We start from the raw sequence: 72,089 nt of genomic DNA, 5'->3' as shown, positions 1-72,089 counted from the left end.
ATTAAACTTCTCCTTTCATAATATTTAATGTCCCCAATGAATCTTTCTGCATTGATTCAGGTGTGTGTGGGTATTCTTCTGTATTGTTCTCATGCATAAGTAAACATCCACCTTATAAATAAGTCACAGGGTGATTATATAAGGGTTTTAAGTGAAGGTGGTAATTCTCGAGGTGTGATCTGGCTGTCATGGTCTTCACCCGCTAATGTTCTGCGAGGCCTCAGGCCCTTGAAAGGACGTAAATGATGTACTGTCTGCAATTAGCATGGCTACCAATTAAATGTGCAGCCATTCAGATGTTGTGTGTGTGTGCGCTTCTGTGTTTCCCGGGTGTAGTTGGCTCTGGAGGATATGAACACACAGGGAAGATTCTTTATGCTCACGGCCAATTTGTCACTTTAATTGCACTGCTGCCTTTGCAGTTGATTATCTGCCAATAGAAACACTCTCTCTCTTTCTCTCTCTCTCTCTCTCTCACACACACACACGTGTATATAAGCAAGCATTCATGTGAATGCAAAAATGTAATGTTTAAAAAGTCACATGACTTCTGACTGACAGAGAATCTGTACTGAAGTATCCTGCTAATAACTTCATCAACGTAATTTATACACATTTTTAGGAGCATATGTGTGTAATTAGCCACTCGCAAGCAAATTCAGATCATTAGTCGCCTTCTAAATTGATACATCATCATCATCTGTGTCCACGCTGGATAAAACTTCCCCTGGACGCGAATAAATTTGTTGTTTTTACAGCCAAAGCTATTATAGCTGCAGGGTTAAACAGGCCTGCGGTGATCTGTATTTACATGTAATTAGCAGCGCTGTTAAGAGTTCGCTAATGTCAGACATCATCAGCGTCTGTATTTTTCTCGGTAGGTTTGTGACACTTGGACGTGTGGGATGGTGCCATTTTGCCAGAGGCGTATTCTGAGTGTGTCAGCTATCAGAAACGGTGAGTTTATTAGAGAAAGTCTCTCGGTGGTTCATTTATGCGTAAATATGCTGAAAGTTTGTCTAGAAATAAAGCAAGCACACTGTAAAAAAAGTAGATTTTTTTAAATTTTAATTAAAACAACAAAGCACATTTTACATGAAAATGCTATTTCGTTCTTTCTACTTCAAAATTTCACGTTTAATTCAATGTTTAAATTGAAATAATAATTATCCGAATAAACAATTCTACTTTTTAACTAGGCCTTTTAATATGGTTGAGTATCCTTAGCATAGCTGAAGTAGCGCAAACTGTTATCGTACGTGATGAATATGAAATTAACTTGATTTATATGGACAATTTGTGATTACCTTAGCTAGCAGGCTAACAACAACACATTTTTGCACAAAACTAGCTTGCCAACATAATGATAGGGTGTTTTTGGTTGTTGCCAAGGCATTGCTACGTGGTTGCTGGGGTGTTTTACTGTACATGGTTGCTAGGAAATGACCCAAGTCCAAAGTCTTTAGATAAGGCTCGGGTATGTCTATCTATGAGATTTTATACAAATATCGTAAAGTTTTGACGCATATTTCATGTTTGTAGCACAAACTGTCTGGAACAAGATAAACAAGTTTGTTTAACCCCATAAATATAATCAATAGTACTAGTGATGTTAGTCTTAGCAAGCACGGCTAATAAAGATTTATTAGCTAACTCCACCCATGTTTACAAACCTAACAGGTACAAATGTGACGACTACATCTTTAAAACCTTACAAAAAGCAATGTTAGCTTAGTAAACATACGCATATCTCTCTCCCCCATCTCTGATAGCATCTCTGGCAGAGAAAATATATGTAAACACTAACGTATCTTCAGTGATGAGCAGGGATTGTGTGAATTGAAACACTCTGATAGCGCCACAGGAGATGAGAAGACACTTTACACGCCTTGATATGTCATTACCGGCCGCAGTTGATATAATGACACCATCTTCTAAACGTGCAATTTGCACAATATTCCTTTGTCAGACTAGCAAGGAATAGAGTGACGAATGGGAAGAAAAGGCCTCTGTGTGTTTGTGCACAATTGTAGAAGTGGCAGTGGCCTCTGTGGGCATGCTGTGTGTAATCAAGCACAAATAGAGACGCAGGCGGTAAGCGCACTGACACAACACACACTCCTCACACCCGCGCGCTGCTGTACGAGTGAGTCTGTCAGTAATCTGACTCCTGTTGTCAGACGAATCGTCCTTCGTTTTCCCTAGTGTTGTGCATCTCTGACTGTTTGTCTCCGGTTCTGTCCGTCTGACCTGTGTTTCTGTTTTAGTAACACATTAGCTGTGTTCAAAAGCCTGGCATTTTAAAGCAATCCCAGAATGCACTGCAACGAGGTGAGGAAATAAATCCAATATGGCCGACTAAGTGAATAGAAATGACAGTAAATTATGGACTGATTTACTGAGTATTTCTGCATGCTGTGTGTTTTTAATGGTTAGAAAATAAAGATTTATTGCTTTATCTTAGCAAAGTGTTGATGGCAAACTCACTTGAAATATTGTTGTGGACTAACTAGCTAGGGTTATTATTGTTAGGTAAAATTAAAAACTAGTGCTGTCAAATGATTAATCGCGATTTATCGCATCCAAAATAAAAGTTTTTTTTTTACATTACATATATATATATATGTGTGTGTGTGTGTGTGTGTGTGTGTGTGTACCGTGTATACTTATTATGTATATGTAAATACACACATGCATGTATATATTTCAGAAAAAAATGCTTATATATTAAATAGATTTATTTATAATATAAATTATATGAATATGAATATAGTCATGTAAATACATGTAAATATTTTCAGTACATATATACTGTATGTGTGTGTATTTATATATACAAAATAAATATACACAGAAAACACACACATATAGTATGCAAACAAAAACTTTTATTTTGTATGTGATTAATCACGATTAATCGTTTGACAGCACTATAAATAAAAACATTTAAAAAGTTACTGGAAATAAAATAGATGTTAACTGAAACAATAATAAAAGAAAACCTTACTTTATACTATATATTTCAGCTAGTTATGTAGCATTTTTCATTTTTATTTAGTACAACTGGATGTACTAAAATAACTAAAACTGAAATAAAAAATATTTTAAATAATTACTGACATTTACAAAATAATAATAATAATACAAATATCAAAAACGTTAATAAAAATTAAAATATAAAAGTGAAATCTAATTCAAAAATTGAAACATCTGACTATAATAACTCTGAAACTAGCTAAAAGTAGTGACACTAACAGTTTAACTACCTTTTTTAGTAGTATAACAATAGCTTGGCTGTTTGTTTTTTCATTGTAAGTTATGACCGTGGTAATATAGTGTGAAAATACATTTTAAAAAAATTCAGTGCACAGCTTCTCGAACAAACAGAAAAATGAATCAAACACTCAATCTACTTTGTTGGTAAGTTCGGACAGTTCATGTAAAAGAACTGGTTCAAATTCACTGATTCTTTTGAATCTGATTCACTCTATGCAGAAGTCCTACATGCACTGTGTTGGTAAGTTTCCCTGCGTCCCAGTGTGCATACTATCCACCCTATCTGCCCTAAATAGTATTGAAAATTACTAATATCACATAGAATTTAGGATGGATAGTGTGCACATTGGGACGCAGGCTTTGATTCATTGCAGTGAATCGGTTCATATGGACAGTTCAAGTAAATGAACCAGTTCAAAAAACTATTTACTGATTCACTGTGTATAGAAGTAATTTTAGGCAACAAAAAAAAAAACCTAAATACTAGTATAGTAGATTAATCCTGCTTGAAATTATTTAATCTAATAATTATATATATATATTAAATAAAAAAATAGCTGCTTTTTGAGTTTTTTGTTACATTTTTGTTAGTGGAGTTGTAAATAAAACAAATTAAATATTATTTTCATCTATATACTATTACTATTACACCATTTTCAGATTATTTCTACTTCAACATTTCAAGTTTAATCCAAGGTGTTACTTGACTTTTTACTTTATTGGGAAATTTATTTGTAATTTTTATGTGAAAATAATTTCTGTGCTATGATTAGCGATTCAGTAACAATTTTTCTGTTTAACTATACATCTTCCTCTAATCAACAGCCATTTAAAAAGTCTTAGCTTTTAGAATAGCTGTGTATTCTGATTATTTTTTTGAGACCCAAAACTGCACAAAATCGTGCCCCCATAAGCAAAGTTCTAGCATATTTCAAATTGTATACTTCTATGGTGGCATTGAGATGAATGCTGCTAACAGAATGCTTACTAGGCTTTGGAACAGAGCTAATGTGTTAGCAAAACACAGATCCTCACACTTACCTGCACACCGGCGTGACAAACTCACTGCCATCATGATATCGCACCTCAGCGGTGGCAGAAATGTGCGTTGCATTTCCATTTGTGTGTGTGTGTGTGTGTGTGTGTGTGTGTGTGTGTGCGTTATGTTTGGAGGTGATTTCTAACATATCTCACATTTGGATCCTGTTCTGAAACCGCATTACAGTTGAAAAACATTTCCTGATTTTAATCAAACAACATGTTTTTAATGACCGGCGTCCCAAAGCACCACAGCGCCATTTAAAATCTGCTGCCAAAACAGCCATTACGGCATTAACGGTGAATCAATAGAGCGCTGGCCGGATTCCAGAAGTCTTGAATCGATTCCAAAGCGGACAGACGTTCCTTGTGGACCTCGGAGAACTTTAGGCTTGTAATATAAGAAACTTTATTAACTGAGAGTGAAATGCAAGGTGAATATCTCTCGGCATAGCTGACAATTTAATAAAAATGGAAATAGAAAGTTACATGGGCAATTCATAAGGGTGTACAGCTAGGCAATATAAAGACTTCCAAGAAGTTGTAGTATTTATTATTATGAATAATGACAAACGCTTCTGAAAAATGGTTTTTGTTTGCTTCTTTCTTTCTTTCTTTCTTTCTTTCTTTCTTTCTTTCTTTCTTTCTTTCAATAATAATAATAATAATAACAGACTCTTGAAAAATATATATTATTATTAATGATAAACTCTTGAAAAATATCAAAAATAGTTTTTGTTTCTTTCTTTCAATAATGAAAAATATACCACAGTTTTTGGTTGTCAATAAATGTTTCAATATTACTACTACTACTACTACTATAACTATTACTAATAACACATATAAATAATTAAGTAATTAATTTAATTATTTTATTTGTAGAAGTAGTATTTATTATTATTAATGACAAACTTGGAAAAAGTTTATTCTTTCCATACCATAATAATAATATTATTTCTACTACTACTACTACTACTAATAATAACAACAACAGCAACAACAGACTCTTAAATAACTGTAGTATATTTCTCAAGCGTTCTCACTGCCTTGCATTTTCAGAGAGAATTGAGAAGGTGTCCAGGTTGTGAATGTTAGACAAGGTCAAGTTGGTAATTTCCATAATAAAACTTAGAAAAAAACAGGCTATTTAGTTCTAAGAGTCGGAGAGATGGTGGAAAATGGTCATGTGAAACTTAATTATGACATTTTTTGGTGCAAGAAACCTTGACTAACATCAAAAGTAGACTTAAATGGTGTCGAATATGGCCCTTTAAATGCATCCGCATGACCCCTTAAGGTCACAAGACATAAAAGGGGGGGTTGTTAAAACTAAAGATGGCCGTTGTGACCTCAAAACGAGACAGAACGATCTCTCTCTCTCTCTCTCTAGAGAGAGAGAGAGAGAGAGAGAGAGAGAGAGAGAGAGAGAGAGAGAGAGGCTCGCAGTATGTTTGCACAACACACAGAAAAGTGTAGAGCAATAATTAGTCCTGACAGTGATGGATGCGACAGCTCAAAGCTCATGGGGTTTATGCAAAGGGTATGTATAAGCGCAATGCTGGACATATTTTTGTTTATTCTAGTCCTAAAAGATGTCAGGCAGACAGATTTGTAATCAATATATATATAAAACTTGTATTATCTTCTTCCGTCTGGTGTTTTTTTCCCCCATTTGAGTGTCTTAAAATGCGCTGGTGATGATGAATATCGATCATTTTTCTCCCAGAGCTGCCTTACTGACAGCATACATCAGCTTGAATAAAATCAGAGCATTTTTCCTTTCAGTTTGCTTTGTTTTCTGAATAAATGCCACACGCTGCTGCAGATTAAATTAACACGGGGAAATTTGCATTTCTCCAGGGAATATAGCGGCCGTAAGTGCGTGTGCAAGAGAGTACAGGTCTGCGTTTCAGTGATAAGCTGTATTTTCTATATGAAATAGCTGCCGGCTATCGAGAGCTGGTTTATAAGCATCCTTTGAAATGCTACTCAGTTCTGAGGGGAACTAAATTCTGACCGTAATTCACCTCGTATTATGGAAATTCACTCGCTGAGTCACATGTGCTCATAGCATTTTGTTATCCAGTACTTGAAGATGCTGTATGAATATTGAAATGCTAAAGTATTTGTTCTGTAGGTGCACAACCAAAAAATAGATAATTTACCATCATGAAATATAGAACATTTTATACTGTAAAAACATAAAGTTGTAAATAAACCCAAAATTATTAAAGCACTTTTTTTTTTACACAAAAACATTATTTCTACTTCAAATTTCCATGTTTAAATCAGTGTTACATACCATGATTTAACCATGATTTTACAAATGAAACATTATTTGAACGTATTACCAACTTTATGTAAATATAACTGAACTAGCATGATTTAGCTATAGCTTCAGAAACTAAATCTCCAAATATCATATTTTGTTTTCATAGAAACCATAGTTACATTGATTTTACCATGATTTTATATGTGAAACATTATTTAGGTGATACCAACTACTTTGTTTCAGCTGAATTAGCATGAACTTATAGCTTGTTTTTTCTATATCACAGAAATACTATGGTCACTATCTTAAATTTTCATAATTCTAATGTACATTGTTTTATGGTTTTAATAAAGCCATTTCTATTTCATATATTGTGTATTTTTATCAACCCAGATGTTAAGAAACATGTTTGCAGTAGGCCTACTGTTTAGCATTCATTAGCCTATTAGCATTCATCAGCACTTTGTCCTAAATTAAAATGCTTAAAGACTAACTTCTGTTGACTTTGAGTTTGTGAGGAATGGATATACACTAATAAAGGATGTTAAAATCTGTAAGCGTTCATTTGTCCGTTAAATAATGACAGTTGTGACAGTATCGGTACCTGTACGATTAAAGCATTGTGTCTCGGTTTGCCTCGGGCAGGGCTTTGCTTTGGCGTGTTTGTTTGCGCAGATCTGAAATGGGATTAGCTTCATTTAATCCTTCATTGAAACCTCCACCACCCAAACCCTCAAATTAAGCAGCACAGAAACCGGAAAAGCTGGTCGCGGATCAGGACACATCGTCAAACACCTAATCACACGCTAGTGATTTCGACCTAGCATGAGGAGATATCAATGCCAAAGAATTAATTTATTTCTCCACGTCCTTTTTATGAGGTAATTTGGTTTCTATTGTGTAACGTTATATAGAATGAATAATTTGATAGCCGGACGACATACGACGAGCCCGAATTTCAATATTCAAGGGAGATTTACATTCAGAGATGTGTTAGACATCAGATAATTTCCATTTGACTCCATTAACTCACGGACTGCCGCACAAACCCCTGCTGTCATAACGGCTGTTGTACATCAAAACATATCGTGGCACTCAACAAGACTCCTACGTATCGTTAATGAAACTCATTTAAATGAGTCATTTATCAGGGCAGAAACACAGCTGTTCGCCTCTCTGAGCCCCGAAATCTTCATTGCATATCTAAATAAAAAAAAAGCTTATATTATTTCTGGAATGGACAGTTGGGGGTTGTTGAGAGCTGTCTTTTATTATAAGCGCAGAAAAAGTAGGTTATTTAATTGTGTAGCGTGACAGACGTTGCATATACAAACAAATATTTAGTTTTTTTTTTCTATTTTAAAACTGATAGCTCTGGTCTTGAAAGCTGATTGGTCAGTTCTAGCCTATGTAAATATACACAACATATAGTTACAGCTGTGATGTGAAACACGGTTTACTAGCGAAAGACTGTAGTAGCACAAGGTAGAATGGCACATAATTAAGTTTTTAAATAAATTACTGTTTTAATTTAAATTTGTGTACAAATAAAGTATGCTCATTTAAAACAGTATAAATAAAAATAAGAATATACCATTGTGTGTGTGTGTGTGTGTGTGTGTATATATATAATAATATGAGTTATTGAGTACAGTTAAATAAAATTAGTGCTGTCAAACGATTAATCACATCCAAAATAAAAGTTTTTTTACTATATATATATATTTATGTGTGTGTGTGTATTTATTATGTATATATAAATACACACACACGCATGTATATATTTCAGAAAACATTTTGTTTATATATTAAATATATTTATAATATAAATTATATGAATATATAAATACATGTAAATATTTTAAAAGTACATACTGTATGTGTGCATATTTATGTATATATAATAAATATACACAGTACACACACATATATTATGCAAACAAAAACTTTTATTTTGTATGTGATTAATCGCGATTAATCATTTGACAGCACTAAATAAAATATATATTGTTTATATTGTTATAAACTGTATCATATTAATAATTATAATAAAATTGATTGACATAATTGGAATAAATATAATTATCATTATTGTCATTTTTATACATATACATACTACATGTTTTCTATTATTATTAATAGTTAATAACTAATATAATATTCAATAATTGTATATATTTATATACCCTATTTAAATAGAATTGTATTTTTACAATATTAATATTTATAAACATTATTACTGATATAATACTATTACTGAATAGTTGTTTTTTTTGGTGTTTGGCTTAGTGTTATGTTAGAATCATTATTATACTCTTATACCTTTTGTTCTCTAATATTTTGAATTGTTTTTAGCTTTTTTTGTTTTTCATTTAAATGTTAAGTTTTGAAATTTTGTTGCATGCATTTGTCATTTTTATTTAATTTCTTTATATTTAAAATGTGTATAGGTAGTGTTTATAAAGTTTAAGCTTTTAGTTTTGGATCTGTTTTTAGTTGTTTTAATACTACAATTGATTGCTGGTTAAAAGCGCCTGCTAAATGATTAAATATTAATAATAATAATAATAATGATTATTATATTGTTATAACATTTATAATATTAGTAATACAAATTATTTAAATTATTAAATTTTATATATTTAATTGAAATATAATTGTATTATTATTGTAATTTTTATACACATACATTGTAGATATTTATTAATTTATAAAATATTTTATTAATCATTACTAATATTTTTTCTAATATAATTATAGTATTGTATCAGTACTAATAATTATAAATATGTTTAAATATTATGCTATGCTATATGTGTGGTTAATTATAGATTAATGTAAATAATACATTTTTCAGATAAAATATATAATACACTTGTTTAATTTTCATTTATTTATATCACATAAAAGATTTCATTTATAAACTTAATAAAATATAATTTTTTCATGTGATATAAACAATAAAAAATAAAATATTAAATTGTGTTGTGTTATGTTATAATGTTGATTTAGTGTAGTATAGCAAAATATATACTGTATGCACAAATTCCTGTCTTATTTATCTATTTCACACACATCTTTCCCTTTGTTCATGTCCTGTAGCTCCTGTGTTTCAGGGATGGCATCAGCTCAGGGTGTGTTTCTCGTCTGTGAGGATCTCTGGACGGATCGACCTGCGGGTTTGATCTGCCTGGATCAGCCACATACTGTTTGACATCATGTGACACCTGCTGAACACTGACACACTGAAACAGACAGGTGTGTGTGTGTGTGTGTGTGTGTGTGTGTGCGTGTTTCTCTGTAAGCATGACCTATAAACTATCCCTGCACCATCCCTGCCTATGTGTGTTTGTGCTGTTCCGTTTATGTGTGTGCTTTTAACCTTGAAGGTCAGGCTCAGGTGCAAGCATGTTAATGATGTGTTCATGCCCTGAAGATCAGCTCTCACTTGTTTTTGATCTTTTGATCTTTGCTTTGGCTTTTGGGTAAAAAAATAACGTAATGTGTGCAAATAGATGTAAAGCCCTGCACGTTTGTAGACACAAGAAATAACATCAGACATCAGACAAAACAAAAACACAGGCTTTCAGCTCTTCAAAGTCTTTTTAAACATTCAGCATAAACACTCTTTGTTCTTGGCTTAATTTTAGTTTAATAGCTGACTAATACAAACTAACAAGTGTAAATATTTTCTGATAATTATGATATTATTATTATGATTACTCACTTACATACTCACTGATGCTCCAGAAGGAAAAACCATGCATTAAGAGAACTTTTGAACAGAATGAAAATGTGTCCATTTTTCTCATTTTGCCTAAACATCTTTTTTTCCCCATTTAGTACTGCCCTTCAGAAGCTACAGAAGATACTTACATGTTTCCCAGAAGACAAAATAAGTTAAATAAATACCATAATACATAAATTTCAGTTTGTTTGTTTTGATGAAAGTGCCATGGTATCACCATCAAATACCGTCACTGTAATATGGTGCTGCCAGCAGCTGTCGATTGTGGAGATGTTTACTTCAACCTCTTTTGGTTTTTAAAGGGCAACTTTTGTGTTGTTTTGTGTTGACAGAGCAGTTTTTCTTGACGTTAGCTGTTGGGACGGCTTTGATGCAGGAAGGGTGGGCTGTCGCTGGGAGTTTGGAGTGTGTTCAGTGACGAGGAGCATAAGAGAGTTATTTCTATAGACAGGACAGTGAGGAGACGCCTGAGAAGCGAACACACACACACACACACACACACACGTTGAGTGCTGTGGGGACTGGCATGGACACAGTAATGAAGAGGTTGTGGTTATATTCAGCAAGGTCATCGAAGACCCTGGAGGTGAAGTGAAGTGAAGTGACATACGGCCAAGTATGGTGACCCATACTCAGAATTTGTGCTCTGCATTTAACCCATCCAACGTGCACACACACAGCAGTGAACACACACACACCGTGAACACACACCCGGAGCAGTGGGCAGCCATGCTGCAGCGCCCGGGGAGCAGTTGGGGGTTCGGTGCCTTGCTCAAGGGCACCTCAGTCGTGGTATTGAGGGTGGAGAGAGCGCTGGACATTCACTCCCCCCACCTACAATCCCTGCCGGCCCGAGACTCGAACCCGCAACCTTTGGATTACGAGTCCGACTCTCTAACCATTAGGCAATGACATGGTAATGATGAGACGAGCCGATGTCAGGAGAAGACGAGGAAGTGTTGATGAGAAAGTTGCTGTGACATCTTTCAGGGTTTAAGGACATCCTCCATCCAATTTCCCCCGTTCAGCTCTGATAGCTTCAGTGTTGGGGAAGAACTAAGCAGAAGATATTTATAACAACAGCTCAAAAACACTAGAAAAATCAGACTTATGATTATGAATATTATCACTAATATTAATATTATTATTTATTAAAATATGTATTATTTAAAATAACTGTTTTCTATTCAAATATATTTTAAAATGTAATTGATTCCTGTGATGCAAAGCAGAATTTTTTATACTTTTTAAATTTATTTAAAATATATTATATTATAACACTGATGTTTATTGCTATATTTTTGAAATTCATTTTTTTGTGATGGTTTTAGTTTATGAGTTGTATTTAAAGCAACTGTATATCATGTTAAATCCTCATTGTTTCCATACTAAGTAGTTTTAATAAATTGGAGATATGACAGTAGTAAATAAAACCTCATACTGCCACTTTATAAATGCAGTAAAGTTGATTATTTATTCAATATCATTATTATAACTTGTATAATCATAATGAGTACATTTATAGCAGTTTCAAAGTCGCTTCGCCAGCATAGTCTCTCTCTCTCTCAGTCGGCGCTCATCATCATCATCATCATCATCATCATCATCCTCATGCTGTTTGGTTCAGGTGAGCTGTCCTTGACCCCTCTGTTTTGTGTGCTCGGCTTTCTGGAAGTTTCTGTGATTTGTTGCGCCGTGCGGTTCATCGAATCCCTCAGAGGGCCTTTCACCTGTCTCCTAACAGCTCCCAGCATGCAACGCTGCGCAGGACGACACACGCCTGACAATTAGAGGAATGGAATCTGGAGTGCTCTTCTGAGAGCCGAAATAATTGGATGTTAGAGCGAGTACGTGTGGACTCCGAACCGACTGACTTGATTTACTTTCTCATAGCAATTACTGCGGCCGAATGAAATGAAGTCAGTTTGGCATTATTGGAATGGTTACCTTTACGCCCCTGTGTTTTATTACACGCTTTCTTATTTGGACGCAAGCTGCAGCTGAAAGTAAGCAGTTGATGGCTTATGGTTTACATGGGATTTCTTCACTAAGATGAACGTGTTTTTGTTGCTTTAATGCCATTTGCGCGCTCTCCTTTCGTCAATCAGCCAGTATATGACCACATTCCCATTGTGAGCACATCTCTTTCGTTTGTACACCAAACAAAACTCAGCGACACCTGTGCAAACCAAATCAACCTGATGCATATGTTTCTTTTTTTCCTCTGTCTTTCAAGGCTCACGGAAACACAAAAAGACAAGAATAAGAGTCAGGGGATGTGGAAAACTAACTTTTGCCATGGTATATAAACACTAGATGAGTGAGTACAAATTCTACACACACATTACGTTTGTCTGTGTATTTGGTTTAATTCAATGTGTTAAAAATATTTATTAATCAATAATAAAATATGAAAGATTATGTATACGATATAATTATTATTAAAATTTTTAGTATTATTAAAAAAAAAAAAAAAAAAAAAAAAATATATATATATATATATATATATATATAGACACACCCAATATTAATATTTATAAACATTATTACTGATATAATACTATTTGCACACCTAAATCAATTGTAGGTGCATTATCACAAAAATATTTCAATAACCAATATGTGGTTTAATTTAATATATTAAATATATTTCATAATAATTAATATAATATATAAGATTATATTTACTATGTACATGTTTAAAACATTTTTAAATATTATTATTTTTAAATATATTATAAATAAAATAAAATATATAAAAATATATAGAGCTTTGTGCACCAAAATTAATCGTAGATGTATCATCACAAAAATATTGTATTGAACAACATTACATATTAAATATATAATATTGTATATAATTATTATAATTAACCTTAATAAGTTCATTATAATAATTATATATAATTAGAATAATATATGTGTTGTTTTATTATTTTAATTATTTATAATTAATCATTATTATATAACATATTTACAGTAGTTGTAAATGTGTGGCATATTAATATTATTTTTATTTACATTGATTTAAAAAAGCTTAATGTATTTATTGCATTCTTTAATATTATATATATATATATTTTTTAATTGCTGCTGATAATGTACACCATATGAATATAGCAAATATATGACCTTGTATAAAAAAATGATAAAAAATTATTTAAAAAAATCAAATTATATATATATATAAATATATATATATATATATATATATATATATATATATATATATATATATATATATATTATTCAACAATGTAAATTCAATTTAAGTTTATTTTTATAGCGCTTTTCACGATGAAAACTGTTGCAAAGCAGCTTTACAGAAAAGTTTCTACATTATATTTAGTAGTACAAATTATATTAAATATATTTACATTGTTAAATATTGTAGGTGTGTTGGATAAAATTACACTATAAACTAGAAAAATATAAATCTCACACACTACTTAAGGTTGCATCACTGCAAGAATATTTTAATAAACAACATTAAATATTACATGAAAAATTACATTTTCAGTATTATTAATTAAAATTGTAAATATAATCAATTAAGTTTGGTTTGTGTTTGGAAACGTTTCACATGACGGGATGTCAAGGTTACAAATGTGTGTGTGTGTGACACACCATAAAGTGTTTGCAGAACTTTAATCTGAATTTGATCTTGCAAATCCCTCGTCTGATTCCATCTGTTTATCACCACTTGTTGATGGAGGGCAGCAGATTCTGGATTTAGAAGAAAACCTTTATCGAGTCCCACCGCCCTTGAAACGGATGACATCGATTGGGCGGCCAGAAGATTCCTGACCCTTCCTGCCCTGGAGGATGAACAATGGACCTGCGGGCCGCTCCTGGAACATCAGCAGAGGATTAAACAATCTCCCAGCACAACACAATTAACTACACTATACCTCACATCAATATTTAGGAGCACACTATAGATAGCACAGAGAAAACGCTCCAAATTTTGTATATTGCATGGCAATATTAAAGCAATAGTTCAACCAAAATGACAGTTTGCTGGAAATGTGCTCACTATCAGGCCAGCAAAGATGTACATGAATTTGTTTCTTCATCAGAACAGATTTCGAGAAATGTAGCATTGCATCACTTGCTCACCAAAGGATACATTGAAGTGAATGGGTGCCATCAGAATGAGAGTCCAAACAGCTGATAAAAACATCACAATAATCCACAAGAAATCCACACGTCTCCAGTCCATCAGTTAATGTCTTGAGAAGAGAAAAGGTAGGTAAGGTTATTTAAGTCGTCTAGGACAATTATAAAATACAAATTTACAACACCGAAGGATTTACAACACTAAACAACAATTTTACAGCGATGAAAAAGCTATTTTTATATTATATTGAATGCATGCATGTTGTAAAATTGCTGTTTAGTCCATAATAAGGTAACACTTTATTTCGATAGTCCACTTTAGACATTCTACTAACAGTAAGTAACTTTGCAACTACATGTCAACTAGCAGTCATTAGAGTATTAGTAGACTGTCTGTGTCACGAATCCTGGCCATGCTCTTCCGTTAACTCGCCACCAGATGTCACTCACTCACCACATGGACTCGTACACCACACAGCACACTGGACTACAGTTCCCACAATCCATTGCACTGACGACACGCAGCTGATTACACAGATCACACAGCTGAATTCACTGATCACCCCATCACACACACTATTTAACCTGGGACTTCCTCTTGCTCTCGGCCGGGTATTATTTGCATTTATCACTCTCCTAGCGATAGCAAATTTATAGAGCCATTGTCATAGTCTTAGTCTTAAGTCATAGTATTAGTCTTGCCTTGTTTTCCTGCCGTGTTTGACCCTGCCCGTGTTTCCTGGATTTACCCTTCGCCTCTGCCGTTTGGACTCTGTTCGCTCCCAGTTTGGACTATTGCTTTCGCTACTGGATTATCTCTCTGTCTTGCCCCTTTGGAAACTGTTCGCTGATCGTCGACCCACACTTGCTCCACGGATTGCTGTGTCTTGCCCTTGCCATACCTGTTTGCCCCTATCTGACCCTGCCTGTTTTCTGACCAAGTTTTGTAATAAAGCTTTACATATGGATCCGCACGTCTCATGTCTCGTAAGCCCCGTAACAGTCTGCTTAATATCGTCTAACACTTTATTTTGATGGGTTCACAAGTATATGTTTGCAAGTATGTCAACTTATTCTACTAACCCTAAACCTACCCTACTGAGAGTTAGTAGACATGTAGTTACAAAGTTACTTATAGTTAGTAGAATGTCTAAAGTGGACTATCGAAATAAAGTGTAACCCATAATAATGGCATTTAAATTTTGTGTATTTTGTTCCATATATTGCATGCTGTAAAATTTGTTGTAAATATTATAAACTATTTTTTATGTTGTAACAACAATTTCATGATACTGATTTTTCGACTGGTTTTGATGTTATGTTGTATACAGGCACGTAAAATTGGCATTTAGTGTTTTAAATCATTCGTTGACTCGCTACTTTGTGTATTCATTCGTGTATATTTTGCATTCTTTAAAATTTTTGAAAGATATAACAATAGCTGTATGACAGATAGTAGTACATATAGCATGTATACACAAAATAGTATTGCAACACACAGTAAAAGCTTTAAAGTAATTTATATTATTGAACAATTTACAACACTTAGACATTAATTATTGTTATGGTATAAACAAAATAATATACAAAATGGCTTGTAAACTTTACAACATGTTGAACGATGTTAAAGCATGCAATGTAAACAATGCACTTTCTCTACAAAGATTTACAACACTAAAGTAAACAGTATTTTTACAGCATGTAATATAGAAAATGTTGCTTTGCAGCGATTTACAAAATTGAACAAATTGCAATTTTGAATGCTATTTTTACAGTAATGTTTCAACCCGATCTCATGAAAGTGCATATTAATAGCATGAGTTTATGTTTTGATTTGGCATACTGTTTATACGCAGAAATTGACTTTGGCGTGAATATGCTACACGATGGGTAGGATTAGGGTTGTGGGGTAAATGCGTATTATATGTACGTGAAAACTGCGTCTCATATGCATGCTAACAAATTGCGTATCATATGCACGCCAAACACGTTCGTATCATATGCATGTCAAAGTCAATTTTTGTGCATCAATACCACGATTTTCTGTTTCTGGGTGTATAAACATCGGCAGGTTTAAACAAAGGTAAAATTGAGAAAAACTGCTTTTGACAGATCAGAAAGAGAAACCCCTTTGTTTTCCATCAGGATCAAATGAGTGCTCTTGAAAGACCAGCAGACTGTGTTTTATTAAGTAGGGGTCCAGCCTGGAGCCGTCCACATCAGAGCCAGTTCTTTGAGCAGCATTGCTTCTCTCCAAAGTGCTATTCTTTCCTAACAGAGCACTGAAAGCCGCCGTGACCTCTGAGTTAACCTCTGTTGAATCATGGAGCTCCACAGATGCTCCCAGAATGGATATTTCACCTTGTAGTTTACACCTTTGCAGATTTACAGTACATAGACTGTGTCACCTATAACCTCTATTACGAACATGCGGTTGATTTTTCTGTGAATGTCGACAGGTTTTGCTATTCTAATGGGGTTTAGAAATACTATAGAAATACTGTATTATTGTGTGTTTTTGTGTACTCATAGAAAATAGTAAATTCACACAGTTTAACTGCGGTTTTTGGTTTCTACATTGGTTTAGCATCCATACCAGGGAACTACACCAATGCATCACTAGCGTATAACACCCTTGAGGTTTGAATCAGGCTTTTTAAATCAGTATAGCTGCACTGTCTGCTCATTTATGCCCTTGAATCTGTGTCCTTTGGGTGTTAGTATGTGCACGAGGGTGTACTGCTATGAGCCTCAGCTTATTAAGTAAGCAGGGTTATTGTTGATAACTAAAACTAGAACAATAAAAAATGTTACTTGTAATACAATTACAGCTTATTTTATTTCAGCTAGTTTTCCAAGGCATCATTTCTCATTTTCATTTAGTTTTGAAGGAATAGTTCACCCATAAACTCCATAAATTGGCTTAAAATTTACTAACACTCAGATCATCTAAGATATAGATGAGTTTGTTTCATCATCGGAACAGATTTGGGGAAATTTAGCATTACATCACTTGCTCACCAATGGATCCATTGAAGTGAATGGGTGCCGTCAGAACAGCTGATAAAAACATCACAGTAATCCACACCACCATCAATTAGCATCTTGTGAAGTGAAAAGCTGCGTGTTTATAAGAAACAAATCCATCATTAAGATGTTTTTAACTTTAAATTGCTGCTTTGGGGTAAAATATCAGTTCTCTATCTATAATATTGCCTTCTCCAATGAAAATGTAATGTTGTCTGAATCAGGGGAGAAATCTGCACAGATCAAGCACCGTTTACAAGCGAAAACAAAATGAGTCCAAAACAGTTACAAACAATGTTGGTGAATTTTGATGTGAGAGAGCAACAGTGGATGGACTTTTTCACTGGAGGAAGCATTATTGTGTATTATGGTCTGATATTTTGGCCACAAGTGATGGTTTAAAGTTAAAATGCCTTAATGATGGATTTGTGTCTTACAAACACACAGCTCTTCGCTTCACAATATGTCAATTGATGGACTGGAGTGGTGTGAATTACTTGTGGATTATTGTTTTTATCAGCTGTTCTGACTCTCATTCTGACGGCACCCATTCACTGCAGAGGATCCATTTATGAGCAAGTGATGTAATGCTACATTTCTACAAATCTGTTCTGATGAAGAAACAAACTCATTTACATCTTGGGTGGATAAATCCTGAGGGTGAATAAATTTACAGCAAAATCTATAAATCTATAAGAGAATATCAATTATACTAAAACGACACTGGATTAAAATTTCATTGTATTCTCTTAGTTTCTGAGATCTGATTGGTCAGATTTTTTTTTTTTTTTTTTTAGGTAGGCCTTGATGAAGGGTAAATTAAGGAAGCGATACTCATCTGAAATGTGTGTTTGTGTCATTAGTATCAATGGAGCTGTACAGAGTGACTCTTTCCCCCTCTAGGCGCATGTACAGCATGATAACACCGACCAGATCCATTTGTCAGATCTGAACTTCCCTGCAATTAGACGAGCTTGTGGCTCAGCCATATCAAATCAAATCACGCTGACGAATCTACTCTCTCTTCTGTCCCTCTGGCTTGACTCTCTCTCTCTTTCTCTCTGTAGTCAAGTTCTGACATGGTGGCAGTTCTCAGACAGATTCATTAACTGCTTGGCTTTGTTGAAAGATTCAGTCAACATCGGATGTGATGCTGAACTCTACATCCAGATGTGACGTGACCGCAAACAGACTGCTATTATGCTGCATTTAAATTTAAAGCAGTTTTGAGATGGAGCAGAACTTACACACTTCACCTTTAAATATTTCATAACGGATTTGAAGGTGAAGTACTATTCTTTTCTATTCTATTCTATATTTATATATTTATAGTACTGTATTTATAGTATTAGAAATATTTTTATTATGATTTTTAGAAATAGTGCTTTTCAATTAAATAAATGTATTTTTTTATCTGTAACATTAAATTGTTATTCATTGCATCTTATTTTATTATTATTATCATTTAAATGTGCTAAATAAATTTTTTTGTTGTTATTTTTAAAAAGGTTAGTGTGGCATGTGTTTGCACATGCCTGTGTGCTACATGTGTTTGTTTGTTTGTGTTAATCCACATGATGTTAATTTCAGGTGATATGATTCAGTAGCCGAATCAGGTCAGTGATAATCTAATATTTCCCCTCATCTGGACAATAAAGGTCAATGCTCGTACCTAGACATCAGCCCCAGGACACCTACTGTACCACACTGTGTGTGTGTGTGTGTGTGTGTGTGTGCGCGCACGTGTGTTCACCTGGAGTTGCTCTTGCTTGACTGACTCTGGAAATCGATGGACTTCAGGAGTTACGGTGAGCAGTCTAGTTCAGTAAATGTTACTGCCTACAGTACTGCCAGTATCCTCCGATTCATTCAGCAGGATGTATTTTTCCTAGTACTGTTACAAAACAAAACACTAAACATCCACTCTGTTTGTTTGTACTTTGTTCAAATCACCACAATTTAACAACAAAAATCTTTATATCTACCCACTCTAGGAATATTTGTTTATACCTTTTTGTAAAACACACTTAAAAAAATCTGCTTTAACAATGTCTCTTTGTACTTTGTTTCTAACCAGCACCTCAGTTTACTAACAAAATGCTTAGTATCTCCTCTGACAATGTTTGTTTGCACTTCGTTTGAATTGTCATTACAATTCAGCAAAACACTTAAAATAATCTAACAATTTGTGCTTCTTCCATAATTTGCAACAAAAATATTGTTTTTGTTCAATTTGTCATCACAATTTGAAAATAAAGCACTAGTTACCTGCTTTAACGATATTTGTTTGTATTTTAACATTGCAACAGCAGTTTGCAAAGATAACCATAACAGTGTTTGTTTGTGCTTCATCTGACTCAAACAAACAATATGCTCTGAATATCTGCTTTTACAATGTTTGGCTACCTTTTCCAAATTTGTAACACTTTAATCTGCTTTAATAATGTTTGTTCATTGTTGGATTTGTCACTACAATTTGCAAACAAAGCACTTGATATCCACTTTAATCATGTTTGTTTGTAATTTGTTCAGTTACCACAATTTGCAAACGAACCCTAAATATCCACTTTAACAATGTTTGTTTGGGCTTCAACCAACTTGTCACCACAGGCTGCAAATAAAACATTTAACTTTTTTTATACTTGATCTAACTAACTACCACAAGTCACAAACGCTGAATATCTTCTTTAACAATGTTTGTTTGTACTTGATTTGATCTCTCAGCACAACTTGCAAACAAACACTAAACATCCATTATTTGTTTTTTGTTTTTTTCATAATTTGTAACAAAAAACTGCTTTAATAATGTTTGTTCCCAAATTGTTGTTGAATTTGCTAAAAGTGATAGATATCTGCTAATGTTTGTTCGCATTTTGTTCATTTACTGCAATTTGTAAATGAACCCTAAATATGATATAATTTAATCCATTTTGTCACCACAGGTCACAAACAAAACATTAAATATAATTTGCAACAAAAATCTGCTTCGAAGAAGTTTGTTCCCAAATTGTTGTGAATTTGCTAAAAAAAAAAAAGCTGCTAATGTTTGTTTGTATTTTGTTAATTTACTGCAATTTGTAAACGAACCCTTAATATACACTTTAACAATATTCATACTTAATCCAATTTGTTACCACAGGTTGCAAACAAAACATTAAATATAATTTGCAATACAAATCTTCTTGAACGATGATTGTTGTTGAATTTGTCACCACAATTTACACACAAAGCACTAGTTACCTGATCTAACAGTGTTTCTTTGTGCTTTGTTGCAGTGGATAGTTAGGGCTCGTTTGCAAATTGCGGCAATTGAACATTGTGGACTTGTCACAACAAACAAACAAAATGCTAAATATATTTTTTAACAATGTTTGTTTGTGCTTGGCTTCTCACTACAACTTGCAAACAAAACTCTTAAAATCCCTATTTGTTTGTACTGTTCCACTATTTTTTCAACACTAGATATCCAGTTAAATGTTTTTTATTTCATCTTGCCACAATAATTTGCAAACAAACAAACCAGATCCCAAACAAAACGTTAAATATCCATTCTAACAATATTTGTTTGTACATTGTTCAACTTGTCCCAACAATCGCATGTTTAGCTAAAGGAAAATAAATATCTGTTGACAATAGCCAGAGTTTTGTTTTACACTTCTTGTACTTCCGCAATGTTACATTGTTTGCAGACACACTTGGAGGGAGAGACAGTCAATCTAATCTGCATTTATTATCATATATGTGTACAGAGGTGTCGTGTGGCGGCCTCACTCCCCTTTATCTGTCAGGGTTTGAAACACACATGCCGTGCATAATGTGTGCTGATGGAGGCAGGTTAGGACCACAGAAACGTGTGTGTGCATGATGCATGTTGAGAGAGGAGGTTAAAGGGGTTGTGTGTGTGTGAGTGTTTTGACAGTAACACTGCCATCAGCTGCAGAGTATGTCTGGATTAGAGTTTCACCATCTGAATTTCCCTCAGGTATACAAGGCTTGCCTCCCCTACCAAACACAAAGCCTGCATCAAACCCCTCACACAAACACACAATATGATTGTTCCATGAATTCTGCTTTATGCTCTTGGTACTATTCAAATTATGCAGTACTTGCTTGTTATTATCACAGCAACCTCACTAGGCAAGGCAAGTTTATTTATATAGCACATTTCATACACAGTGGTAATTCAAAGTGCTTTACATAAAATAAATTGAAATACTCATTAATCACAGCAATAAAAACAATGAATTAAAAATAATAAAAACAAGGAATTTTAAAATTATATAGAAATTGATTTAAAAGGAATTTAAAACAGTTAAGAATAGAAAATGATTATACATAAAATACAGTGCAGTCAGTTCGGACATAGCACAGTGCTCATTCAACAAATGCACAGCTAAACAGATGAGTTTTGAGTCTGGATTTAAATGTGGCTAATGTTTTAGCACATCTGATCTCTTCTGGAAGCTGGTTCCAACTGCGGGCGGCATAATAGCTAAAAGTGGACTCCCCTTGTTTTGTGTGAACCCTTGGTGTTTCTAACTGATTCGAACCTAATGATCTGAGTGGTCTGTTATATTCACTGAGCATATCAGCAATGTATTTAGGTCCTGGGCCATTGAGTGATTTATAAACGAGTAAAATCTACTTTTTAGTAGAGTACTTTAAAATCAATCCTAAATGTAACTGGAAGCCAGTGTAAGGACCTGAGGACTGGTGTGATATGCTCAGATTTTCTGGTTCTAGTCAGAATCCTGGCAGCAGCATTCTGGATGAGCTGCAGCTGTCTAATGGTCTTCTTGGGAAGGCCGGTGAGGAGACCATTACAGTAATCCACCCTGCTGGTGATAAAGGCATGAACAAGTTTCTCCAAGTCTTGACTGGAAACAAAACATCTAATTCTTGCAATATTTTTCAGATGATAGTATACTGATTTAGTTACTGCTTTTGACATGACTACTGAAACTAAGGTCTGTCTCCAGAATCACCTCAAGATTTTTGACTTGATTTTTAGTTGTTTGACCCCTAGAGTCAAGGTATGCATTCACCTTGAGAACTTCATCTTTGTTTCCAAATGCAATAACTTCAGTTTTCTCCTTGTTTAACTGAAGAACGTTTTGGCACATCCAACTGTTAATTTCATCAGTCCATGATAGTTTATTTCTGATGCTCTTGTTCTGGCTAACCTTGTAAACCATCTGTGAAAAACTATTTATTATCTGCAGTCTAGCTCTCTTTCTGTGCTGGTGTGACATAAAGTGACAGAATGCTTTAGTGTGACAATGATTTCAGCCTTACAAAATGTCACCGTTCTGCTCTCTTTCCCTCAACACATCTCTATGTGTGTGTGCGTGGCAAGCGAAAGGTAGAGATCTGGCTCGCGGCAATTCTGCCACACACACAAACACACACAGATGTGCACACACACAAACTTGCCAGCACATAGGAAAGCTTGTGATTAGAGCAGAAAGCAGGTGACAGCAGAATAATAATGCATTATGTACATTGCACGAGTTGCATAAATGTTCATTTTGGGGTTTCTGTTCCTTTCATTTTCTCTTTCTGAATGAGTTTTTGCTGTGTTGGACAGAGTTAACAACAATATTTCCACACTTTGTAACTACTTTCAGAAAGGAGGCAGTGAATCAGTCATAATTTTATGCAAACTATTTCCTTTCAAAGTTCTCTCGCTCTTCCCCACCTCCTCTCATACTATATATCTCTTCTGTTCCTCACTGTTAAGAGTATTCAAATTAAATACTTGTTTCTTTTCTTCCAGAATCAAAGTGGGGAAAGAACAAAACCCACACAGATCAGAGAGCTGAGTTCCCCGGGACAGACAGAGGTCTTCTGGGTACCGGCTGAACTGACAATCCCTGGAGCAGCTACATGGCGCTCTGCACAAATTGAACTGACAGCAGTTTTTCTCCACAGAAAGTATAAAGTCTTGACTAGCGTAGAATTGTGTTATGCAGGGTTATTTGCCTAGGCTGTTAATACTGAGAAAAAAACACTCTTTTATAATGTTTTCAATGTGTTTACTCATACTAAAATACTGTGAAAGAGTTTTCTGCACTAGTATTCAGCAGCGACGCAACACCGCTTCTAAATCTAAAGTATGAAATAGAGAGTGTAGTGTAGTTTGATTCCTGACTGAACAACTCTGGTTCTTCTTATTGAATCAAAAAATATAGTGTGACCAGTATAGTCCAATTCCAAAGGAATACGTCTTTTGAGCCTGTTTTGTAAATCAAAAATATACAGTGCGACCAGTGCAGTTAGATTCCTGAACAAATCACTCTTATGAAACGCTCTTTTTAGTGAATCAGAAAGATGCAGCTCAGCTAGCGTAGCTCAATTCTGAACAAATCCATCTTTTAAATCAGTTTTGAATCAGAAATATACAGCACAAGCTGTACAGTCTGGTTCCTGAATAAAATTGCTCTTTTATGGGTTGGCTCTTTTTAGTGATTCACATACATATAGCACGAACAGTGTAGTTATTTTTGAGTGAATCACTCTTATGAACTGGTTCTTTTTAGTGGTGCAGCGGAGACCAACTCCCGAATGAATTATGAATCTTATGAATCTTTTTAATAATCAAAAAGTGTAATTCAGTTCTTAATTAATCTGTTTTCTGAGTCGGTTTGGTAAATCAAAAATAAACAATGCAACCAGACCAGATCCTGAACGAATCCCTCTTATGCGCCATCTCTTTAGTGAATCACATAATGTGACCGGTGTATAGCCTGATTCCTGAATAAATCACTCTTATGTACCAGTTCTTATTGGTGAATCAAAAAGATGCAGCGCAGCTAGTGTAGTCCAACTAAAGAATGAATGATTCTTGTGAATCGGTTCTTTTTAATGAATCAAAAACATAAAGCACAACCAGAATAGTTGAATTCTGAATGAATTCGTCTTTAGAGCCAATTTTGTAAATCAAAAATAAACAGCATGACCAGTGTAGTCCAGAACCCGGACAAAATGACTCTTATGAGTCATCTCTTTAGTTAACTGCATAGCGCAACCAGTGTAGTATGATTCCCGAAAGAATCACTCTTATGAACCAGTTCTTTTTAGTGAATCAGAGCGTGAAGCGTGATCAATGAAATCTGATTCTGAATGAATCATTGTTATGAATTGGTTATTTTTAGTGAATCAAAACATCTGAAATGGAAAAAAAGATCTAAAAGACTTTCACAAAACTTGTTTTAAAAATATAAGCGAAATAAATTATAAGCATTTTTTCATTAATAGAACTGGAATAATTGAATTCCTCACAATTCTATACCATGCTTAAGGCATAACTTGGAACATTTAAATCCCAAAATTTTGTCTTTTAAGCCAGTGTGTCATCAGATAATTTATTGATCTTTGAAAGAAGAATGTCAAACTTGAACTCCAAGAACTCATGGCATTCTAGTGGCCCAGCTTATACAGGCAGCTGCATATTTCAATCCAGAGATGACCAGATTGCAAAAATGTAAACTTTCGTCAGCTGCGAACCTTCAACCAGCTCTACGAACATCTCACAAACACCTACTAAATCTCCCCGAGAGTGCAAGAGAGGGGAGAGATTATAGTAAAGACTCGTTTCCTGTCAGTCAGCTTTGGTTCAGAGACCAGCTGCGGTCACACTTTTATTTGCATGCGGCGAACAGGAATTACAATTGCGGCGTTTACCTGTAATGACATGGAAAGTTGTTTTTTCATCCTTGTGAAACCAACATCAGGCTTGTCCCAAAGTTCTCTAGCAGCTCCACGGAGCTTGTGAGTTTTACGGCGACCATCGCGCTCCTCTGAGGGCTGCAAAATCAAATCAGCCAAGTTAATGAGGCTCCAACAGCCCCCTACCATCTCTCCTGAGAGAAAAAGAGAGAGAGAACGAGAAATGAAACGGCCCTGGAAAAGTGCTGATTCTTGGCACTGGGGCTCTCTGAGCTTGACAGCGCAGCAATAAAAGGCCCAGTTCTGACTCGTACGTTTCTGCTACAGACCAGAAATATGAGGAGTTTGAAGTCTAAACTATTAGAGTGACCTCAATACATTCTCTATTCTGAAAATGAACATGCTAAACACCCATTTTATTACTATAATGTGCATAGATAGGGCCCTATGATTTCATCGATGCAGAAAATGCGGACAGAATCGTGGTAAACAATCACAAAAATGGAATTTACAGTATAATAAGGAATGTCGTGGAATTTGCCACATTTTGGATGGATAAATCAAACACTAAATCAGTACACTTAAAGCAAAACACGATATGTACTAGTGTCTGTGAATATTAAGCCACAAAATACCATTTAATTATGAATCCTACATGTTGTGCGTGTCTCTGTGTGAATGAATGGCGCAGACGCACAGTTTCGTTTACTATGTGCCATTTTCAGCCTCTACCGCCTCAAAATATGAATACATGAACATAATCTCTAGAACTTCTCTGAGAGTCACTTCATGAGCATTTTATCATTTCTTTTGAGTAAAACTATACTCATATGAAAACAGGAACCTAAAGGTCTTCACAGCAACCCATCAAAATAAAAGTTTGGTTTAACTTGAAGAAACCATGACAGAAATATTATTTAATGTAATGATAGCACTACTACTACTAATAAAATTATTATTAAATCATTATTTTAATGATTATATACCATAGGAATATATAACAGAAAAAAACGATTTACCAGAATTTATTTAGCAGAAAAATAAAATACATTTCATAGGGCCTTAAAATGTAATTTTTGATAAACTTTTAATAAATTGCTGTTTAATATTGCAAGCTTCATGATTTCAATTAATTAGACATGCTTTTTGATAAATAAAATTTTAAACATTAAAATAGTGTCTAGAAAAAAATTAAAAGGAAAAAATGGAATTCAGAAAAATTAAAACGGAAAAAATGGAATTTAGGAAAAATAAAACAAATGGACATGCTAAATGGCAATTTTACTACTGTGAAAATTTTTTGCATAAAATTTGATAATTGTGGTGGAGAATGTGGGTATTTTAATGCTATCCAACAAGCATTGATTTGATTTTGATTACGTGGTCATTCCAAACAAAAATGGACCAAGAAGGAGAAAGCTGTCTGTTATCTCCTACTCCTTTTTTCGGCATACAGAAGCAGCTAAATCCGTTATTTGTTTTACATACTGTGTCTCCTACAGCTTAAAAATGTCCTTCAGACTCCAGTTTCTAGCGTGATGAGAAGGAAGATATAATCATATTCAGTTTAATATCTGCCACAGACAAATGCCAAGTAATAAGTAAGATTCTTACAATTAGTAATTCTTACAAAAAGTAATTTATATCGATCACTCCTCTCTGACTTCTCTGCTAATGTTTCCACTGCTAAAAGGACATACTATCATGACAAAATTAACAATTCGCCTAACTCTCGCATGCTCTTTAAAACATTTTCCTCCTCCTCCTTCATCATCTCTAACAGCTGACGACTTTGCCACATTCTTCATTAATAAAATTACAAACCTCACTGCACAATTTTCCACACCACAATCTATCAAACATATCTTTCCAGCAAACATACACTCGTTCACATCCTTCTCTCCACTCTCTGAGGCAGAGGTCTCTAAACTCATCCTTTCCAGTCATCCTACTACCTGTCCGCTTGATCCTATTCCATCTCATCTCCTTCAAGTCATTTCTCCTGCAGTTGTACCTGCACTCACTCACATCGTTAATACATCCCTTCACACTGGAATTTTTCCCTCAGCATTTAAACAGGCTCGTATAACTCCACTTCTTAAAAAACCCACTCTTAACCCAACTCTTTTAGGGAACTATAGACCGGTTTCCCTTCTTCCTTTCATTGCAAAAACACTTGAACGAGTTGTGTTCAACCAAGTCTCTGTCTTTCTCACACAGAACAACCTCCTGGACAGTAACCAATCTGGCTTTAGAAGTGGACATTCGACCGAAACTGCCTTGCTTTCTGTTGTTGAAGCCCTAAGACTTGCAAAAGCGGCTTCCAAATCTTCATTACTTATCTTGCTGGATCTGTCTGCTGCTTTTGATACGGTCAACCATCAGATCCTCTTGTCAACCCTATTGAGAAAGGGCATCTCAGGAACCGCACTCCAGTGGTTTGAGTCTTACCTCTCTGATAGGTCCTTCAAAGTATCTTGGAGAGGTGAGGTATCCAAGCCGCAACATCTAGCTACTGGGGTGCCTCAGGGCTCAGTTCTTGGACCAATTCTCTTTTCTGTCTACATGGCATCACTAGGGTCTGTCATTCAGAAACATGGCTTTTCATATCACTGCTATGCTGATGACACTCAACTCTACCTCTCATTCCATCCTGATGATCCGACGATAGCTGCTTGCATCTCAGCGTGTCTAACAGACATTTCTTGCTGGATGATGGACCATCACCTTCAACTCAACCTAGCTAAGACAGAACTGCTTGTAGTTTCAGCTAACCCATCGCTTCATCACAATCTCAGCTTCCAGTTAGGCTCATCTACCATAACTCCTTCAAAAACAGCCAGAAACCTTGGAGTTGTGATTGATGATAAGCTGAATTTCTCAGACCACATTGCTAAAACTGCCAGGTCCTGCAGATTTGCTTTATACAATATTAAGAAGATCAGGTCTTTTCTCTCGGAACATGCAACACAACTCCTTGTTCAGGCTCTTGTTCTGTCCAGACTTGACTATTGCAATGCTCTCTTGGCAGGTCTTCCAGCCAATTCTATTAAACCTCTACAATTAATCCAAAATGCCGCTGCAAGATTAATCTTTAATGAGCCGAAAAGAACGCACGTCACGCCTCTGTTCATCAATTTGCACTGGCTACCAATAGCTGCTCGCATTAAATTCAAGGCATTAATGTTTGCCTACAGAACCACCACTGGCTCTGCACCCCTTTACCTAAATCCATTAATTCAGACTTATATGCCCTCTAGAAGCTTGCGTTCTTCAAGTGAACGACGCATTATTGTATCCCAAAGACACACAAAAACACTTTCAAGGACTTTTTCATTAACTGTTCCCATCTGGTGGAATGACCTGCCCAATTCAATCCGTGTAGCCGAATCCTTACCCATCTTCAAGAAACGGCTAAAAACTCATCTGTTCCATCTTTACTTGACCCTCTAACTCTAGCACTCTCTATTCTAATTTTATTTTATCTATGTCTTTTTATTAAAAAAAATAAAATAAATAACAATAATAATAATAATTATCTGTACTGTGTTAGGCTAACTGAGACTTGTAATAGCACTTGCACGTTGTCGCTCTTTTGTTGGTTTTGATTGCTTCTTATGTCCTCATTTGTAAGTCGCTTTGGATAAAAGCGTCTGCTAAATGACTAAATAAATAAATAAATAAATAAAGATTCTGAACACGATTCAGATTTGAACTAGCGCCGCTCCCATGTCGCATTTTCTGAGACTCGAGCACAGCAGGCGACGGCTCGGAATTAGGATGCTTCCACACACTGCTGTTTATATCACTCATATTTTTTGCTCTGAAATATCTGGCCTTGGAACATCTTTTGTAATCATTTTTTTTTTGTTGTAGAAAAAAGTAGCCCATGGACGATAGAAGTTGGTATTCCAGATTCATTTTGGTAAATTCAGTTTGTTCGTTTTAATGAACGATTCATTGAACCATCAGGCTCAAAAGTGTTCCCTGAGGTCTCTGCATTTTAAGATGTCTTGCTTGCAACGACATAGTAACTCACTTAAAAACACTCAAAATGCCTTTAAAACCACATAGCAACACAACTGAAACCACTCAAAAGACCTTAGCAACCACAACACACTTAAAATCATTTGAATGCCTTAGAAACCACATAGTAACACAACTGAAACCAGTCGTAACACCTTAGCAACCACATGGCAACTGAAACCACTGAAAACACCTTAGGAACCACATAGCAACTGAAACCACCAAGAACACCCGTAGAAACCACATAGCAACACACTTAAAACCACTGAAAACACCTTAGCAACCACATGGCAACTGAAACCACTGAAAACACCTTAGCAACTACATAGCAACTGAAACCACCGAGAACACCCCTAGAAACCACATAGCAACACACTTAAAACCACTCAAAACACCTTAGCAACCACATGGCAACTGAAACCACTCAAAACACCTTAGCAACCACACAGCAACGTCCTGGTAACCATCACTGGCGCATTGTATTGTTAGTTTTGTACCCACATTTTCTAAAGAATAATTAACTACCAAAACTAAAAAATCATATAATTATGATTAAAAAAATACTTATTCAAATGTAGATGTCGGATTGCAGTAGATGTCATTTCTTCCTCATGAATTTATGCCCAAATAAAGTTTATATAAGTCCATGAGACTATAGGATGTAACATTCGTCATTTTTGTGTTCAGAAGGGTGCTCGCGAGCGCCCCCTTTGTGGCTGCTATGTGCCTTTAATACACGCTCCTGCCGAGCCTGCACAGTCAAAGTGGCATTACGTCATGAAAGTGTGGACTCAGAGGAAGATCAGAGGGTTAGGCCCTGTCCCAAATCACACACTAAACCCTTGCGGTCTTCCTCTGAGTCCGCACTGTCATGACGTAATGCTGCTTTGACTTTCGGGTAGAAGTCTGCTGCGGAGCTCGCCCCAGTGCAGGCTCGGCAGAAGTGCGGATCGAGGGCGCATAACGGCCGCAAAGGGGGTGCTTGTGAGCACCCTTTCGAACACTAAAATGACGAATGGGACACCCTACGGCCTAGTGCACATAACGGACACATGCACGCGGCAGCCATTGCAAGTTCGCAAGACCGAAAGTGCACATGAAGTGTTCCATTTGGGACAGGGCCTTAGGGTGCGATTTTGGACGGGGCCGCTGTTGCCGCGGGTTGTTTTTTGTGTCCGCGGGTTTAAGCGACCCCAATAGCGTGATATTTAGCTCCTAAAATGCTAGTTTAATCAGTGGAACCCCACCAAAAAACATGCATTTTACTCCACAGATCGTGATTTTTGCCTGGGGACCCCCCTCGAAATGTGATTGGGCTAGTTTTGGGCTAGTTTGAGATTGTCTTACAATAGGGAGATGAGAGGGTCTGTATTACTTACTATTGTAGAAAATTTAACGGCTAACTTGGATCACGTGTCCCTTAATAACCAATCACAATACAGCCTTGACGTCATTGAATTTCAGTCAGAGTTGTACGACACTCAGTCGCCGTTTACAGATACCATAGGAATGAACGAGATGTGCCGTAAGCTGAATCCCACCTGTCCAAAAAATCAGTGACGTCTCTTTTAAAACGGCATTTTTTTTTTTTTTGTTTAAACAAAATTGTTCAATCTAAAAAATTGTTCAATCCAAAAGTATTGTTTAGTGTAAAACATGTTGAAGATTAGCCGATAGGCTGTCGATTCATTAAATGATAAGCCATTTCCTCTAAAAAGCTGTTTATTCAGCGTAGTGAAGCCTCTCCTCCATTGATATCCATATCCAAATAAAAAACGGCCTCTGGTCTCCTTTCCGTCAAGGTCTTTGCACACTGAGTCCGAAGTTTTCATATACGTTTTTTCTGTATTCATCATCCTGAAAAACTGCTACGCACAGAGACCTTATTAATTAATTATACTGTATGAATTAGTCCGTTGCGAAAAAAAAAAAAATTGAGTCTTCAAGCAGTGAGGATGATTTTGATGTCCTCTCTCTTCTTAAAAAGAGAAAAAGAAAGAGGAAATATTGGCTCATGCTGAGATTGCGTAGAGACGAAGGAGAGTTCCACTTCATCAAAGAGCTGCGGGATTATCCCGAGCGATTTAAAGTTTAGTACAGGATTTTGATGCTTTGGTAGCAATACTAGAGCCACATATGTAAAAGAAGACCAACAATTTCCGTAAACCAATTGTTCCTGAATAGAGACTGGAAGTGTGTCTAAGGTATGGACAGACACAAAACAAACTGTGGCATCGTAAAGGTGCGCGCCAGGCATTGAAACCAGCATACAATTTTGGCTTTTGCTTCTATGTTGGCTATGCGTTGTCTAAACCATAGAAATATATACGTAGATGCCTCATTAGCAAGTGTTTCTATGGGCCGCAATACGTAAGCCGTCCGCCATATTGTAATGGTCAATTCACCATAGTAATCACATCATTCACCATAGTAATCACAGAATATTCGAAAGATGCCACAATCCTGCACAGAACGGCTCAATGGCTCTGTGCAAACAGTATGGTGAATGACGTCAAGTGGACCGTTCCAAGATGGCGGCCACATCTACGTGCCTGGAGCAGTCGAATGGGGAATCTATACATATCTATGGTGTTGACTGTGTGTGTACACTTGTATATCTTTGAATATTCATTGATTATTATAGTGAATGACGTCAAGACCGTTCCAAGATGGCGGACGCGTCAACGTATCTGGAGCGGTTCAATATATCTATGGTCAAAACACCCTCTGAAAATGCTTGCTAAGGATGTGAAAAAGCAGAAAATCAAACCCTATGTGAATTATTTTATGACAGACGAAGGTTTCGGAGGCAGTGTGTAAACGGGATTGACATAACATGAGGTTGTATTTATTTTTTAATGTGCAAAAATTTCAGACTCGGTGTGCAATGACCTTTAGGGTTAGGCGTTACGCTTTTTTTGCTAAAGGTTGCAGGCTTGCCTTCTAGTGGCTTTGGTTTGAGTAGCAATTGAGTGCGTTTTGTAGTGAAAACCTGGCAACCCTGCTCCCGTGCGACCCACTCATCTCAAAGACCTGCTGACCTGTGCGTCCAGATGGCGGGCGGCCTTCAGGGAGACGCACTGCCCCTCAAACAGGCTTTTTCTGGCCTGCTGACACATTCGCCCTGTCTAACCTTCCTCTGCAGCGACATTCACCTCAGAAGACAGCTTCCCGCTCTTTTATAACCATGCCACTGCTTTCTCTTTCTCCTTTGCTCTTCATTGTTTTTTCATACGGTTTTTGTATGTGATTTCTTATAGTGCCATTAAAATGTCATTTTTAGCAGAGCTCACTGATCTGTATAATAATATTCTCTATTATAGATCAGTGGCACAGCTGCGCTTTTGCTGACACCTAGCGGACGTTCCTGTCAACGCATGCGTGATTGTGACGGATGCCATTTCATATAATGACAGCTGGAGACTGACAGAGGAAATTAATAACGGATTATGAAACATAATTATAATGATAACAATATTATTTATAATAATTATAATTTCTTCTCAATATACTGAATATAAAGGCAAGACGATTTAATATGGAGGGCCAAAATTACTCAAAATTAAATCATTAAATAAAGGTTGAAATATATAGGCTACAAAAATCTTTAAATACATAATTAAGCATTTAAATGAATGTAAATAAAATTAAATAAATGCATATGTTAATATTTATTCATTCATTTAATTGAATAAATTGATAAATAAATTAGTCATAATAAATTATTTATCTATTTAACGATTTATTTATTTTATTGAGTGATTTAGCCTTCCATAATATAAAAGTAAATACAAATATTTTATTGTACTTTCTATCTTTGGTCTACTAGTAGTAGTGGTCCACATTAATTATTATAATAAACCTAGTATATTTTCCGTTTCACAAGTTATATATATGTATAATATAGTAATATTGTTTTTTTCTGTATTGAGTTAAATGCACATTGATATAACTCAATAACACGTTAAATGTTAAATACGTGTTATTGATATATTTCAAATATTATTTATTTATTTTAACATTTTCGCGGCTTTTTTCTTCATTTAATCACAACCTTTTACTTTATTTTCTTTTTATTGAATCACTTAACATTTGACATTTTTGGCGACTTTTGTGCTCTGCGGCGCTCCGTCATGACGTCATGACGTCCGGCGTGAGTAGTACGTGATCAGCAGACAAACTGGGTGAGTAAGCGGAGGACATGCTGTACTTTACTTTAAAAACACTTTAAACATAACGACAAATCGCGATTAAACCGGTGTCATGTAGATCTATAACACCAGAAGGGCATGTCGATCACAGTTTGACACTAAAGTCGCGTTTAGTATCGTTCGTTAATCGTATTTGTAGTGAAAGTGAGGGGATCATAACAGTGGAGTGTTTGTGTGGGTTTGAGGATTAAAAGCTGATTTATGCTGTAAAGAAAAACATAATCATGATCATTTGTACACATTTAAATGTGCATATGACAGATTTTGACATTTAACGGGTTGTTAGTGTTATTTAGTCGAGAAAACAAGTGATTTTATGGGTATTTTTTAAATAAAATAAGGTTTGACAATCTAAAGCATAGAAACACTGGCTCAAGTACTGTGTCTAGTATGAGAAACCTTATTTTAATAAAACAAACAAACATATTTTACATGTATATTTTTATTTATAGTTATGTAATACTTTATATTGGACTATTTTATGTAACCTATTGTTGTAATTGTTTATTTTTCAAATTATTATATTTGTTCTTTAAAGTACAAGGGTTTAGTCTATAAATGAGTGTTATATATATTTGTTTGTTACAGGTTGCAGTGAGGTGGAGCTGTGCACACATTATGGCGAGTGTGAGTGTTACACAGATTGCTGCTCCAGTTCTGTTTGTGCTGTGTGTGTGTGTGTGTGTGTGTGTGTGTGTGTGTGTGTGTGTGTGTGTGTGAAGTGACATACGGCCAAGTATTGTGACCCATACTCAGAATTCGTGCTCTGCATTTAACCCATCCAAAGTGCACTCACACAGCAGTGAACACACGCACACCGTGAACACACACCCGGAGCAGTGGGCAGCCATTCATGCTGCGGCGCCCGGGGAGCAGTTGGGGGTTCAGTGCCTTGCTCAAGGGTTCAAGGGTCTCACCTCAGTCGTGGTATTGAAGGTGGAGAGAGTGCTGGTTATTCACTCCCCCACCTACAATCTCTGCTGGACTTGAGACTCGAACCTGCGACATTTGGCTTACAAGGCCAACTCTCTAACCATTAGGCCACGACCACCCGTGTGGGTGCGTGCGTGTGTGAGCTGTAACGCTCTGTGTGTGTGTGCTGTAACGCTCTGTATGTGAGTGTGTGTGCGCGCTGTAACAGTGTGTGTGTGTGTGTGTATGCTGTAACATTGTGTGTGCTGTAACACTGTGGGTGTGTGTACGTACGCTATAATTGTGTGCGCTGTAACACTGTGTGGGTGTGTGCGCTGTAACACTGTGTGGGTGTGTGCGCTGTAACACTGTGTGCGCTGTAACACTGTGTGCGCTGTAACACTGTGTGGGTGTGTGCGCTGTAACACTGTGTGGGTGTGTGCGCTGTAACACTGTGTGGGTGTGTGCGCTGTAACACTGTGTGTGCTGTAACACTGTGTGGGTGTGTGCGCTGTAACACTGTGTGCGCTGTAACACTGTGTGGGTGTGTGCGCTGTAACACTGTGTGCGCTGTAACACTGTGTGGGTGTGTGCGCTGTAACACTGTGTGGGTGTGTGCGCTGTAACACTGTGTGCGCTGTAACACTGTGTGGGTGTGTGCGCTGTAACACTGTGTGGGTGTGTGCGCTGTAACACTGTGTGCGCTGTAACACTGTGTGCGCTGTAACACTGTGTGGGTGTGTGCGCTGTAACACTGTGTGTTATTAATGCAGGTGCTGTGCAGGAGGGTCAGACAGGTGAGTCAGTCGTCTGTGGTTCACACACTGGCTCAGAGGATTGTGGCCATCAGAGGTTTTTCAGCCGCAGGTTCGTCTGGATCAGATGAGCCGTATATAGCTGTACCATCTCAAAACTCAGGTGTGAAATGCATATTATGAACGTTGATTCAACATGATTTTAGGGGACATACAAGCACACACATGCATATATATCTTATATTTTACATTTCTTATATTTAAAAGTAGATGTGTTTACAAAGTATAACAACAGAAGATGTAATATATAATTTGTATGTCCATTTTGTTCCATGTTCATTTGATGTTAATATCTTTTTTATATTTTGTTTATGATTCTATATACAATACACACTTATATAATTGTTATTAATATATTTAATGTATATATTATATGAAATATAAAAATTGTGATATTTGTTTGTTATAGATATGCATTTAAAGTTTTAATATATTTGACATTAAATGTTTAAAATTAGCTAACAACAATATAAAATATTATATTTTAATTATATTTATGCTTATAAAGGTATGTTATGAAATGATTCTATATACAATATATTAATATAATATATATATATATATATATATATATATATATATATATATATATATATATATAAATTATAAACTATTTATATATATAATTTACCACTTATTAATATGTTGTTCAACATGTTTAATATTAAAGTGTAACTATATCTATAATATAATTTATTTATTTATATTAATATTAAAATATTTATGATTTTTATTAAGCATATTTTAATTATAAATATTTATTACTATATTCAACTTTAAATGTTTATTATAGCATACAATATAAAATATGATGTAATTTTAGTATTATTATTAGTGCAGTCAAACAATTTATCGTGATTAATCGCATCCAAAATAAACGTTTTTGTTTACATACTATATGTGTGTTCTGTAATATATGTACAGCATATATTTTGGAAATATTTACATGCATGTACATTTATATTCTTATATTATATAAAAATATATTTAATATATAAACTTAACATGTTTTTCTTAAATATATACATGCATGTATTTGTATTTATATATACAATAAATATACACAGCACACATATATATATTATGTAAACAATATTCACGATGCGAATAATCACGTTTAATCGTTTGACAGCACTAATTATTATTTATATATGTACTTAATGTTAATTTATTTATAAAGTATATATTTATACACGTGTTATACTGTATATTTTGTTTAATATTATAGTGTAACAGTATATAATGTGATGTGTGTGTGAATATTATAGTATTTATTATATTTCTCAATATATTTCTTCATTTTTTATATATTATAGATACATTAATTTATATATATTAGTTTTTGTTGTATGTTTATATTTTTATATATTTAAATATTATTTTTTGTATATATATATATATATATATATATATATATTTATAGCTTAAAATGCCTAACTGTTGTCCCGCGGTGGTTTGAAATGAAAGTTAATGTAATGGTCTGTCTGACAGGTCCCAGGACAGTGTGGCCAGATGAGACCATGGGTCCGTTTGGGCCTCAGGATCAGCGCTTCCAGTTGCCAGGCAATGTGGGTTTCGACTGTCACCTGAAGGGTACCGGGTTACAGATGAACGGGCCGGTTCACAGGACGGTCCCAGATGTTTTAACCACCCCATCCAGCACAGAGAGACACGAGTTCATCCTCGCTCAGTTTGTTAATGAGTATCAGGTAAAAATCAACTCGGAGATCTTTTGGGTTCTTCAGCTGTGTTGTTGATTCTTCCAGTGAGCGAGGGGTTTTGTTTGTTCAGGGTAGAGAAGCGTCTCTGACGGCACAGAGAGTCAGTAAAGCTGAACACTATTTCAGTCAGTCAGATGTGGAGTGTTCCATGCATTCCTGCCCAGAGCTGCTGAAGAAAGGTACTGTATCTCATAGAACATGTCAAACCTCTTCACACTTACAGTTTTTGAATCAAATCGTTATTGGTTTTGGACAGAGTTAGAGCTGTTTTTCCCAGTGCTGCCTGCGAGTCCCATCACTGTCGTCACTTTAACACCGAAGAACCAGAAAACGGCCACAGAAGATCAGAACAAAGATCAACACGAACTACTAGATCATGTGAGTCTGACCGGAAATTCAATGACACATTCATTTTTATTATATGTGATTAATTGTATATACTTAATTCGATTATAAATTATATGATAGCATAAATTATAACATTAATATAACAAAAAAAATCATCAATAATTGCATTATGGTAAATGATTATACTGACAGTAAATGTAAATTATATTTTAAATAAGTTATATTGCTTTGATATATTTTTAATGCAGATTTCAGTTGAATGTAATTGCATTACAACGAGAATCATCAATAAATACACAAAAATACTAAAGAATGTAGTTACATTATATTAGTATTAAACTGTGTGTTTATATTAATTGCATAGTGATATATTTATTTAAATTATATATACATCATCCAATAATATAGTTTATGATAGTGATGCATTTTATTTATTCTTATATTTACATATTTGCATTGTTATAGTATTAAATGGTATATTTATACATTAAATAGTTTTATTCATAAAGTATATACATTATTTATATATGAAGAGTTTGGTTCCAAAACGCTATAAATCCATTTGGATTAATTTGAGTAAAAATGTGTTTTCTTTACCAATAAAGTGGCAAGATAAAAACCACTATTTTCTGTTTCAAACTTTCACATTGCATCTTTAGGTTATAATAACACTAAAAATTCAAATCCAGATTTTGATTTTCAAAGATTTATTATAAAAACTCATCTTTTTTTCCCCAAAATGCAATAAATCCATTGAATCAATATAAAAGTATTTTTTTCATATTGAAAGTACACAACAAAGTAAGTTGATCCACAAATGACAGCCTCTGAACTTGGTCAATACTAATCTTATATACAGGCACTGGACTAAAAATTAATTTTTATTTATTTATTTAGTCATTTAGCAGACGCTTTTATCCAAAGCGACTTACAAATAAGGACATAAGAAGCAATCAAAACCAACAAAAGAGCAACAACGTGCAAGTGCTATTACAAGTCTCAGTTAGCCTAACGCAGTACAGATAAATATTATTATTATTATTTTTTAATAAAAAGACATAGATAAAATAAAATTAGAATAGAGAGTGCTAGAGTTAGAGGGTCAAGTAAAGATGGAACAGATGAGTTTTTAGCCGTTTCTTGAAGATGGGTAAGGATTCGGCTACTCGGATTGAATTGGGCAGGTCATTCCACCAGATGGGAACAGTTAATGAAAAAGTCCTTGAAAGTGTTTTTGTGTGTCTTTGGGATGGTACAATAATGCGTCGTTCACTTGAAGAACGCAAGCTTCTAGAGGGCATATAAGTCTGAATTAATGAATTTAGGTAAAGGGGTGCAGAGCCAGTGGTGGTTCTGTAGGCAAACATTAATGCCTTGAATTTAATGCGAGCAGCTATTGGTAGCCAGTGCAAATTGATGAACAGAGGCGTGACGTGCGTTCTTTTCGGCTCATTAAAGATTAATCTTGCAGCGGCATTTTGGATTAATTGTAGAGGTTTAATAGAACTGGCTGGAAGACCTGCCAAGAGAGCATTGCAATAGTCAAGTCTGGACAGAACAAGAGCCTGAACAAGGAGTTGTGTTGCATGTTCCGAGAGAAAAGGCCTGATCTTCTTAATATTGTATAAAGTAAATCTGCAGGACCGGGCAGTTTTAGCAATGTGGTCTGAGAAATTTAGCTTATCATCAATCACAACTCCAAGGTTTCTGGCTGTTTTTGAAGGAGTTATGGTAGATGAGCCTAACTGGAAGGTGAGATTGGGATGAAGCGATGGGTTAGCTGAAACTACAAGCAGTTCTGTCTTAGCTAGGTTGAGTTGAAGGTGATGGTCCATCATCCAGCAAGAAATGTCTGTTAGACACGCTGAGATGCGAGCAGCTATCGTCGGATCATCAGGATGGAATGAGAGGTACAGTTGAGTGTCATCAGCATAGCAGTGATATGAAAAGCCATGTTTCTGAATGACAGACCCTAGTGATGCCATGTAGACAGAAAAGAGAAGTGGAAGACATTCAATCAGTCTTTGCCATGTTATATTCATTTAGTTGACTAGTGCTATAAACTGTAGGCTATATAACAAAAACATTAATGGCATTAAAAGATTAGTTCACTTTTAAAAAAACTTTTGCTGATAATTTACTCACCCCCATGCCATCCAAGATGTCCATGTCTTTCTTTCTTCAGTCGAAAAGAAATTAAGGTTTTTGATGAAAACATTTCTCCATGCGCGTTCGTGACGTCACGTAATACGCAATCGGAAGTACCGAGTCAGTAGGCTTTTTAATATTAAAACACCCAGGATACGCACACGAAATGGGCATTTTAAACGATAAACTGACACAAAGACATTTGAATATGTGTATATGGTCCTCCTTCCGCACATTTGTAAACACTGACTCGGTACCTTCCACCTAAGTCAACGTGACCTTTTCAACGTAATTGCGTATTACGTGACGTCACGAACGCGCATCACAGAACAGAGCAAGGCCAGCATTTGTGCTTATAAAACTTAAACTTTATTTATTTTTTTAAATGACCGATCGTTTCGCTAGATAACACCCTTATTCATCGTCTGGTATCGTTTAAAGCCCTTTGACGCTGCACTGAAACTGTCATTTGGACCTTGAACCGTTTGGGTCCCATTGAAGTCCATTATATGGAGAAATGTTTTCATCAAAAACCTTAATTTCTTTTCGACTGAAGAAAGAAAGACATGGACATCTTGGATGACATGGGGGTGAGTAAATTATCAGCAAAAGTTTTTTTAAAAGTGAACTAATCCTTTAATAAAAACACTCGTACTGACAAGCTGGTGATATTGCTCTGTCTGAAAGCACGTGATGGAGATCGTCACTTTACTGACGAGATGCACATGACAATCACATGAGATTTATCATGCAGCCCTAATTTTTGTTTGTTTGTTGATCATTACTGGTACTGTCTACAGTGCGTGGAATGGTGCGCTGTGATTGGCTGAGCGGATTTATCGCCGTTTGGGGGAAAAAAAAGGGAGAAAAAAATGACAATAACATGACAAATATCGCATTTTGCATGAAATTAAAAATGCCGACCAATACTGACTAGATAAGATACTGATTTTGGTGGAAACTCATTTTTATTTAATTTTTTAAATGGCGTTTATTGCATTTTGGAGCCAAACTTATATATATATATATATATATATATATATATATATATATATATAAATACACATTATATATATATATATATATATATATATATACACATTTATATATATATTATTGCAATTTAAAATAACGGTTTTCTATCTTAATATACTTTGAAATATAATGTATTCCTGTGATGCAAAGCTGAATTTTCAGCATCATTTCTCCAGTCTTCAGCGTCACATGATCCTTCAGAAATCATTCTAATATGCTGCTCAAGAAACATTTGATTATTGTTTAAATCAATCATGCTGCTTAATTTTTGTTGTTGAAACCAAAATACAGTTTTTTAGGATATTTTGATGAATGGAACACTGTTTATTTGAAAATAGAAGTCTTTTGTAATGTTATAAATGTATTTTCTGTCACTTTCAGTGAATTTATGCATCCTTGCTGAATAAAACTAATAATATAAATGAATAGTGTTTTAATTAAAAGCATACAAGTGTTATTCAAACATCTGATTGCAGTTTGTCAGTGGTGCTAAAGAAATCTGCTTCATGCTGTGGAGAGGAGGATACTGGGCCGATTTCATCAATCCACTGTCAGGAAAAGCGGTGAGTACCTTCATGTCAGTCCAAATAGATGAAAAACTTATGTACAGCCATCCATAAATGACTTCAAACAAGTACAACTTTATTAAAATCCCAGTGTTTTCTGTTGCAGTTTTTTGGCGATGAGACGCCGGACTCTATTTTACAGCAGAATGCTGAGCATCACGCTGGCTTTCACATCGAGGACCTGGCGTCGTGTACGGTCATACGCCACGTCTTCAAGGGGACGTCCACGTTTGTCTTAACGCTCATCACTAATGCACCTTCCAACAGTCTGATCATGGAGAAACTTCAGGGACACTCCAGCGCTCCAGAGGACAAAGACTGATGGACGTTTGCAAACCTGCACAATATCTACCCAAATAACGTACTGTTTCTTATAGAAGAGATTTTTGAAAACAAACTTGCTGGTTGTGGTGTTACAAAATGATTTTGAGAGTAACTGCTGTTGTGAGCTGATTCAGAGAACACACACAGCAACAATGCTAATTTATTTAAAAAATAAACACTTGCAATACAATAAACTAAATTTTAAATTCAGATGTGAATCCACATGGTGCTTTACAAAACATCAGCAGCCTTTGAGACAACGTACTGTCGGTAAAACGTCGTCTAGAGTCGGGACGTCTGAAAGAGAGGAAATAACTCGACTAGTGCCACAATGTCTGACTAACAAGATTTTTTTAGGTAAACAAATCATCTGTGCGTCATGATTTTAGTGCAGTAGAATACTATTGGATTAACTGTTCATTTCAGTTTGACTGATTCTTGTTGAATGTGAATAAAGTTTGTTCTCACCCAGCGTTTGCAGAAGTTCCAGTATGAACGAGTGGAAAACCGGAAAGAATTCCTCATGTTCCTTCAGCTTTACGATGATGCTGTGAAATACAATACAAACACCAACTTTGTTCACTTGCGTTAAATCAGCAGCAGCCAAATGAAGGAGCATCTTTTTGTGTAAATTGTTCCTGAAACTATGGAAGCCCGTTTCCGTCACTGAAGTTCAAAAAAAAAGTTGCGACTTTCTCACAATTCCCTTTTTTTTTTTTTTCACAGAATTGAGATGTAAACTCACAATTCGGACTTTTTTCTCTCAGAAATCGCGTGATATAAACTCGCAATTGCGAGTTAAAGGGGGGGGGGGGGGTGCAATGCTGTTTCATGCATTCAGAGTTATTTACACTGTTAAAGAGTTGGATTCTCATGCTAAGCATGGACAAAGTTTAAAAAAAAATTTATGATGTATAACGGAGTATTTCTGTGCCAAAAATCTCACTTCCGGGTTCGTACAAGTTTCGGAGAGTTTTTTTTTTCGACCGTGGTTCTTGCTGACGTAAACGACGGTGGAACTCCTTATAAGGGCATTTCTCCGGGAAGAACCATTCTGGTTGCATCGACCAGAGCGAGAGCGCGCCCATCAATTCTGAGAGAAAAAGGTCACAATTGCTTTTTTTTTTATTCAGTGGCGGAAACAGGCTTCCATATGAAACTCGTGCAACTTAACTTAACCTCAATTTGGGAATGCGTGATTGCTTTAAAAAGAAAGTTGAAACTATAAGTTTACTTTTTTCTAAACCATTCCATCATGAACTGAACCAATAAATTGTATCAATGTAATAAACAACTTATACACGTTTATTTCTACATACACATTTTTAACATTTAAGTTGTATAATTTAATCGATTATGAGAGACCATGATTCAACAATGAACAGTATATGTCAGCATTAAATTAGATCAGCAAATGCTTTTTTTTTTTTTTTTTTAAATGTAATGTATTAGGTAGGATGAACCTTGATAGTTCACATTTAGGGCTAGATTTACTAAACTGGGCAAATTAGCGTTAGAACGAAATTTCATAAAAGCACCGATGGGAGGGGAAAATTCTGCGTTTGATTTACTGACAATGTGCACATTAAAGAACACAGACGTAATATCTCATTTCCATAATGACCAGCTTTGACATATGCTTTTTTGCGTTAAATAATGGTGCAAATGCAAGAAATTTGACAAGCGCAAACATTAGTAAATCGCATTGCGCAATTCATTTAAATACTCTCCTGCCATAAATTTACTGCTCAGGGAGTCACAAAAAAACATGTCCATGCATTTTCAGTGCCAATTCTTCACTACACGTCTTTAGTAAAGCCTGATAATACCATTTTAACGCCAAAAGACAGTTTGCGCTGGCGTAAGCTGTTAGTAAATCTGGCCCAAAATGTGAAAATTTTTGTTGTGGTTGATGAAAAAGTTTGGGAGTTACTGCATTAACTGATGTTAGTGACTTAAATCTCATAAAATGTTATAGAACAGGGTTTACTGAGATGGACGTACCTGTCAATGTCACTGTTTTCAAGTAGGTTGTAGAGCTCCTGACCTGCCGCGTTTCCTGACTGCGATACGACTGCAGCTACCTTGTTGACAACCTCGCTAGGGGGCACTTTATCATCTAGATATAAAAACATCAATTCAGAGAGGCATGTCATAGACTTATGCTGAGACATCTTTCATTATATCTCATTACCCAAGTCCAGAACATCTCTGAGGTTCCTCATGGCGTTGTTCATCTCGCCCAGCTTGGTGTAGACCTCGTTCATACGAGGATAGATTCCCGTCAGCGATGGAGCATCGAAGAGTTTCTGGAAGTGGGCGACCATGGTCTCCAGGGTGTGTCTGGTGGGGCTCCGCAGAACCTGAGGAGCATTGTGAGCATCTTCAGCTGATGGATCATTAAGCACATTAAAGCAAACGTTGCTTTCAGTAGAAGTACCTTGTCGTCTGATGCCGTCTCATCGAGCAGCGTGTCGACGATCAGCATCAAATCTTCTACCTGCACAGGACCTGAAGGAGCGGTGATGCAGCCCTCTGGCTGCCATGGTAACAACCTCTTCTCCAATCGGATGAGGGCACGATGAAGATCCTAGTAAACCAAACAAATCACATTCAAACCCAATGAGTTACGGTGTGGTCACATGAGGGACACTTCTGTTTGAGCTTTGCTTCATAGATTACCACACTATTAACAGTATACATTGTACCTTTTTATTTTGGTGGGTGAAATTCAGTCTTTTCAATGTGATCTAGAATAGTTGAACCAGTTGCAAAATCTGAGTGGGGAAAACTTTTTAAGTGCAAATTCTGGTAGCGTGGACTTCTATTGAAATAATTTAGTCAGAAAAATTGGCTGAAATTTGAATTTAAAGCTGCAGTCCGTAACTTTTGGCGCTCTAGCGGTTTAATAAACAGAACTGCGGACGTTGTAGCCAGAGCTACTTTTCTCTGTTTATGTCTATATGACGAATCACGCAGGTACCTGTTACTCCGCAGCGGTACCTACCCAAACCAGTCTAAAATAGTCTGAATATAAACACTTGTTATAGATGTAAAGTCAGGACAAGCCAAAAACAATGGATTCATGGTGTACTTGCTTATTATATAAATTTAGAACAAAAATTTACGGGCCGCAGCTTTAACTAAAAGTGCTGTCACGTTTACCATTCTTCTGCAAATTTCTGTAGGTGAAATTCAGTCATTTCAGTAGGAATCTATGCAATCAGTAACTTCAGGGTTCAACCATTCCCCTAGATTTCTGTTGAAATGACTGAATTTTGCAGTCAAAAATTTGCCAAACGTGACCGCACCTTTAGTTCGATTCATTGCCCAAAGATTAACCAGGTTTTGCCCACTGGTTCAACCGTTCCCAATTGCATAGAGTCCCATTGAAATGACTGAATTTCGCCCATGAAAATTCGTAAAACATAAAATGTGACCACGTCTTTAGATGAATTCAAATTTCAGCAAAACGGTCATCAAAAGCGTAGCAATATATGAAGCAGAGTTACTTCCAAACCAAACAGATTTCTGTTGGTCAATGCGTCAAATCCACGTAACCAATTTGAACCAGTTGCGAAATCTCTATGGGGAAATCTTTAATCCTTATGTGAAACTGCATAGATTCCTACTGAAATTACTAAATTTCGCACACAAAAAATATAACTGAATAATGCTAATTGCACAAATTTCAGCTAAATTTTGATTTTGCAAAAAAAGGTCCATTGTCTATTATCGATAGTGTAGTGATGTATGAAGCACTTCTCAAACAGAAGTGACTTTCAAACCAATCTGACCGCTGTTGGTCAATGTGGTGAATCTGCATAATCAACTTAAACCAGTTGCGAAATCTGCACAATCTCAAGTTCCAATTGCGTAGACTCCTATTGAAAAATTCGCCAAACAGTGATAAATGTGACCGTACTTTTAGTTAAATTCATTTCCCAAAGATTTGACTCACTGCTAGAGAGGTTAGTTGTTGGCTCCAAACCTCCAGGGTGGGAACAATCAGCTCAAACTCCGCCTCCCTGCTAAGCTTGAGGTTGGTTTGCGCACGCTGCCTCAGCAAATCCAATGGAGCCCTGGGATTGGTCAAGACTGCAGTGATGTCATGTAGGATCTGTAGAGTAAATCAAATTGTGATGTCAGAAATGCATTGGGGCTACATTCCAAATGGAACGGTCATTACATCATGAGCTCATTACATAAAGTTTAAGTTGCGGAATTTATTGCGTAATTTTTCGTCCATCCGAACAAATAGCAAGTCTTTGTTTGTTTCATGTAGCTCATTTATCATATTCAAGACTGGTCAATTTGACCATATTGTGGGATACATAATACTGCACATTTTACTGTGTTTTGGGAAATTGTTTTACTCTATATTCTGTGTGTATATTAGTATACCAAAAAAAAAATAGTATGCTATTCCAAACTATGATAAATATCACCTTCTCCAGCTTGAAGACAGATTCGACTTGTTGGCGTTGAACTTTCATAGCAGAAATTAGATGATTGACATCTTGCACATTGAGTTCCTTACAAACATTCTGGAAAATAACCGGAAACATCAGACCTTTTAGTATAATTGAGATACTGTAGTAGCGTTTACTGATACATTTTAAATTGAACAAAAGAGTTTAGGGTTTTAGTTTTATCTTTACGTACCATAAGGTGTCTCTTGCAGGTAGAAGCATCCAGGCGCTGGATGCCGGTGTTATCTGGGTTTAGCGTCTCTGCCGAGTCCAGCGTTTTGAGTGCTTGAGATGATCTGTTTAACAAGTAATTCATTAGCCTGATTCATTAGAAGGCCTGTTTGAGATTTCAGATTTTACCTGATGTTGCTCTGCTGAATGATCCGATCCAAGCGTCTCAACTGCTGTTTGCAGGTTTTCAGTTCTTTTATGGTGGGTCTAAAATGTGTAACATTAAAAATGTCACCAACTAAAATATATACTGATAGTAACGGCTACAAAAAACTGCTATCAACCTGGACTCCAGATCTTCTTTTAATTGCTGGATTTCAGTCCTGAGTTCTTCTCGCTGAGCTTTGGTCTCCTTCAGCTGCTCCTGGTATGACTGAAGACGAGCAGAATCATGTTTACATGTCAAGATCGAGAATAGATATCAAATGTTTCTCATTATAGACACCTTTAAAAGGGCTTTATAGTTGGAAGACATGTCAGTGGTGGCTTTCTCCTCTGTGGATCTGTTCTTTTGGGAGTTTGAGGAGTCCTTCTCTCCAGAGCTACTTTTATATAATCTGCAGGAAAAGATGTCACTGATGTTAGAGGAATTTACATTTATAATTAAAATGAACATCTTTCATACACATACTTCAGTTAATTTCATAGCTGTTGCATTTGGGACTCATACATGTTGATAATATCCAAAATCCTTCAGAGGAACAAAAACCGTGTCAAGAACAGTAAGAAATGATCTCTCCAGTTGTTTGCAATTACTGAATGACAATTTTTTTTTTGATAAAAATACTATATATAAATATATTTATAAATAATTTTTGAAAATGGAGAAAAAAAAAAAAAGTCAATAAAAATAAGGTTCTCAAAAAATAAAATTAGAATATAATAAAATTCTGTAAATATAAAAATAATAAATATAAATACAGAAAATAATAAATACAAAAAGTGAGATTTGGACATTTTTGAAAAAGTCTAAAATCAATAAATATTAAAATATACAAAACATTCAATAAAACAATTGAGAGAATTAATAATTTAATTATTTTAAGTTTAATTGAATAATTTAATAAATAATTTTAATAAAAATTAGGTCATGTTCTATAGTATAAAAATATGGTCCTCAAAATAAATAAATAAACACTTTAGACCAGTGACTTGAATCATTTATAATTATTTATTTTTTTAAATTTTGGGAAAAAAAAAATCCCCCAAATATAATAATAATAATAATAATAATATGGCAGAGTTACTTTTGGCCAATGACTTTGAGTTGATCACAATTACTAAATAATATCATTTAATATAAATGATAAATAATAATAATAATAAAAAAAAAAAAAAAACCAACAGAAAAATAAAAATAATTTTAAAATAATATTCAATAGAAGATGTTCTACAAATTTCTTGCATTAATTTCTATGAGTTAAGCATGCAGTTATACAAATAAATAGGGCTGCCACTAACGACTATTTTTATTTCGATTGATTAATTGAAAAATTTGTCGGTAGATTAATCTAAACTATTAATTTCCCACAAAAAAATCAATCATCAATTTTACTTAAAAAATATTTTATTAAACCAAATGAAATCCAAATTTCTATGAAATCCTTTTTAAAGCAAAAGTGAAGTGCAAGCAGCAAGTGTCCATCTCATAGTCCAAATCACTGAAATCAAAGATCAGTATTACAGTGTGAGAATGACAACATATCCACGTGTTCTAGTCTAATAATAATAATAATAATAATAATAATAATAATAAACACTTTTTTAAAGGAGTATTTACCAGAAATATTATTTACCAGAATTTATTTAGGTTAAAAATGTAAATGTGCAGTACTTCTGAAAAAAGACTTTTTTTAAAATATAAAATCAATTAATTGGAGATGCTTTTTATTATAAAAATTTAATGGAACAATTCAAATGGAATCCAGAAAGTAATGGAAAACAGAATTTGGTACAGATAAAACTGTAAAACTCAAAAAAAATAAAAAAATAAAATAAAAAAAAAAACTGAATTTGGAAATAAAACTGATTTCATAGGGCCCTATAATTATATATAAAAAAGAAATTGTGGTAATAAAAATGGATTTAAGTGAACAATAGCTTTTAAAATGACTTAAAGTTCATATATAATAGCAATGATGCAATAGTAATTAGTTCAAATAAAGTATCAAAAGCAAGAAATCATATGGTTGTATTGAACAAAACTGTTAAAATACATAATGTATTATAAACAATAGAGCTAATGTAGATTACGCATTACAACAAAGGCCTGCAGGGGCGCCGACGGCCTGATGATTATTTTTACACATTACTGTTTAATATTGACCAATCACCATTTAATTCAAACGTACACTTAATCTTTAATATTTGGCCATTTCTTCAGGACAGAAATGCTACAGCCATGCTACAGCCATTACATGAATATGTGGACATCAAACCGTCTAAACTCAAGAGTGAGGGTTTGAGCTTTTATTTTATAATCGCAATGTATTCTCCTGTGTTAGTGTAGATTCATAAATGATTTACCTCACAAATCTGATGAATGCGCGTGTTGTGTTCCCATATGAACGTTATAATAAACAAACTCACAACAACATGCAGAGATGGAGTATGAGACGCTCCACACATGTAAATGATAACGATCCCATGATCCTCTCCGGCACTCACTGCTGGTCGGTGGTGGAGTTGAGTTGGGCTGATCTGCGGTGGATCTGTTGGAAGGCCTGGTTCTGTCGGGCTACATGTCTCTCCTCCTCCCTCACGGCGTACTGGAGCTTCTTCTGCAGCTGAGACACCTGTTCCTTCTCCTGAGACAGCTTCTGCTCCAGAGACTGACAGCGCTTCTGCAAATACACAACCAATACTACTGATCCTGACATCTACAGAGCAAATCATTTCATGCATTTATTGCATGAATACCTCAGCATCTCTCTTTTCCTGCTGCAGTTGTTGGAACTGGCTGTGCTGTTGGGCCGCTTTACCGATGTACGAGTCCTCTAGGTCTTGAACTCTGAGCTTCACCCCATCCAGGATGCCCTCCAGCTCAGCAGCCCTTTGAGACTGACGGGCGGCTCGCGTCTGATGCTGCTGCACTTCCTCTCTGAAAATGATACAGGCATCTTTATGTGCTGTATGCATTTTTGCACTTCTTATTTGCTTGGATTAGCTGTGTTGTGGAATGAGCGGGGAACACGTCTGTCCTGTCAGCTGATCTCATCTCCTTCCACTCATCCTGCATTATATTACACTGCAGCAGATGGGCAGCACTGCCGCACTCGAGGGGGTTACATTATTGAGCGTGTGCTGACAGAAGCGACATGTCCAGGAGACGTCCCTGGAGAAACCACAAGTGCTAAACAATTCAAATATTAAAGAGTCATTTGAATATCGATGCTGAAATTCCAATAAAAAAAAAAGGAATGACATTTCACCGCGAAATGAGAAATTACAGTATATTTTGCATAAAGAAAACAGTCTACTTTTAAGGCCATTAGGATTTTTTTTGATAATTGAGCACATTTACCTCTGAAATTCAAATTATCACAATACATAAAAATTTCAATATCGTAACAAGAGTCATTTGGTTGTTTCATCTTGTTTAAAACTTTAAATCAACATACATGCAATTTAAAGTCAGGACAACATATTCAAAATATTCAATTATGAAAAGACTTTATTTTATTTTTAGTGCTGCCAAGCGATTAATCGTGATTAAACGCATCCAAAATAGAAGTTTTTGTTTACATAATGTGCGTGTGTACTGTGTATATTTATTATGTATATATAATATATACACACACAAAGTATATATTTTGAAAATATTTACATGTATATTTTTAGATTCATTAAATTTATATTAAATATAAATATTTTTAATATATAAACATAACATGTTTTTCTTAAATATATACATGCATGTGTGTGTATTTATATATAAATAAATATAAACAGTACCCTCAAATGTTATGTAAACAAAAACGTTTATTTTGGATGTGATTAATCGTTTGACAGCACAAATATTTTTACATTACGGTAATGAAAACAATGTCACAGTGCAAACATTTGTAATGGCTCCAAAAATATACCTGATTTTCTTTAGACTAAATATCTTATTTATCATCTTATTTGTTTCATTTGATTTTGGGGTGAAATGTGATCAGGGAATGCTTTAAATAACCTTTTAAGAATTAAAATCAACAAAAATTCTATTTAGTACAACCATCATGTACAAATCTTTAAAATTTGACATATACATTTTTCATGTAAATATATTTAATTATGAATCATCTTAATTATTTTATGAATATGGTTGATAACCAAAATAATGGTAAATATTATTTGTTTTTCTAATCTTTGGTAACGGGAGAAAATGCATTTAACTGTCATAAAAATAATATCACAAAGCAAAAAAATCTTTAAATAGGCTTCACATTCTGCGAAATATAACTTTATAGCAAACATTGCATTTTTATATTATTTTTCATAATTTTGGGGTAAAGTATGACCCTTCACAGGGATCATGAAATGTATTGTACTAAACATTATTTACATTTCTCAGGGTTTTGACCAAAAATAAAGACCGCTATTCCATTAGAGGCATATTCAACCATAATGACTGTGAATTTATGAAAGCTAGACTCACTTTAGTAGGCTGTTGGACTGAATGAGCTCTTGAATTAGACCTTGTCTCCTTTCAGAATCTGACAGCATCGTCTTCAACATCAGCCGTACATCAGATGCAGACTTACGCTCCAACAAAACCAACTCTACAGACAACAAACATAGAAATACTCGTCAATACTGAAAACCAAAAATATTTTTTTTAACCAAAATAGTAACTTATATATAATATACACACACACACACACATTATATAATGTGCGTGTGTATATATATATAATCATTTTGGTTAAATAATACAATTATATATAACATTAAATAATTACAATAAAAAATAATATTAAAAATAGTGATTTACAATTTATTTTTATAAAATATAAAAACTATAGTGGACTAATATATATATAAACACTAAGATCACCAAAAAAAATGTTGTTACATCTGACCAATGACTTCCAGTTGCTCAAAATTACTTGCAAATTATTTTGCTTTAATTGTTTTAAAAACAATTTTTAAAAGATTTGAGAAAATATCCTTGCATTACCAGCAAGGTTCTTGTTCTCTGTTGGATCTGCAAAGTTGACCGGTTTGAAGCCATGATGCTGCAGCAACCTGTTAACAGCGTCCCACTCTCTCTGCTCCTGCTGCAAGAGAATGAAACACATTATAATCACCTGCATTATTACATGCAATATCATCAATAAACCAATGCATGCCTAAACATCAGAAATAACTGCAAAAATATCAGAATCTCCTCAATTTTGCTACCTTAAACTGGCTGTAGGTCCACAAAAACACATATGTTTTGTCTCTGGACTGCAACGCAGCAGTCAAAGCTTTTCTATCCATCTTTATCTATGCCAAACTATGAGCTACAACACTATTTTAAGCATCTTCTCAGGTCTTCCACCTTTCCTCTGACCAGACCAGCTCTGCAAACCCCCTCTATCCATCAACAGCCGGTGGAGGGAACCGACACAGATCAGATCACTATCCCTCCTATCCACAAGAACAATTAGAAACAGTTTCACATGATGGAAAGAGCGACAGCTCACCTGCTCCATCATCTCTTATAATCTGAGAGCCTGTAAGAAAACAAATGCATGTAAATATTGCATAGTTACATGTAATGTGCATTTAAAGTCATGCATTGATTGAACTCACATGCAACTGTCAGGTTAGTCAATTTGTGTAAAATATGGTATTTTAATGTTAATCCTCCTAGTATTTGAGAGAATACCATGGTATTAAAACTTATGAGAGTCCATTATGTTCAACTGAATAAAACTAATACCACGCTACAATACTGATATTCTGTGAAACAAGGTACTACTATTATAAAACAAAACTACCATGGCAAAAACATGGTATTGTAATGTTAAAATGTCCAAAAGCATAGTATTACTATGGTACACACAAAATGTAAGCAGTAAGGGCAAACTGTAACTACAAACGCGGCTTGAATTTAATTTACTTAAAATGTTTCAGGCAATAGTCATTTATACCATACCTTAAAGCACCGAAGATTAGTGTTAATTGATTACTATGCTATCAAACCGTGAATTCATCATTTAATGAACCGACAAACTCGAGTTGTTTATTGTTTCAAATAAAACGGACGAATCGCTTCCTGGATTTAGACCAATAGGAAGACAGAATGGCCAAGCCACGCCCATCACGTAGTTGCGCCTTTAGTACTGACTTTTCCCTGTTTTTTTTTTTTTGTAGTGGTGTTACTTAGTGGCCACTAGATGGCTGCAGAGGCTGAATATGGACAACCTGGAAATAAGGTATTTTTATATTCTGTAAATACATGGTAAAGTATGCAACAATAATATGTATATTTAACAAATCATTTTTTTTTTTTTTTTTGCTTAGATGGAACAGCAGCTACGCTAATTATGTTTCTATTTGTCTCTGTTTCTGCCACGGGATTAACATCCCGTGGTAATTAGGAATGACAGAAGCTTCAGTCTGGATCCAACCCCTAAATGATCTGAGATGACCGAACACCTGAGAAAAGATAATGCCAACCCCTCAGAGGACCTAAGAGGATGCCAACGCTCAGACAACATACAGAATTACCAAATGACCACTGGAACTAGTTGAGACCTTACAATCTGACTCTGCTGCAGTTAAATTGAACTGCTGGTTTGTTGGCCAGAGGATTTTGATTTTGATATTGTGCAGTTGCTTTGACACAATTTACATTGTTAAAAGCGCTATATAAATAAAGGTGACTTGACTTGACTATATTTATTAATAATTTAATAATAATATTTAATAAAATAAATTTAGTTTAATTTATTTACTGTGGAATGGGTCAGTCTTCAATTGGGGTGGCAAATGAGAGGCAGAATTTGTAAAAATGCTTGTTTGTTTGTTTTTCTAATAAAATATATTGCTATGCATTTAAAATTGGTTTAATATGCTATATCCATTAAAACGAAAGCTTAAGAACATTTCGATTTTTAAATCATTTCAAACACTGGTGCCACTTATGTCATTTTGAAGTAACACCACAGACTTTATATTGTTACTATAGGCTCTGTGGTGTTACCAGGAAAGACAGAAACACCACAGACAAATCAGCCTAAATCCAGACTTTTCTAGAATGGAGACTGCCATCATGATGATTTCAACATCAGGGGACATTTTGGAAATATAAATATTTTATTTATTTATTTAGTCATTTAGCAGATGCTTTTATCCAAAGCGACTTACAAATGAGGACATAAGAAGCAATCAAAACCAACAAAAGAGCAACAACGTGCAAGTGCTTTTACAAGTCTCAGTTAGCCTAACGCAGTACAGATAAATATTATTATTATTAATTTATTTATTTTTTTATAAAAAGACATAGATAAAATAAAATTAGAATAGAGAGTGCTAGAGTTAGAGGGTCAAGTAAAGATGGAACAGATGAGTTTTTAGCCGTTTCTTGAAGATGGGTAAGGATTCGGCTACACGGATTGAATTGGGCAGGTCATTCCACCAGATGGGAACAGTTAATGAAAAAGTCCTTGAAAGTGTTTTTGTGTGTCTTTGGGATACAATAATGCGTCGTTCACTTGAAGAACGCAAGCTTCTAGAGGGCATATAAGTCTGAATTAATGGATTTAGGTAAAGGGGTGCAGAGCCAGTGGTGGTTCTGTAGGCAAACATTAATGCCTTGAATTTAATGCGAGCAGCTATTGGTAGCCAGTGCAAATTGATGAACAGAGGCGTGACGTGTGTTCTTTTCGGCTCATTAAAGATTAATCTTGCAGCGGCATTTTGGATTAATTGTAGAGGTTTAATAGAATTGGCTGGAAGACCTGTCAAGAGAGCATTGCAATAGTCAAGTCTGGACAGAACAAGAGCCTGAACAAGGAGTTGTGATAAATATGTATTTATCAAAATTTTGATTAAAATATGTCAGATCTGCAAGTTATCAACATAACACCACAGACACTAATAAAGTGTGACACATGAAATTGTCAGAAATGTATCTAACTTTAAGACAATTAATAAGAAATGCTCCCCATGCACCCCTCAGATCAACCAGCACCTGCAGGAAGTAGTCCAAATACAATCCCCCTTTTCTTAAAGGGGCGACATCCATTGTTTTAACACCACAGACATGAATTTGGGGGACAACATTTTTTCTTAAATATAACAAAATATGTATTTTTTTTTAAACAATTTAATAAAATTGTACGTTAAATAAAATCTATATTCACATTATAACCACTTTATTTGTGTTAAAAATATTGTTGCAATTACATTCCATGATACCTTTCTAAGGCATGATGGGAACATCCATATTTTGTTACAAATGCAATCTTTAAAACTCAATTAATATGTATTTTAAAACAAACAAAAAAAATTTAACAGTGCACAAATTGTTTTTACCCAACAGAATACAAACATTTGGTAATTTATTGGTATTTAAAGTTTATTTCAACTGTTGTAAAGTAGAGGGACACCACTTGCCACCACAAATGAAGAATGACCCGAATAGACTACAATAAATAATATGCATAAAATGCAAACAAGACCTCAACAGATCAGTTCCATAATCTTTGAAACCAAGGTTTCTTTTGCGTCAGTTCTTACAGACAGCATGTATTGAGGCTCTAATCTCACTTCACAGGCGCGCGCTCCTAAAATCACAGATTCTGTGGCATTTCATGTTGCTCTTCTTGCAGTGTGCAGCCTTGGTTTGGAAAGGCCAAACTCACCTTCGGATGAAGGTCAGCATGCAAATGCAAACCGCTATCTGAAAAAGAAAGGGAAACAGAGAGAGCGTCTGTTTGAAGTATTCATGCCTGTAAACCCTTTACCTCATTTATACATAACATCCAGAAACCTACTTTAAAATGTCCAACTGGATATGAGCAAATAAGCGTTAAAAAAGTAAAGTAACAACAATAAATGTTATTTTATTACTTGTTTTCATTTTTAAAGGTTAATATAAAGCCTAACATTTTGCATATGACAAAGTAATAAAACACTAATATGGAAAACATAAATTAATAGTTCATAACAGGAAGGTCACGTTTCAGCATCAGGTGAAAGATTCGTTGATGCTCGGTTAACTCAGGTAAGATGCTCTGCTGTCTGTTCTCCCATCTGTTGACGATAAAAGGCCCAAAAGGTCCATTAAGTAGTTTAATGGAGGCAAATCGAAGGAATAAGCGAGCTGTGACAAATGAAACAAGGTGCAGATGTTTCTGGATTAAAGACACAGGCAAATCGATACGTTATCATAATATTGTAAGCTAATTCATTCAGCACTGACATCTAGAGCTTGACTAACGCCAGAAACTTTTTGTACATTGTTGCATTCTGAAATGATCACAACTAAAATGTGTATATATATATATATATATATATAGAAAGAGAGAGAGATTATATACAGTGCCGTGAAAAGGTTTTTGCCCCTTCCGTTTTTATTTTTATTTTATTTTTTTTGCATATTTGTCACACTTAAAAGATTCAGATCATCAAACTAATTTTAATATTACACAAAGATTACCCGAATAAATACAAAATGCAGTTTTGAAATAATGATTTAATAAAAAAAAAAAAAGCTGTCCAAACCTGCATGGCCCTACGTGAAAAAGTAATTGCCCCCTAAATCTAACTGGTTGTGCCACCCTTGGCAACAACAACTTCAAGCGTTTGCGAAAACTGGCAATGAGTCTTTCACATCGCTGTGGAGGAATTTTGGCTCACTTTTCTTTGCAGAATTGTTTTAATTCAGCCACATTGGAGGGTTTTTGAGCATGAATGGACTTTGTAAAGTCATGTCATAACATCTCAATCGGATTTAAGTCCGGACTTTGATTGGGCCACTCCAAAACCTTTTGTTTTTCTTGAGCCATTCAGAGGTGGACTTGCTGGTGTGTTTGAGATCATTGTCCCATAACCCAAGTGCGCTTGAGCTTGACGACACAAACTGACGGCTAGACATTCTCCTTCAGGATTTTCTGATAGAGTGCAGAATTTATGATTCCATCAATTATGCGAAGTCATCCAGGTCCTGAAGCTGCAAAGCACCCACACACCATCACACTACCACCACCATGTTTGATTGTTGGTATGATGCTCTTTTCATGAAATGCTGTGTTGGTTTTTACGCCAGATGTAACAGGACACACACCTTCCAAAAAGTTCAACTTTTGTCTCATCGGTCCACAGAATATTTGCTCAAATTTCTTGGGGATAATCAAGATATTTTTGGCAAATGTGAGATGAACCTTTGTGTTCTTTTTGGTCTTTTGCCTTGGAACTTTCCCATGGATGCCGTTTTTGCCCAGTCTCTTTCTCATTGTTGAATCAAGGACACTGACCTTAATTGGCAAGTGAGGCCTGCAGTTATTTAGATGTTGTTCTGGGTTCTTTCATGACCCCTGGATGAGTCGTCATTGTGCTCTTGGAGTAATATTGGTAGGCCAGCCACTCCTGGGAAGGTTCACCACTGTTACAAGTTTTCTCCATTTGTGGATAATGGCTCTGACCATGATTCACTGGAGACCCAAAGCCTTAGAAATGGCTTTATAACCCTTTCCAGACTGATACATGTCAACTATTTTGTTTCTCATCTGTCATTGCATTTCTTTAGATCGCGGCATGATGTGTTGCTTTTAAGCATGCTTCACTTTATCAGACAGGTTCTATTTAAGTGATTTCTTGATTCAACAGGTCTGGCAGTAATCAGGCCTGGGCGTGGCTAGTGAAATTTAACTCAGCTTTCTAAAATAATCTGGTTAATCCTACCTGATCTCATGAATGTGCATATAAATAGTACACCAAATAAAAAGCAACATTTGTTGTGGGGTAGATGCGTATCATATGCACGCCAAACACGTGCGTGTCATACAGTTGTGGTCAGAATTATTGAAACCCTTGGTAAATATGATCAAAGAAGACTGTGAAAATTAACCTGCTTTGTTAATCCTTTTGATCTTTTATTTAAAAAATTCACAAAAAGCTAACCTTTCATTGGATAATAAGAATTTAAAATGGGGGGAAATATCATTATGAAATAAATGTTTTTCTCTGATACACATTGGTCACAATTAACGACACCTTTTTATTCAATACTTTTTGAAACCTCCATTTGCCAGTTTAACAGCTCTAAATCTTCTCCTATAATGCCTGATGAGGTTAGAGAACACCTGACAAGAGATCAGAGACCATTCCTTCATCCAGAATCACTCCAGATCCTTTAGATTCACAGCTCCATGTTGGTGCTTCTTCTCTTCAGTTCACCTCACTCATTTTCTACAGAGTTCAGGTCAGAGGACTGGAATGGCGATAGCAGAAGCTTGGTTGTGTGCTCAGTGACCCATTTTTGTGTTGTTTTTGAGGTTTGTGTTTGGATTATTGTACGGTTGGAAGATCCAAACATGGCCCATTATAAGATTTCTAATAGAATCAGTCACTTATTGATTTTTTATCTGTTGGTATTTGATAGAATCAGTGATGCCATGTGTCTAAACAAGATGTCCAGGACCTCCAGCAGAAATATAGGCCCACAACATCACAAATACAGCAGTATATTTCATTGTACACATGGGGTACTTTTTATCCCTGTGTTCACCAAACCCATCTTGAGTGTTTGCGGCTAAAAAGCTCATTTTTTAGTTTCATCTGACCATAGAAGCCAGTCCCATTTGAAGTGCCAGTCGTGTCTGATAACTGAATATGCTGGAGATTGTTTTTGGACGAGTGAGGAGAATTTTTCTTGAAATCCTCCCAAACAACATGTGGTGATGTAGGGGCTGTTTGACAATTTTTTTTAAGGTTTTCTGACCCTGAGACTCAACTATTTTCTGCAATTCTCCAGCTGTGATCCTTGAAGAGTCTTTAGCCACTCAAACGCTCCTTCTTACCGTGCATTAGGACGATATAGACACACGTCCTCTTCCAGGCAGTTTCATTACATTTTCTATTGATTGGAAATTCTTAATTATTGCCCTGATGGTGGAAATGGGGATTTTCACTGCTCTAGCTCTTTTCTTAAAGCCACTTCACTAATTTGTGAAGCTCAATTATCTTTTGCTGCACATCAGAAATATATTCTTTGTTTTTTCTCATTGTGATGGATGATTAAGGGAATTTGGGCTTTGTTTTCCCTCCTATTTATATTTCTGTGAAACAGGAAGCCATGGCTGGATAATTTCATGTTCATAATCACCCTGGAGTGCTCAAAATTGTGAATATGAATGGGAGTATACTTCAGAGATATTTTACTCTTAAGAATTTCTAGGGGTGCCAATAATTGTGTCCAACGTGTGTTTGAGAAAAACATTTATTTCATAATGATATTTCCCCCCATTTTAAATTCTTATTATCCAATGAAAGGTTAGCTTTTTGTGAATTTTTTAAATAAAAGATCAAAAGGATTAACAAAGCAGGTTAATTTTCACAGTCTTCTTTGATCATATTTACCAAGGGTTTCAATAATTCTGACCACAACTGTATATACGCCAAAGTCCATTTATCGTAGCACAAGTGAAAGTCAACAAGACTCTTCTTTTTCAGTGTACCCCACACATAAGTAGATGTTGACTTGTGCAGTCATCATTGGAGCATCGCTTCCTGTCAGTATAGTAATGCCAATAGACATGGGCATCTTTCCTTACCTCTGGTTATTGTATGGATCACATCTTTCAAACTGATATACAATATTATACCCAAATGCCTGACTTCCACAACAACCTATTCTTCATCACTGCCCTCACCCTCATTGCTTCTATCCTCTTGTTTTATTACTATAACCTGATTTTCTGATGCACTCCTATCACTATCATCAATACCTTCTGTAATAAGTACAGATTTGTCTCTCCATCTTCCAAAAATCCTACAAAAATGAACCTATTATACTGCCTGCCAGTGCTGGTCAATTGTGCCAGCTACACCAAATATGTATCCCATAATAGGACTTTGTCAGTTATGCATGACGCTCAGATTTTTTGCTCTCTGAGTTGTTGTTTTTATAAAAGTGCGTTAAAAATGACAAAGAAAACACATTTGGATGTAAAATAAAATTTTCTTATAACTTGAATTTATATGTAGTTTCTAGTTTAAAATGAGCTCACTAAGGAGCCTTGAGAGCATGTGACCTAACATGTGCTAATGCCTCCTTTACTACATTACCAAAAATATGAAGCACATGGTAAATCTATTTTAATTTTACTGGTTGAAGGGAATCTCATTTGACATCACTAAAATAAAATTTTGTTGGTTGAACATTAATAGTGTTTTAAATGCAATTTTCTTAGCGTTATTTAAAAATGAGATATCCCATAGATAAAATAAAAGTTTAATTACATTCCTAACTGAAATTTCTGTTTGTACTTGATTTGTTATGTGTAGGCCTATTCTATTGAAATAAAAGTTATTATAAATGATATTGTTTGTGAACTTTAACTAGCATCACTTTAGTTCTGTGAAATACAATTGCGTGTTTGCTTGAGGTAAAAGAAACAAAAACAAAATAGATGTCCATCAAAAATGGAACCATGTGCTTTGTCTGAGATTTCGGTTGTAAGTACTTGAGCCAATTTTGAGGTAAAAATGCTTTCATCCAAAAGCGCCTGACGTTTTTTTTTTTCATACTTCAAATCATCTCATCTCGCTTTGGCAATTTGAAGCAACCAAAACAACCGACATGTGCTCGCACACAATGCCTTGAAATTACGCTTCACAAAAACAGTTTAAGTGGAGTGAGACGCACATCTATGACTCCAACGACAAAAAGAGCACCGTTTTTCTCTTTTTACACACTTCACCTCCTGAAAGGCAATTTGGAGATAAAGGTTGAAGCTGGAAGCCATGAAAGGCGTCTAACGCTAATCCTGCCTCACCTTGAGTCTGATCGAACTCTGAAAATCATCCGCAAATCTCTCGTTTCTTCCCTAAACCGTAAATACATACATCCACACTGTTCGCACAACGGAGGGCAGCTTTCTTCTTCTCGCACTGGAAGCTCTCTGAAGTTAAAGATGGTGCCGACAGATGGTGAAAGTTATTAAAGTTTTGATGGCCGATAAGGTTATTTTGTTTGTTCAGGTTCCTGTGAAGCGCAGAGATGAGGCAAATCCGAGCCGGGATTATCTTCCACTTTCTCACCTTGCACAGGTGTGGAGAGCTGATATGGCCCAAACCCACATGCTCCCGGTGCACCATGGGAAGAAGCGGGACAGCTGTGAGAGGGAAAGCCACAGGTTTGCACAGATTGTCAGAAAACATTTCTCTACTTTCATACGAATGGGAGAAGAAAGAAATGAATTGCTTTAGAATATTATTCTGAAAAGTCCTGTCTGAACTCCAGTTTAAGATGTGTATAGTATATGGGGAAATATTCTTCATTTTTCCTTGTTTAGCAAATGCAAAACTTAAAACGTACTTTCGTGTAATCAGGCTGATTCAGTTATATGAAATAATACTGTTGACACCACTTATAGCTTCCTTTCTTATCAAATTCGACATTTAGAGGTGAACAGAATCAGCAAAACGTATTCATGAACACAAACTTGACAAATAATATACTAATCGATTAGGTTTTTTTAAAAGGTAATGAGCCATTTTATTATGTGGTCCTACCATTTTATTGTTAGTTACATTTTAGCACTACAGTACTGCTTTAAATGTTTATAGGAAATTACTGTTATTGCATCTACATGAAATTATATTAAAATAATAAAAATACTTTTAAATAAAATGTAAACATTTTTTAAAATCCAGTGTTCACGAACATCGTAAAGTATTGGAAATGCGTTGATTTAAATTTGTTTAAACGCACAAAAGGATACAAGCATGTTTTTAGAAGTTCTTGCATTCTTTAGAGAAACAAAGGCTTCAGCCCTCAAAACTGATAAATGGTAATGTAAAAAGGAGAAAAAGAGAGGAAACACTCTAGAATGTGAATTAAAGGAGTCACGGATAAAAGCACTTTAGCCGAAAGAGCCATTGTACAAATAAAGACCAATCCGCCACAACGAGCCTGCGAGCTCAGATAAACACAATTTCACTTTAGTCACTGCCATTACCACACTGCTAATCGCTTCATTTTGCATGTCGTTATTGCGGGTAAACAAAAGGTCATAATTTAGTGGAATTAGAATTCCATAAACGAATCCACTTGAAACTCTTTTGTTCTTAAGAATGCACAGAATACTGATAATGTGTTTTTAATCCCTCGCCAAGTCTATTAAATTGTTTGGGCATTTAAAAACTTTCAAAAGTCAGTGCATTTGCACAAAATACTGTTTTTTTGGAAATTAAGTACAACTTTCAGGATTATAAGCGAAACATGTTGCAATTACGTTTGGAGTTGTTGGGGATGTTCGACAGACCAAAATCAGAGACCGATAAACCACAAAGACTGTGATCATTTTATTTTCTTACAGTACGGTTTCTTTTATACTTTTCCTCTCATGTAAAAACTTTCGAGTCTTTGCTTAGATGCAGCACTTAAAGCACTTCTGATTCCGGCACGGCAGAACCAGTTCAAACCGAATTCATGCAGGACTTTAGTTCAGACAACAAAGAGCATCCTGAATTGCACAACACACTGGCAGCATGGGAATTTTCCAGGACATGTTGTCGACATAACTAGGTTGAGTTCTAGGGTTTATATTGATTCTAGAGCTCCTGCTGAGCTGAGACAAACAAAATAATAAAGGCCTGGTCTCAAATGTTGCTCTTAGTCCTCTGAGGACTCAACACTTTGGTGATGTAATGCAGCATAGACTGTTGGGTTGAAACCCACTGTGAAGTTCACTTCAGCGCTTTGCAAAAGTGTGCACTGCGGCTAAAAAGCACACTATTAAAATGTAAAATTATGAATGAGACACCCTGTGTACTTCATGGACACATGCAAACAGGAACACAAATACACACAAAACAGTCTTTTGAGGCAATACCTATAGTAAGTAATTAATATTAAATTCTTAAGTAAAGAATTTAAGAATTTAATGTAACATTGTAAATTATTTATATAATTACAATCACTGTACCACTTTTTTTTTTTTCTTTAAAAGCAACAAATGTTCCCCAATCGTAATCTGATTAATTTAGATTTCGGATGAAACAGTTCAGTATTTATTGTTTTCAATAAAATGGCACATTCTTAACATTAAACAAGAAATTGGGTGATAAAATCCGTTAAAACAGAAAACCAAATTGTCACATTTACAATAAAGTGGAAATGTGGTTTTAGACAAAAAACATGTACATAAAAATACATTTACAAGTATTAAAACAAACAAACAAAAAAAACACTGGGTTTTGACTTTTGGGTCATTTTGTTGGATTATTTTTAGCACATATTGGTCAATTACTGCTATTGGCCTATATTTGTAGGCCTATTGGAGTTAGCAGACATCAGTTGATTATTTAAATGGATAATTATGTCCTATCAATCAAAAGGGAGGTGAAAAAGTGGCCCATTACAAAACTCATGCAGTGAATAAAACATCTCCGGCTTAATTAATAGCGCAACTGGACTTATTTAAGTACCTTAGGTTAGCTAAATGTCGAAAAGATGCTATAGAGAATAAAATCATTCAATTCCATTATAAGTTATTTAATGTAAGGGTGTTTAAAAAGGTGGCAGAAAGTGTGCACATTAGTTAATCCTAATCCAACCAAGCTGCTGGTTTATAGCAACCATAATATAGATCGGTTTGTCTCCTGTCCTGAGCAAAAACTTCCTGTGGGGAACCTCCTTGGTAAAATTAAAATTTGTACATAATTTAACTGGAGTGAAAACAGTCATCCACTACCTAATACAATTATAGATGTAACTTAAAATCATTGAGGTAAAAAAAAATTAAGCCAGCATTATAGTCAATGTGATTAATTGTGCAAGCCACCTTGATTGGTTGGTTTAGCACAAGGTACTGTTCACACCCAACAGCAAGATTTCAGCTGGGTTCCTTTTAACTCAGCCATTTTTTTTTAGTAAACACAACCATGTTTTTACAGATAGAAAGAAACCAAGCAACTCTAAGTAATAACAGAGGCAAAAAATAACAACTATGGAGGTTAGATTAAAACCTTGCATTCCATGTAAATGTACAAAAGATCTCTTGCCGACAATCCCTTTCTCTTGGGTTATCTTAAGAGGTAAGGGAAAACTGGTCTTGTTCAATGGGTTTTTCAACCCATGCTCCAAGTCCTGCTTTATAGAAAGCTTTGAAGAGAGTCTGTTTGGCCGCGTGATACTCCACTGCTGCTTGTTTTGCCTCGTGGTAGGAGCCTGGCCAAGATCCTCGGATCCGCAGAGACTCACTGAGCTGCAAGAGGTAAAAGGATTTTGCTTTTTAATATACCAAGTTGCCATATTTGCTAAATAATAAACCTTGATTGTTTAGATTTATCCATGAACTATCGTCCACCTTTACAGAAATGCTTTACCTTGGCATGTAGACTGACCCAGCGACTGTAGAGGGCATGTTTACAGAGGTGAGACACTCTTCCAAGATCATCTTTTCCTGTGGTCGCATTAATGATCTCCAACCCCTGATCTCCGACTGTCCAGTTGACACTGAAGTTGGGAGCTTTCCCTGGTAGCCTTGCTTCTGTGTTACTGATACCTGCAGAGGAGGGAGGAAACAGACATGGTTGGGTAAAGAGCTGAGAAAACTGATACAATAAATCATTCATTTGAGATGTTTTACCACTAAGAAGAGGTCTGTTGAGGGCAAACGGCTTGGGTAGATCATCCATGTCGGCGATGCGCTGGTACATGGCTCTGGAAAGATGGTCGGCATGGTACAGACTTCCCAAAATTAAACTGGAGAAATAGATGGGTTCTGTAAAGTAACTCAGAAGAGACCCCTGCACTCCGATGACGTTCCATCTACAAAGGAAGAAAGAAAACCACAGATGTTTTTTAAAAGTACAGGTGTGCACCTGATTGACGGAAGAAAACAAAGTCATTGGTTGCATGCAGTACAAAGTATTCACCCCCTGCGGACATACAGCACGATACTTATGCCACAGTACCATGAAGGAATAAAACAACATCCTGATGTCAAGAGAGTGCACAGTCATATTGATGGCAACCATAGAAATGATCTGAAAAATAACACCTGGGATCTATAATCTCAATCACTGTGATTTCTCAGAAGCCTTCAGAATGAGTTTTTTTCCAAAGGTGATGCATCAGATCTGAGCTCTCAAAAAGCCTCAGCTCACAGCTGGATGATAAAGACCGCGTTTAACTGGAGTGGATTTCTTGGCATCCAGTGCGAGGCACGCGGATGTGTTTGCGGCAGTAGGCTTCCCTCAGCAGGACGGCTGTTTTTTGGAGACCATAATCAGAGCCCTAATCAGGAGCAAACCTCCCTTGCTCCAGGGAGCCCCCCGCTCTGGAGAGAGCTGAAGTGATTGGGGTTTCAGAGCCAAGAAGACAGCCAATCAGCTGCTTTCTGAGTGCCACTAGGTACAGGCAACAGAATGCTAATGAGACTTTTTAAAGGTGGGGGGAGGGGAGCACAAGGAAAAAATAAGACGGTCATAGGAAGCATTCAACATCGAGCAGATCAACAAAAGTGGGACACCTGATGTCAGCAGGCTTTTTTTTCTTCAAAACGAATTATCAAAGCCAAAGCATTTCCCAAAAAAAGGCAAAACGAAAATGAAAAAAGTCAGTTTTAGCTTAAAACGTCAATAGATTTGAATTAGTCACAGCACAATAAAATAAACATTGACCCTTATTTACATTCAGAATTTTTGCAAAAACAAATTTGATTTTGATTTGAAAATTCATTGAAATGCATTAAATACATTTTTCTTATATGGAATTGAAATGGATTGCGAATGCCAACTTAAAAATATCTGCTTTAGGGCAACTGAGAATAGAAATATTGTATGAAAACAATATTGTTAATCATACCTGGCAATCTTGTCACTACACGACATGGTTAGCAGTCGTTCTCCCTGCAACACTCCATCCCAGGTCTGAATGGTGTTACTCGTACGAACGGGTATTGTACCTTCTCCAGACTCAATCTTGGTTCGCAGTTGTCCGCGAGCCTTGCGGTTTGGATGCCGGTCGCCCTGGTCTAGAAAGAACAAGCTAAAATTTAGTTTACTACATTTAAAAAATTGGTCCATATTTTGTTGTGGTATACAACAACAAAATAAGCAAATCCATCCATCCGTCATAATTTACATACCCTCGGTACCAGCCTCATGAGGGGAGAAGATCCGGGCGTCTCCGCAGGGTGACGTGCTGATATACAGATGGAACTGAATATCGTCTTTTAGCTGGTAGCCATGTTCACTACACCATCTGAATATGGATTTCTCATGTTCCTCAGTGCTGTCGCTAAAGAGAAAACACACTAGTGAGATCTATCAACAGAGACCATTAAGGGCTTTGAAATGTTTATAATTGAAAATAGGTCCTTGGCCTGACATCCATGTCATCAAATCGGTCATTTATTATTTCACAGCGAATAAAAGTCATGTCTAATTGATTACACACACATATCCATGTCCATATCATTTCATGCTAATCGGCATCTGAGAAACTGATCCAAAAATTATCTTCCATATCCACAGGCTAGTGTGAATGATTTGTCAATTTTTAATGATTATAAAATAAAGGACGATTAGAGAGTATTGTTACCACCCAAACAATATTATTTTTTTTTATTATTATTAATTATTATAAAAATATAATTTAGCCTATATATTTATTTTCACAATTTTATATATAATTATAATTTTATCCGCAATAAATAACATTAAACTGACAGTCGTTATAGGATATAATAGCATGGAAATTATATATTAGTGCCAATTTGACATTAATGGTGTTCCTCAGGGATCTATTCTCAGGCCTCTAGTTGTCATCATTTACTTACTTCCGTTAGGTCACATTTTCCGTCGCCATGGTTCTAACTTTCATTTCTATGCAGATGACACATAGCTAAACATATCTTTTCACTTTGTTATTCTAATTTTCCTGTCTCTTGATCTGGTTGTGTTTTTTGTGTTCTCTACATTCAATGTATATGTATGCCTTTATTTCTGCTGTCATGGTGAATGATGAATGATTGTAAAGCGTCCTTGAGTTTGTAGAAAGGCGCTATATAAAATAAATGCATTATAATTTAGAATGATAAAAATTATATGGAATATATGTAATTGCAAATGTAAGATAAATATGTATGTGTTTCACCTGAGGAAGTATTCCAGCTGACTGTACAGGTATCTGATGAGGGAACGACGTGCAATGATCTCAGCATGGCAGTCGTTAAGGGCCAGTCCTCGATCACTCATGTACTCCCCATTTATACACTTGGTTCCTGTGGTGACGCAAATCACCTGAGCATCCTTCACATCCCTACCTGATAAAACAGTCAATGTGATTTAGCCAAATAGGACATGTTATTGTTTCACATTTCAGTCATAAGCAAGCATTGCGCTTACCAGTTGTCATGACAACACCCGCAAGGACTTTCCGCCGTGCATGTGGAGACGTGAAGTTATCCGTCAGCTCACTGAACTTTTCCACAACTAAATGAGAGACGGCGTCTGCGAGGACCTGAGGAACCCACAACCATTACTGTACAAACAACTGTATACAGTGCTTGCATGTCACTAAGCTAATCAGCAACCATGAAACTCCTAAAAGACTACAGCATTACGGAATAAATTCCAAGGACACATTCAATTGATGCTTTTAAAGAGAACATGTATCCATTTGAAAATGGCTGACAAAATGGCAAATGCTCAAACACAAAAGAAATGAACTGCTTGACTAACACAGACCTTTTACTGAAATATCTCTTTAGACAGAGAGGTGAAAGCGATGTGTTTTCCTGTTTGAGAAGTGCTCCTGTATCTGATTTTAATTAAGATTCTGTTTATTCTATTCGGTTGTTATCAAGGGGGAATGGGAGGGATTATGAACAGGATTAACTAATGTGTAAATAATGCTGTGTACACTGGCGCACCGATTAAAGATGCTTGAGTTAATTTGAAATCCAACTGAAACGTTCATGTGTAGGTTCTGATTTAATTAAAATTGTTAAATGAAGACTGGCAGGAGCTTTATAAAGGACAAATGATGGTTAAGCAAAGCTACCGAAGCATAGAATTTAATCGCATTAAAATTACTTTTTCAATATCAAGCTTGATAAAATGCAAGACAGAAGTCCTATATACGGGGTCGTATAGAAATTAAATGAATTCATTTATAGCATAGTCAGTTTTCTTTCTGGGGCAAAAATTGAGACCATAGGGGGGAAAAAATACATATTTTTATGTCAAAAGGGAAAGTACTTTTATTAGTAGCCTAATAAAAGATGGGGTACACAGTTCTCACCTGAGGCAGGTGTAGCTGAAGTCCCTCTCTTGGGATTGGCTGTCGGGATGGCGTCTGGTCCAGTTGCATGTTAAAAAGTCCCGACAGAGCCGCTTGGGCCGCCCTTGCTTTCGCCAGCTTTTTATTCCGCCCGGAACCTTGGAACATCTGAGTATCTACAGTAACTGCCATTATAAAGTTCTTGGCATGGCTTTCACCACTCTCGGCCACAAACTCATACTTCAGTCCAGGCCGAAGCTCATTTAGGATCATCACAGCATTTTTGCCACTGCCTGTAGGGGGTGTTGTGAGTGCAGGGGGTAGTGGGAGAGGAGGATGTGACCTGTTGTTGTTTTTCAGCACCACGGGCAAAGGGTATTCGTTTAAGGAGCAGAGAGACCCATTGCTGCCAAGACTCAAGTAGAAGGTGTCATCAGGCGGTGTGGGTGTCTCAAATCCATTAAATAGCATGTCTGGGAAATCTGCTTGATCTGAGGTGAAGTCTGCGTTAACAGTCAGCGTGTGGCCCATCGCGAGATGAGCTTCAGATGCATTGGGAAACTGAACGAAAGAGCGCAGCGCTTTTTCGGCTGCATTCAATTTGGCTTTCTTCTTCGTTGGGCCTGAGCCCTCAAATAACTGTCCGTTAACCTCAACGGTCATGACGAACACTGGTGCATGTACCGGCCCCGTCTGAGACAGAAGTTTGTACTGCAGTCCTGGTTTGATTTCGTTCAGTTGCATGAGAGCATTTTTCGGCAAGACCGGCCCTTGTGGTTTCCTGCGCTTCTTGGGCCGGAATTTGGAATGCCCATGGCCTTTGTTGCCCTCCTCCAGAGGGCGTTTCCTGCTCAATCCCCGAGCATTTCCATTGGTTAAGTGAGGCCCCTCCCCCAGCACTTCTTTGGAGGAGAGGTTGTCCAGGTTGCGGTTTTCTTTAACGTCCATGCTACACGAACCTGTGATGTCCAGAGAGAGTAACTTACAATGCCTTCCATGCAGGACCTTGTAAATGTAAAATTTAGAGATTCTTTCATCTCTCTTTGTAACTGGATTGAATGATACCATCCTAAAAGCAGGTTTAGTCTAAAACATTTAACATTAAGACAATACTAATATGGTTTAAAAATTAATATTGCTTTCAGAATATTTTTTAGATATGACACTTAAATTGAGAGCAAATTGCCTTAACATTAAAAAAAAAAAAAAAAAAAGAAACGTGTACCACAAACTTGCAGCAATAAACTCTATATTTCCATTATTTAGATATATATATATACAATTTCAAGAAAACAATCATTGTAAATATCTACATTTTCCTGGGAATCCAGATTTTTTTCCCCAAAAACATTTTTTACTGTATTACTGAATACAGTATGTCTCATTGTTCACCCTTACTAAAGAACAACTGCAAACTACCAAAACAAAGAACATCATATCAACCAGTTGCCAAAGCTGATGGAAATGAGTGTAAATTCTCATTTATAACATCCTGCAGTAAAAGCTTGACAAGTTACTCCATTTGGTGCTCAGGAAATAAAAGTGAGAAGAACAGAAAACAAGAAGAGAGAGAGAAGAGAAAACAACTGAAAAGAGAGAGAGCAGAAAACAACTGATATAGACAGTGCTACCAGAAAATCAATCTCAGATGTTAATTTGGGACAATTTTGTCAATAGGTTCTTCCCAAATTCTGATTAGGAAGATCTGCATGTTTGGAGGTAATGTGCATTCATGAAAATGTGAGCCCGAGATGCACTGGGAAACTGTAAAGAGTGAAAGTGTTTTTCCCAGCATTCATCTTGCCTTCCTTCTTAGTTGAACCTGTATCCTCAAACAGCAGTTCCTCAACTTCTACAGACGTATTGAACATAAATGAGTGACCTGAGACAGCAGTTTGTACTGTGGTTGTTGTATTGTCTCATCAAGTTGCGTCACACAATGTTTTAGCCAGACTAGCCTTGGAAAGTGGAGCAGACATGACTTTCGTTGTACTTCTCCAGAAGGAGTTTCATAGGATCTTCGGGGGAAGATGTACAGGTAGCAACACAAACCTGTGATGTCCAGAGAAAGTAACTTTCAAAACTTAATTAATTTCTCTGTAACTGGATTGAGATTGTTATCTTCTAAAAGTCCATTACAAACACTAACAATTAGCCTATTATGCTGGCAATTAATGTTAACAATAAGCAGGTCAGTCGGCGACGATAGCCTCAGGTGCACTGGGAATCTATAAAGACTGCAAGCCATCTTTGTGTACTTTATACTTCGTATCATCTTATTCAGTTGGCTCTTGTTTTTTCCTGTGCTTCTTGGGCGTCATTGTGGAGCTATCATGGCCTTGGTGGCCTTCAACTAATGACTGTTTCATGCCCTATTCCTCATGGGTCGGTCACAAATCTGTCTAGGTTGTGGTTTTCCTCCATGTTAAGCAAACCCATGTTGTCCAAAGAGAGTAACCATGCCAGGAACTAGCCAGGAGGGTGGTTTCTAGAGAACCAATTTCTCTCTCGGCCCGTTTTCCTGGTTGCATTTACAGCAGGAACTCTGAAGCGGCCGACAGCGACGTTTTCATTTGCTGCATTTACAAACGTAAATAACGGAGATCTCCTATGACAACTTGCAGTGTTACAATTCATTGAGGCTGAGAAAAGAACACAACGCTGCAGACAACAGGTAGATGCCGTTATCACTGTTTTCCATGTTCATTGAGTAAATGTAGGAGTAAATGTTGTCAAAAATGCCAGGTGCTTCGTATACGTTTGGCCAATCGGCATACACTCACGTCACTGGTAGTTCCTATAGTAATGTTTTAGACCCTACTTTGAAGTAAGAGCTAATTTAGTTCCCCCAAACAGAGTTCCTAAATACGATCCTAGTTCCTGTAGTGCAAACACACCAAAAAGCATACTTTAGCCAATAGTTCTAGGAACTATGAAAAGGTTCCTCCAGTACAAAAGCACCTATTGAGTACAAAACTTTTACTGCAAACATTCAGTAAGAGTTAAAGAAAGTCCTTAATCAAAAAAATTAACGAAACTGTTAGAACACAATATGCAACCTGAAATAATGATTCAAATCTTCACACAGGTGTTGTGTTGGAGTGTGAGAGTGAGAGTTTATAATCCTCACCAGACTGAATCATCACACTCCAATTTCAAAGTTGTCAACAACCTTCACTTTTCCTCTGCGCTGCCTGTCTCCTCCTGGTCACGGTGTTAACTTCCTGACCATGCCCCCTATTGACTCTGAGGATACTGTGGATTGTGCACTAGCTCAAAGGCAACAATCAAGTGGAAAACATGTAACAGGATCTCACTGATAGGGTGGAAAAAAGCAGAAGAGAGCAGAATTCAAGGGCTGTCACTATTTGTGTGCATCTGCTATTCTGTTGAAGATTCTCAGATTCTTTTAGCGCTTTCAGGTACCCTCTTTTTTAATCATCTATATCACTTAACTGGCAAAAAATGACAATGACGCTGCTAATAACAATGCGACACTGCAGTTTTTCATATATACAGACTATGCATATCAGCAACAAAAAAATGCATATGGAGAATTGGAACTGCTTGTAAAAATGGCTTAGCGTTGTACCTAATACACAAAAAAAGTATGAATTTTCCTCAGGAGCTCAAACGTACTTCCTTAAACCATTGACATTTTTTCATCTGCTCTGAATTTAGGATTTGAGTTAAAAAGAGAGGAATATTTGACTAGGTCGTGAGGATAAGCTTCCAATCTTTCACTTTCAAAGAAATGGCCAATTTTTTGGCACCTTTTGATAACGCAAAAATCTGAAATTTTAAAAAAAATGAAACATCTTGTGTTGAATTTCCAAAGAAGATTGAGGTAGAAATGGAAAAACGATAAAACACTCACTCGTGTGTTTTTCTTCATCCACATCCAGACTGCAGAACTTCTGCTGCCCCCTGGGCCGCCCACCGGCTCCTATTGCAGAAAAACCAGGGGAAGGACATTTAAAATTCATCTCCAATCATGATTTCTGCTTACTGAAGTCATCTGTTCCCACTTACACCCTTCGCCTGCTCCCTTAATGAGGCTAATTAACCAGCTTTAATGACGGGAGACAACTAATGTGCAGGTGCAATTATTGCCCAATTAAATGCTAACATTCCCCTAATGAATCAGTGAATGAGACAGGCAGAGCACGCTTTGAGAAAACAGTCACTTTTAGCACTCAAGCCTCAGCTCGAGTGTGAACAGAAAAAACTTTGGAGGAATTAAACGTCTGTTGAGGAGGAGCCAATACTTGAAGATACTTAAAAACTAATGTCATGCCAGTTTGAAACAACATCAAAAAAGGAAAGATATTTCACAATCATTTATTCTCATGTTTTGCCACGCCTCTCTAGCAACATTTCTGAAATATTTTGAAACCAATATTGGCAGAAACAAAATAATTGAATCCAAAGGCAGGGAGATATGGAAGCTTCTATACGGATAGGCTTAAACGAGGACACGAGACTTTGAAGGGGCTGAGTGAAGTGGATACATCCGATAAGAGACTCCATGATAAACAAGCCCGAGAAGCTCGATAAATCACGAAAGCTATTAAAGCGAGTGACGTGCACAGGCACTTCAACAGAAGCTTTTTAAAGCCGATATACTGACGCTCTAGACATAAACACCATTTTATTTCCTGTCATCTCAACTTTTCAATCTTTCCAAAATGTC

The 72,089-nt window shown here is 35.8% G+C and overlaps 3 protein-coding genes across 11 annotated transcripts in view; 1 reads left to right on the top strand and 2 right to left on the bottom strand.

Annotated features, from left to right (window-relative positions):
- The first annotated feature begins 33,317 nt into the window (after positions 1-33,317).
- Positions 33,318-41,726, top strand: LOC306875340 (cobalamin trafficking protein CblD-like). 3 transcript variants are annotated; one of them, XM_079425840.1, is made up of 8 exons: positions 33,318-33,358; positions 33,974-34,012; positions 35,071-35,215; positions 36,604-36,821; positions 36,904-37,012; positions 37,090-37,211; positions 40,841-40,927; positions 41,037-41,726. In XM_079425840.1, the coding sequence occupies exons 2-8, from the start codon at positions 34,004-34,006 to the stop codon at positions 41,250-41,252; spliced, it is 906 nt and encodes a 301-aa protein (XP_079281966.1). In that variant the 5' UTR covers positions 33,318-33,358; positions 33,974-34,003; the 3' UTR covers positions 41,253-41,726. The 3 variants fall into 3 exon arrangements, with proteins under 3 accessions (XP_079281966.1, XP_079281965.1, XP_079281967.1); XM_079425839.1 differs by having other exon boundaries at positions 41,022-41,726; XM_079425841.1 differs by having other exon boundaries at positions 33,325-33,358; positions 33,974-34,006.
- On the bottom strand, positions 40,672-52,209 carry LOC306875339 (centrosomal protein of 70 kDa-like). Of its 2 annotated transcripts, none has more exons than XM_079425838.1 (17): positions 52,088-52,188; positions 51,633-51,662; positions 51,122-51,221; positions 50,600-50,723; positions 48,877-49,291; positions 48,625-48,800; positions 46,403-46,514; positions 46,242-46,330; positions 46,087-46,164; positions 45,920-46,022; positions 45,703-45,801; positions 45,216-45,374; positions 43,695-43,844; positions 43,449-43,617; positions 43,259-43,373; positions 41,723-41,802; positions 40,672-41,551 (listed from the first exon to the last, which is right to left on the bottom strand). In XM_079425838.1, the coding sequence occupies exons 5-17, from the start codon at positions 49,093-49,095 to the stop codon at positions 41,496-41,498; spliced, it is 1,605 nt and encodes a 534-aa protein (XP_079281964.1). In that variant the 5' UTR covers positions 49,096-49,291; positions 50,600-50,723; positions 51,122-51,221; positions 51,633-51,662; positions 52,088-52,188; the 3' UTR covers positions 40,672-41,495. The 2 variants fall into 2 exon arrangements, with proteins under 2 accessions (XP_079281964.1, XP_079281963.1); XM_079425837.1 differs by having other exon boundaries at positions 40,784-41,551; positions 48,877-49,057; positions 52,088-52,209.
- A 9,900-nt stretch (positions 52,210-62,109) lies between these two features.
- Positions 62,110-72,089, bottom strand: part of adarb1a (adenosine deaminase RNA specific B1a) — a 29,451-nt gene continuing 19,471 nt past the window's right edge. For 2 of the 6 annotated variants that reach the window (XM_079424693.1, XM_079424694.1), the window contains 10 exons: positions 71,274-71,342; positions 70,527-70,712; positions 67,418-68,355; positions 66,520-66,634; positions 66,269-66,437; positions 65,259-65,410; positions 64,976-65,144; positions 63,756-63,937; positions 63,493-63,671; positions 62,110-63,371 (listed from right to left, as the gene is read on the bottom strand). In XM_079424693.1, coding sequence (XP_079280819.1) covers positions 63,195-63,371; positions 63,493-63,671; positions 63,756-63,937; positions 64,976-65,144; positions 65,259-65,410; positions 66,269-66,437; positions 66,520-66,634; positions 67,418-68,355; positions 70,527-70,539 — 2,094 coding nt within the window. In that variant the 5' untranslated portion in view covers positions 70,540-70,712; positions 71,274-71,342 and the 3' untranslated portion in view covers positions 62,110-63,194. Of the gene's footprint in view, positions 63,372-63,492; positions 63,672-63,755; positions 63,938-64,975; positions 65,145-65,258; positions 65,411-66,268; positions 66,438-66,519; positions 66,635-67,417; positions 68,402-70,526; positions 70,713-71,273; positions 71,343-72,089 lie in introns of all 6 variants that reach the window. The other 4 variants (XM_079424690.1, XM_079424692.1, XM_079424691.1 and 1 more) reach the window with 2 other exon arrangements.

Source organism: Barbus barbus (genome assembly GCF_936440315.1).
Source record: "Barbus barbus genome assembly, chromosome: 9".
Lineage (NCBI taxonomy): Eukaryota > Metazoa > Chordata > Actinopteri > Cypriniformes > Cyprinidae > Barbus > Barbus barbus.
Note: the sequence above shows the minus strand (reverse complement) of the source record. Positions and strands in the feature narration are given on the sequence as shown.

What these genes read in the sequence shown, in the direction of transcription:
- LOC306875339 (XM_079425837.1), bottom strand. An exon ending in AAAGAAGATCTGGAGTCCAG is followed by an intron (nt 46,165 to 46,241) that starts GTTGATAGCAGT and finishes TACACATTTTAG; the next exon opens with ACCCACCATAAAAGAACTGA. An exon ending in CAGAGATGTTCTGGACTTGG is followed by an intron (nt 43,374 to 43,448) that starts GTAATGAGATAT and finishes TTTTATATCTAG; the next exon opens with ATGATAAAGTGCCCCCTAGC.
- LOC306875340 (XM_079425839.1), top strand. An exon ending in TGTACCATCTCAAAACTCAG is followed by an intron (nt 35,216 to 36,603) that starts GTGTGAAATGCA and finishes TCTGTCTGACAG; the next exon opens with GTCCCAGGACAGTGTGGCCA. An exon ending in AGTTTGTTAATGAGTATCAG is followed by an intron (nt 36,822 to 36,903) that starts GTAAAAATCAAC and finishes TTGTTTGTTCAG; the next exon opens with GGTAGAGAAGCGTCTCTGAC.